Source organism: Diabrotica virgifera, chromosome 10 (assembly GCF_917563875.1).
Source record: "Diabrotica virgifera virgifera chromosome 10, PGI_DIABVI_V3a".
Taxonomy (NCBI): Eukaryota; Metazoa; Arthropoda; class Insecta; order Coleoptera; family Chrysomelidae; genus Diabrotica; species Diabrotica virgifera.
This window is the reverse complement of record NC_065452.1, coordinates 126,509,731-126,581,819: the sequence shown is the minus strand read 5'-3', so window position 1 is coordinate 126,581,819 and position 72,089 is coordinate 126,509,731. Positions and strand designations below refer to the sequence as shown.

At 33.8% G+C, this 72,089-nt stretch overlaps 1 protein-coding gene across 3 annotated transcripts; it reads right to left on the bottom strand.

Annotated features, from left to right (window-relative positions):
• Positions 1-29,949: 29,949 nt before the first annotated feature.
• On the bottom strand, positions 29,950-59,788 carry LOC126878508 (protein D3-like). 3 transcript variants are annotated; one of them, XM_050641259.1, is made up of 5 exons: positions 59,680-59,788; positions 59,450-59,526; positions 37,419-37,542; positions 37,140-37,353; positions 29,950-30,149 (listed from the first exon to the last, which is right to left on the bottom strand). In XM_050641259.1, the coding sequence occupies exons 2-5, from the start codon at positions 59,507-59,509 to the stop codon at positions 30,011-30,013; spliced, it is 537 nt and encodes a 178-aa protein (XP_050497216.1). In that variant the 5' UTR covers positions 59,510-59,526; positions 59,680-59,788; the 3' UTR covers positions 29,950-30,010. The 3 variants fall into 3 exon arrangements, with proteins under 3 accessions (XP_050497216.1, XP_050497217.1, XP_050497215.1); XM_050641260.1 differs by lacking the exon at positions 59,680-59,788 and adding an exon at positions 59,661-59,679; XM_050641258.1 differs by lacking the exon at positions 59,680-59,788 and adding an exon at positions 59,596-59,677.
• Between the last annotated feature and the right edge of the window lie 12,301 nt (positions 59,789-72,089).

Genomic DNA, 72,089 nt, shown 5'->3' with positions numbered 1-72,089 from the left:
TTCGACCAACCCTGTATACTAAAATTAAACATTTTGCTATACTGTTAATGTTTAACAATAGTAGACTATATTAAAAATCGTTTAAACATAAAATAAAAATTTGATGTCAAATCACTACAATTCTACAGGGTGTAAATGTTGCTACGAAATTAACAAAAAAACGTAATTATCTTTTAAACAACCTCATATAATATTACAAAACCCTATATTTTAAGAAAGGAAACATTGAGGAGAATCCAAAAATGCAAAAATATACAGGGTGTTCCATTTAAAAAAACATAAGTTTGTGTCACCCTGTCAATATGCACGCCCCTGTATATTTGAAAATATTTTTAGATTATGGTCCTATCTGTGCCCCAACTTTTACTTAAATAACTTTTTTTCGTATCTCTTACGACAAACGAGTAATTGGACTTTGTCACACTAATGCCCCACCCTGTAGTGTTATTCTACGAGATTTACAACTTTCTTCGTGCGCTACTAACAGAAAATACATATATCTACAATTTTCTTAATCCTTACTTAATAAACTTCATTTTCAATACTATACTGCTTAAAAAAACATTGAGTAAGTATGCGTAAAATAATATAACAATAACATATTTTTACATAATATGTTAGACGACAAGATGGGGCCCCTGACATCTTGGGGTCCCCCGCAAGTTTCATGCTGCGGGGGCCTCTGTTACGCCCCTGGTGAGGGGCCTACACCCTTTTCCACTGTTGCTCACTTACCTCTATCAAGTGACTCCAGCTGTCAGATGACACGGTATTATAATTCAGGAGTGGGTTGGAGAAGGATCTTCTATTCTTTACCTTTTCCCCATATATCTTTCTCCTTTTTTGTGTACCTTTCTCTGCTTCCTACTTTCTCCAACCCACGATTGCTTTTTTCAGACATACATTGCTGATCCGATTTTTCCTTGTTTTTGTTCTACAACTCATTCAGTCAGTTATTCAAATTAAACTCTTAAACAAATTTTAAATTTAAATATAAATGTGTTTTTTCCTTTTGTTGTATTTGTTGTTCACATTGAGTACAACCTAATAATTTTCACAAAAAACCTCCAGACAGATATTAAATTAACATACCCCTTTGACTACTTGGTAGTAGTGGCGTAACAAATTCTGTCGGGCCCCCCCTGCAAAATTGGAAATGGGGACCCTTTAAAAAAATTACTAAATGCGGCATATCTAACCAAATCTTATATGTGTTATAGGTTATAGCCCAGCAAATGAACGTGGAATACGGTAGTAATTTTCAGTGTCACCATCGAAGTGGATAACTCAATTTTTCCAAAAGAAAAAATCCTTTTTTACTGTAAAACCAAATTTTTCAAACATAACTTCTAACCGGTCAAACTTACAGATCACTAAAAACAGAATATAAAGTAAATGCTAAAGCGCTAACAATTAATTTTATTTGGGGTGCTAAATATAGGGGAGATTTTCACGTTTTTTTTTTACTAAAAAAGTGGTTAACTTTATTTTGAGCGTAACTCACTTAGTTTTAATGCTAGAAACTTTTATAAAAAATAAAAATAAAGCGTTTTTTAAACATTCAAAAAAAGTTTAATGAGTTTTCCCAGAAAAGCGCTTCATTTTTTGGTTATTTCACGTTAAACTATTCGACTGGGAATTGGACGAATATGAACACTTTTTTATAAATACACCATTTTTTTGTGTTTTTATAGGCTACATTTTTACTAAAAATATTTTTTCTTACTTATTTGTTGAATTTTTTTTTAAATATTATGCGAAAAGCCTCCTGAAAACTTGTGTTTTTTGTTAAAAAATAAATATTTTCACTGGCAAATACTACATACAAAAGTATTAACTTAGTTCAAGAAACTCTATAGAACAAAAGTTTTTTATAATTAGTCAATTTATCCATTTCCGGACTTATTTAAAACGTATATTTTTCACCCCCGAGAAGGGATGACTTTCACTCTCCAAGTAAAAGCAACCAAGGGCCAAGGGTCCAACTTTGAAGTGGAAAGTAAGTAGAACCTAAATCCAAATTGTCAAGCAAATCCGTCGGGGCGCTGATAATTACACAGCAAAACGGTCATTTACTGGGCTATTAGTGTATTCGCGCACTGTTTATGATAGCTTACATTTTTCATCTTTGTTGGTATAGAATAAAATTGAACAAAAATTAATAAATGATTACATTATTACATAGTATTATTCTATGAGATGAATCTACATTACTAATGAATCACACTGAGAACTTTCTCGCACTACCATCAGCGAATATATCTACAAAATATTGTACAATTTTATTAATCTATCTGATGGGCAACTTCATTTTCAATACTCCACTATTTAAAAAACGTTGCGTATGTATGCTTAAAATAATATAACAATAACACAGTTTTATTTATATTAGACGACAAGATGGGGCCCCTGACTTATTGGGGCTCCCCGCAAGCTTCATGCTGAGGGGGCCTCTGTTACGCCCCTGCTTGGTAGTAATATAACACTTCATTCTGTAGTCTCTGGATATTACTTGAATTGGCACAGCCCCAGAGTTGACAACCATACGTCCATAATGGTCTCAGTCTTTACGTTGTTTATTAGGTATGGACACTTCAGAGTTTCTTCCCATCAGCCAATAAATTTGTTTGTAACTTTTTCATCCGTTTTCTTTTTAATATGGACTTTTTAGATAAGTCTTGCATCAAGTGTGATACGTAAGTATTTTGTTTTCATTTTTATGAAAAAAAGTTATTTTTTATAAAAAAAGAATGTGTGTGTACTTTGTACGCACGTAAGAAGTTATACTTCTACTACATATTATGTGATTTTTAAGACAATACCAAAAATTTAAAAAAATAAAAGAATAAAACGCACACAAACACATTGAAAAATGCCACAAAGAAAAAAATGATTTCTGGACGAAAATAATTGTTGGCAAAAATTTTAAATACGCATTTTCTGAAAAAAAAAATATATATAACAAATATACTTACAATTATAAAGTGCATAAAAAAATAAAAAAATAAAAACTTGCATCGGGAATCGAACCCGTGAATTTCGGGGCGCTTTGATTCGTAATCGAAGCCTAGACTCACTCGTCCAATTCCACATTATTTGTCATGTGGAAAAATAGGGTAACTGAACGTTTTACTGTTTGACAGTTGTTTTGAATATAATTAAATTATGTAGTTTAAATTTTGTGGAAGAAAATATTAAAATATAACAAAACAGTAAGAAAACAATATATTAGATGAAGATTGGTAGAACTTTTGTTGGTAATCAAATTAAGTATGTAAATCAAAGCATTACATACCTACTAGATAAATAAATCTACGCCAAAAAATCATAATTTAAAAATAAAAATCGGACCTAATTTGGGATTTCTCTCTAAAATCCCCATTCTTGAGAAAATAAATGTACAGTAGAGCGTCGATTATCCGAACGTCGATCAACCGACCGACCGCTTATTCGAACTATCGACTCCCGCGTCCCGCACTCGAATACCGAGCAAGCGTTAGTAATTGACACTTAAAATATCTTCAATTTTCTTCAATATTGTATCCAAAAATAATTATGTTGTTGCAAAGACTGCACTTTTTTGTTTAGTTGCTAGTTGTCATTATCAAGATATAAATAAATATGTAGGTATATAAATATGGCTTTTATTCACTTGTGGATAAATATGTATGACTATAAATATGTATCAATATATTGTAGTTCGATTATCCGAACAAATCGGTTTTCCGAACACCTATGTCCCCCAATTAGTTCGGATAATCGACGCTCTACTGTATTTCAACCTAATCCAAATGTATAATTACAATATGATTATAATAAAAACTACTTACCAAATTAGAATGAGTTTTCCTTGTCCAAAATAGTCCAAAAGTCCAAACATATAGGTATATGAAAACTATTTAAAAAGGCAGTATAACTATTAACTAACTTTTGTTTGTTGTTTCTTTTCACACTAATTTTAAAACGCAACAACCATAAATAATCTAACTACAGCTGTGCCACAGCCAGCTGTGCCACAGCCGCCATATTGAATAATTTTTGACATGTCATTTGAACATCCAATCAGAACAAAGTTATAATGCGCATGCGCCGGGATCATAGGTTTTAACATATAAAAATTCACCCTCATATCGCCGGTACAGAAGTATAACTTCAAAAATTCTGCATGCTCTAAAACCTAAAAGACAATCACCAAATATTAAATTTTGGTAGTCATATACACGGCTTGTCACAAAATATGAATTTTACGTTCATATTTTTTGACAAACCTCGTAAAGATTGAAAAATTTTAATATTTGATGATTATATGTTAGGCTTTAGAACCTACAGAACATTTTATAAAGAATAACTTTTTTCATAAAACTGAAAATAAAAAAGTTTTCCATATGATGCCGACTTAATAGGTCACCCTGTACATATAGGGTGGGTTTTTAGTCCGAGATTGGTCGATAATTCCATTATGATATAGAATAGACAAAAATGCTACTTTCCAGGCTTGGATAATATGCCGAATTTTACAGGGTAATTAATATCTACGTGGCAAAGCAAACATAGTATATATATTTTTAAATGGAACACCCTCTATACTTTCTAATATTTAAATCTATCATCTCACAATCCCTTTCTTTACAATATCAGGTTTACTATAATAATATACAATAATATACCTAATATACGTTTATTTAAATCAATATTTACAGTATTTTACAATTTTAGTTTACTTACAGTTAATAAACGTAAAAAGGTATTAAAAACATAAACGTGCTTGTTGACTTAATTTATCTAATGTTTACAGATTTATATTTACAGTTTTTATTAGTTTGACAAATAGGAATTTATTTTATTTTTAGAGGTCCAATTTAATTTCTATTTATCTAATATAATTTAAATTAATTAAATTGTTACACAAATCCCTCTTTTCTTTTATCCAAGTAGTAACATCTACTTCCATAATCTAATACAGGCCAAGATAAATGGAAAACTAACACAGTTTATACCAGTACAAAACGTAGTCATACACCAGGGAAATAAGGCAAAAATATACCATGTTCGGGACGCGAATTTACAAAACCTATACTAATTCAGTCATGGGGGCGACTGAATTCGAGTAGGTTTTGTATGCAGAATATTAGTTACATATCCTATGCTATTTCGGTCCAGAAATTAACTGTATCGGTGTAGGATTTTTAAGCGAAATTTTTGATTATTATTGAGCAAATGTCTATACTGTTTCAGTCATGTAAATAAAACTAATCAAATATTTACTAAGTGGATTTATTATTATATCATAAAACTTAGATATGTTTTAAAAATTAAAATAAATAATATATATTTGGATAATATAAAAAATTAAAAACAAATGAATAATTACTAATATACGAATATATACAGTATGTCCCTGTAAGTTGGAACCATATGGAAAACTTTTTTATTATTGATTTTACGAAAAAAAAAAAAGATATTCTTTATAAAAAGTTCTGCATGGTCTAAAACCGAAGATGCAATCATCTGATACCGAGTTTTATCAATAGTATACGAGGGATGTAAAAAAATATGAATTTGTCTCAAGAGTAAAGTACCTTTATATATTTCACAAGATTGAAAATTGTTATTAAAAAAATTTGTTTGGACTTAAAAATAATTTTCTAATATGCAACTACATTCTTCTAATTGAAAAAAAAAAAATGATAGAATGCACGCCGAATTTATAAGACTTTCAGATATATTAAAAAAAGATCAATGTCCCTCGAATACCACAGTGCTGAAAAAATTTGTGACAACATTGGAAAAAATGAAAACTCCGTCACAAATAGTATCTATGTTTTCTCACACAACTCGATTTGCCAGAAACCGAAAAATTCGAGTACAACCTACCGCTATAGCTCGAAGAAAGGATAGGGGACTAAAAGGGCAGAATCGCATACACTCTGGAAGACCAACCACTCTGGAAAAAAGAAAAAGAAGAAACCTCACAACATTAGTTTAAACATAGAAAAAATGAGTCTAGTGCAAAAAAAGACTAACTTAACTCTGTTCAATAATTTAGTAAGTATCTAATATTAGTAAATACCCATGTTAGATATTTTTTAATTCTTATACAATATGTCCCACTAAGTTTAAACCTTATGGAAAATTTTTTTATTATTACTTTTACGAAAAAAAGTTGTTCTTTATAAAAAGTTTTTCATGGTCAAAAACCAAAGATACAATCATCAGATATCAAATTTTATTAAAATTATACGAGGTATGTCAAAAAATATGATTTTCTCTCAAGAGTAAAGCACCTTTATATTCCACAATATTGAAAATTGTTATTATCGAAAGTTATTTGGAATTAAAAATTATGTTCTAATGCACAATTATGTTCTTCTAATTGAAAAAAAAATTGAAGATACATCATTTTTATTTTTAACTCCGAAATTATTAATTTTACCAAAAAAAAGTTATTCTTTATAAAAAGTTTTGCACGTTCTACAAAATAAGATTCAATAATTATATTTCAGATTTTATCAATTTTATACGGGGTATGTCAAAAAATAATATGAATTTCGCTAAAGAGTAAAGTACCTTTATTTTGCACAATATTGAAAAATTTTATTAAAAAAAGTTGTTCAGAATTCAAAAACATGTATGAGTATAATTACATCTTTTTAATTGAAATATTGTGAACGACATATAAAGGTATTTTACTTTTGAATAAAATTTATATTTTTTGACAAACCTTGTAAACAATTGATAAAATTTGATAAATTATGGCTGTGTCTTAGTTTCTAGACCATGCAAAACTTTTTATAAAGAATAACTTTTTTTCGTAAAACTAATAATATCGAGAAAATTAATTTGAGATAATTTGAGAAATTTTCAATTTTTTTTTTTTTTAGAAGAATGTAGTTGCATAGTAGAATATTATTTTTAAGTCCAAATAAATGTTCATAATAACAATTTTCAATCTTGTGAAATATATAAAGATACTTTACTCTTGACAAAAATTCATATTTTTGACATCTCTCATATACTATTAATAAAACTTAATATCAGATGAGTGCATTTTCGGTTTTAGACCATGCAGAACTTTTTATGAAGAATAAATATGTATCTTTTTTTCGTACAATCAATAATAAAAAAGTTTTCCATATGGTTCCAACTTGCGGGAACATACTTTATTATACTCGTATATTAGTAATTATTCATTTGTTTTTAATTTTTAATATTATCCAAATATATATTATTCATTTTAATTTTCAAAACATATCTAAATTTTATGATATAATAATAAATTCACTTAGTAAATATTTGATTAGTTTTACTTACATGACTGAAACAGTATAGACATTTGCTCAATAATAATCAAAAATTTCCCTTACAAATCCTACACCGATACAGTTAATTTCTGGATCGAAATAGCATAGGATATGTAACTAATATTCTGCATACAAAACCTACTCTAATTCAGTCGCCCGCGCCCCCATGACTGAAATAGTATCATCATCATCATGGCTTATTCACTCCTGGCGGAGTGTTTGCCGCCCTTTTGGGCTCTCTGATTCATTTGTTGCGGAGAATCAGTCCGCTGTTGTCTTTTATTATTATAGCAGTGTGTGTGACTTGGCTTTGTCTACAACTTTTCTCCATTCTTTCCGGTCCTTACAACGCTCCTTCCAATTGTAGATTCTCAGCTTCTTTATGTCTCCTAAGACTTGATCTCTCCATCTTGTTTTGGGTCTTCCCTTTGGTCTCCCTGTTGTTGGTCTCCAGCCAGTTATTCTCTTTAGCGTAGAGTCTGGGTTAGCTCTTTCTGTGTGTCCCAGCCACCTGAGCCTCTGCGCCTTCACGAACTTGATTATGTCTTCACCCTGGATGACTTCTTTAATTTCTTCATTTGTTAATCTTCTAAATTCGCCTACACTTATCCTCACCGGTCCCATTATTCGTCGAATTTTCTTTCTCTCTAAGATTTCTAATCTCATTTCATCTTTTTGTGTTAGGCACATCGTCTCTGCACCATAGGTGATCACTGGCCTGATTGCAGTCTTGTAAATTTTTAATTTGGTTGTCTTACTAATGTGTTTTTCTTTCAAGAATTTTTGGTAGTTCCAATAGGTTTTATTACCCAGTAGGATGCGTTCGTTTATTTCATCCGTTCTATCATTTCTGCCATTCACCATCACTCCCAAGTATTTGAAACGGTGTACTCTTTCAAATGTATATGCTCCAAGCTTAATTTCTTTCTCGATGTTCGTATTCTCTCTTGAGCACTTGAGGTATTTCGTTTTGCTTTGGTTTATTACTAGCCCTCTCTTCTTTGCTTCTTTATCTAGTATTAATATTATATTCTGCATGGTTTTTAAATCTCTAGTAACGAGTGCAATATCGTCTGCATACGCTATCAGTTGGGCTGAAGATTCGATAATTGTTCCCCTAATTTTGGCTGCTCTTACTGCACCCTCTATGGCAATGTTAAATAATGTTGTTGATAGGGAGTCTCCCTGTCTGACACCTACCTCTATTTGTACTTCATCTGACGGGCCTTCCCTTGTTAAGATTCGTGCTTTGGATTCCTTCATCGTCATTTTCGTGAGACTTACTAGTTTTTCTTGAATGCCTAGTTGCTTCATATCATTAATTAGCTCCTCCCTTATTACACTGTCAAAGGCTTGCTTGTAGTCAATAAACAGTATATGTAGATCTATTCCATGCTCGTAACTTTTTTCTACGATTTGCGTTACAATGTGTATTGCATCTATTGTTGACTTACCTTCTCTGAATCCATGTTGGTATTCACCTATTTTTGTTCTCGTTTCTTTTTCTATTCTTTGTCTGATCAAATTAGTTAATATTTTGTACATTGTATTTAATAGCGTGATTCCCCTGTAGTTAGTGCATTTCGACTGAAATAGTATAGGTTTTGTAAATTCGCGTTCGGGACACTTGAGCAGCCAGGTTGCAAATGGGTTTTTTGGGTACTATATACCTAATACATTATAAACACAAAAATGCCCGTCACGGTTTGGACGAGAAATTTAGTTATTAACAAATAAGGGTCAAAAATGAGAGTTTTTTCGTTTAAATCGCTACAGGTAAAAATAGGGTAATTAAATGTCTTATTTATAATATTTTTCTTTTAGTAGATGAGCCAAGGTTTAAAATAGCGTTTTTTGAATTTTAGTCCGATCATTTATTGCTTCGGATATTGCAAAATAAAACTAAAATTTCGAAAATAAAAAATTTGCTATAACTTTTGCGAAAATAAATTTAGGACTTTCATATTGCATGAAAAGTTGAGTCAAACAGTCCATACAATGCACAAAAAATTTTAAGACGATGCGTCAATTAGTTTAAATTTTATTCAATTTGTTTATCCCAAACAGCTTTTTTTCGCAATATTATTGTTCAGAAAATTATAATGATACAGCAATTCTCTGAAAACAACATCAAAGAAGAATAGTGATATTTTCAAAGCATTTAAAAAAATCATTAAAAAGTCATTTTTATTAGTACTCAGAAAACATGTTTACTAAAATAGAGTCATTTTTGGCTTATAAACAATTTGAATAACTTTGTTAATATTGACTGTAAGCTAAAACTACAATGGAATTTGAAAAACTGGTATTTTTATACGAATTTTCACAGAAAAATTTTCGCCTAGGTTAATTACGGTCAAAGTTATCTTCTTTTTTTATTTAATTGACGGCTACTTTGTTTATAGGTAACAATTAAGCAACCTAACTAGAACCATTTTGAAGTTAACGATATATAGGTTATGTGTAAAAGTTTGAGTAAACTTTGAACCCCAACAGAGTGGTTAATAAAGTTTTAAACATGGCGTCCGAACGTAATTAATTTGTGGTCGGTGGAGGGGAATTACTAAAATACGTGCACTCAAAAAATTAAACTGATTCTGTAAACATATGCTGCGATTAATATCGCTGGAACTTGTTGATGGATTTTGATCATAATTTTTTTAATTTGTATGTACTCGTAGTCTTATAGAGTACGTTATGTACACACAAGCTCACCTAACATGACAGAATGTTAGGGGGAACTCCCCTTATCACTCAGGGATATGAAAAATAGATTACGACCGATTCTAAGACCTACCGAATATACATATATAATTTCACAAAAATCGGTCAAGCGGTCTCGGAGGAGTATGGAAACTAACACTGTGACAGGAGAATTTTATAGATGTAAATATATAGATGGCTATTAACAAATAGGGGTTGGTGATAGAAGAGTGAAAATTAAGGGTTGTATGTATTTTTTAATTCTACATCATATAAAATTAAGGTAGATAATTTTGTCCAAAAAAATAAAAAAAAATGTCAGGGAGGCGACCCCCCTTATAACTTATGGGTATAAAAAATATATTAAAACCTCTTCAACGTCCTACAAGACAAACGTGTAAAATTTTATAAAAATCGGCCAAGCCGTTTCGGAGTAGTATGGTAACTAACACTGCTACAGGAGAATTTGATGTATAGAGAAGTAACTGCGAATTAAATAATAAAAGTGGCTAACTTTGAACCTAATTAACCTAGGCAAAAAGTTTTTTTTCTGAAAATTCGTATAAAAATACCAGCTTTTGAAATCCTAAAGTAGATTTACTCTATAGTTAATATTAACAAAGTTATTCAAATTGTTTAGAAGCCAAAAATGACCCTATTTTACTAAACTTTTTTCGGAGTGATAAAAACGACTTTTTAATGATTTTTTTGAATACTTTAAAAATATAACTATTATTCTTGTATGTGGTTTCCACAGAATTACTATGTCATTATTATTTTCTGAACAATAACATTGCGAAAAAAAGCTCTTTGCGATAAACAAATTGAATAAAATTTAAACTAATTGACGAATCGTCTTAAAATTTTTTGTGCATTATATGGAATGCTTGACTCAACTTTTCGTGCAATATGAAAGTTGTTAGGATGCCCACGTGCAACCTTGTGTTCCCAATGAATAAAACTGCTGACTAAGTGGACTGTATATATTTTTATTACTAAGACATGTGTGAACTCTTTGAAGACAACAAACAGACTAACTAAAAAATGAATATGTCGCTAATAAGCCATATATGCACGCAGGCAGGGCCGTCTCAGGACATTTCATTAAATATTGCAGCGAACATGCCGCCCCTCCTTGAAAGCACAGTCTTTCAAGATAACTAAAACTAAAGCTCCTATTATACCAACAAAACAATGCAACAATATAACCTAAAACCAAAAATAATGTCCTAAAACAAACGAAAGTTTCGCTTTCCCCTATGTCTAATTATCCATCGGTAACACGCAAATTTTTGCCACCGCACGTTTAATACAGTGTCCATTACTCGTTTTGAGCGTCACTACCCGCACAATACCGTCTTTTCCAGGATGCACCTCCATTACCCTTGCCAAAGGCCATTTCATGGGTGGTACCCCACTCTCCTCCAAAATTACTATTTGTCCGGGTTTAATCTGGTCAGCTGAAGAACGCCATTTATTTCTTTCTTGCAAATTTGCCAGATAACCCTTGGACCACTTACTCCAAAAATTTTGCATCATCTGCGTTACCAATTGGAACCTTTGAATACGACCCGGATTCAGATGTAGAATGTTCTCCTGCTGCAACGCCACCAATGGACAGCCAATTAAAAAATCAGGATTGAGAACATTAAAATCAGTAGGATCCTCAGAAAGAGGGGTCAAAGGACGGGAATTTAAGCAGGCTTCAGTCTGCGCAATTACCGTATTCAAATCATCATAGGTGAGACTAGTGTCCCCAACAACCCTTTTTAAATGATTTTTTGCCGATTTTACAGCTTCCTCCCATAAACCACCGAAATGTGGAGAATAGCTTGGTATAAAATGCCAGTTAATAGACAATTCAGATAAGTATCCAGCAAAAGTGCATTGATTTACCCTATCCCGTAAAAAATTAAATAAATCCTGAAGGTGGTTGTTAGCCCCTACAAAGTTACTTCCATTATCCGAATATATATCCCGTGGTAAACCCCTTCTGGATGTAAATCTTTTAAAACAAATCAAAAATCCCTGAGTAGTTAAGTCACTCACCAACTCCAAATGACCCTTTGTCACCAAACAAACAAAAATACAGAAATACCCCTTAATAATTTTTTGCACTTTAAGCTTATGAGCCCTTATATGAAATGGACCTTCATAGTCAATGCCACACCGTTCAAAAGATTTAATACTAGGAGTTATGCGACTAGCCGGTAAATTCCCCATTTTTTGATTAAGATGCAATGGCTTTGCCCGAAAACAGGTTATGCACTTACGTAATATATCCCGAACCACGCTTCTACCCGATATAGGCCAATAGGTTAATCTCACAATATTTAATAACGTTTGCGCACCCGCATGCAAATTTCGATAGTGTTCGTTTTGTATTATGCGTCTAGTTAACTTACATGATTTCGAAAGTATAATCGGATGCCTTTGGTCGTACGCTACCTCAGCATTCTGTATTCTTCCTCCTACCCTTATTATACCCGAATCATCAAAGAATGGATTTAAACATATTATTTTACTTGAATTTAAAACCTTTTTTGAATTTTTCAGAGCTTGCCAGTCTTCATAAAAACTCCGTTTCTGCGATAATATTATTAGTCGTCTCAAAGCTGTTTCTTGTTCGTCATTTGAGAGAACCTTACTTAAAACCCTTTGTTCCCTTTTTAATTTAGAATTTTTGTAAAATCTAAATATCCAACGTATTACATTTTTTAACCGTTTAACACCAGAATATTTACCGAATATGTCCTGTACCACAATTGGAGAAAATACCAATTTTGGCTTTCTAATTTCTGGCAGCTCCTCTACCTTAACACCTGATTCTGTTTTAGACCACATTTCTTCGTGCAGTCTTAAAAAATTAGAACCATTCCACCGCCATCTAAAATACTTGAATTGCTCTGGTTCTATTCCTCTTAATAAAACATCCGCTGGATTTATCTCTGACCTAACATGTCCCCAAGAATTTTTATCCGTTAACCGTTGAATCTCCCCTACTCTATTCGCTATAAAAGTTTTCCATTGGCACGGTTCTCCCCGTATCCATGCCAATGCTATCGTGGAATCTGTCCAAAGTCTTACCTTGGTAAACCTAATATTTAAAGATTTAATTACCTCTTTAGTCAATTTTGCTCCTAAAAGAGCAGCACATAGCTCCAGTCTTTCCAAACACGCAGACTTCAAAGGAGCCACCCTAGATTTTGAACAAACTAAATTTACATTATCCATACCGTTAAAATCCGTTGATTTTTCCCAATAAAATTTTCGATTTATTTTTAATTCTTCCAGAGCCGGCATTTTATCCTTGAACCTGCTCCAGGACGAGTCAAGTTCCTGAGGTAATGATTCACCCCTTCCCAATTTCATCTGCCACAATGCTTGTACTATTAATTTTTCCCTTATCATCACTGGACTACCTAGGCCCAGTGGATCGAATACTTGAGCTACGACCGATAGAAAGCCTCTCTTGTACACCTCATCTTTTCTTGTAGCAATCGTGATTCTAAAATGCAAAACATATTCCTTTGAATTCCATAATAATCCAAGTGTTTTATTAATCCCATCTTCCGCTAGATAATGTTCTATATCCCCTGCCGAATTAAACTCATCCATAAGAACCTCTGGATGATTTGACTTCCATTTTCTTAATGGAAGATATCCTGAATCCAAAATACTACTTATTTCCCCTTTCAAACTTCTAGCTTCTTCGACCGTGTTTGTACCCGTTATTAAATCATCCATATAGAAATCAAGAAGTATAACTGCACTTGCCCTTTGATATTTATCCCTCTTTTCCCTAGCTAACTGTAATAAGCATCGACCTGCTAAATAACTAGATGGAGCTAACCCGTAGGTGACCGTGTTCAACCTATAAACTCCTACTTCATTTTTCGTTGAAAATTCCCTTAGAATTCCTTGAAATTCCCCGTTTGGATCATAAATCAAAATTTGCCGGTACATCTTAGCTATATCAGCAACAATTACTATAACATGTTCCCTAAACCGTAACAAAATATTAAATAAATTGTCCTGTAATTTATTACCCGTCATTAAATTATTATTCAGCGATATTACCGAATCGCTAACCGCAGACCCGTTAAAAACAACCCTACATTTCGTAGTGATAGAAGAATCCTTGAACGCCCCGTGGTGACAAAGATAATGAGCCGCATGTGAGACTTGATTCTCATCCTCAATCTTGAACATGTACCCTAACTGGATATATTCCTTCATAAAATCATTATATTGCTGCTTCATGACGGCGTTCCTTTCTAATTTCCCTTCCAAATGACTAAATCTTTTTAACGCCGTGTCACAAGATTGGCCCAACTTATCCACATTATCCTTAAATAGATATTTCACAATAAACCTGCCTTCCCAGTTTCTTTCCCTAGAATTTTCAAATAATTCCTCACATCTTCGTTCTTCCGCTGTATGAGGTGTAGCTTCCTCACATTCATCCAAGCTCCAAAACCGTTCTAATTGTGCTTCAATATTTTTATTTTCCGTAAAATTGCAACTTTGTTTTTTGTGCTGGTCATTAACCCCTGGTATTAGCCCCGATACCATCAAACCCAATTTGGTTTTTTGAATAAAAGGTCCCTCTTTATTCACCTTGAACCGCCCTATACAAAGTAAGTACCAAAATACAGTTGCTCCAAGTAGCAAACCTATTTTATTTGTTTTCCAAAACTCAGTATCCGCTAGAGTAATATTTTCCGAAATTTTAAAAGTATTTACTAAATCCATGCTACGTGACGGTAGAACGTCAGAAATTTTATCAATGGCTAAGAAACAACCATCCATTTGAAAACTTTTACATTTAGACCACACCGTTAAGTTAACCGAATCCCTTATGTGTGTGCAATTGTACTCTATCCCTTTTACCGGTATATTTACTTTAAAGGACTTTAGTCCTGTCTTTTCCCATAATTCTTTAGTCATAAAGTTTGATTTTGAAGCACCGTCTAATAATGCTTTACAGTCACTTAATTTTCCCGATTTTTCCATTATTTGTAACTGTTCCGTAGATAATAAAATCTCCCTTGAATCCGTATTTTCCGATATCCTCACCGATTTGTAACTGTGAACAATATCCTGTTCACAAGTCCGCGTACCTTCTGTATTCCCTTGAGCCTTCGAATTTTCATTATAATTATTTCCCGAATTATCCGCTGTGTTAACAGTGCTTTCCCTATTATTGTTATTACCCGAATTAATCCGATTTGCCGTATTATTTGCCGTGTTGTTATTATTAACCTGATTTCCCGTATTATGTGCCGTTTTAGCAGTGTCTTCCCTATCATTATTATTACCCGAGTTAATCCGATTTAGCGTATTATTTGCCGTATTATTATTATTAACCCGGGTTCCCGTATCCACATTTCCCGTAACCGCATTTCCTGCAGTCGTATGTTCCGTAACCTCATTTTCCGTAACCGTATTTTCCGTAACCGTATTTTCCGTAACCGTATTTCCCATAAACCGTATTTCGTAATCTGTTCCCGAAAAAACAGGCACCGTATTATTATCCGTTTGTGGTGTCCCGCGACTAGCCACATTTGTATTTACCGAATCCGAAATATTTCTACCGAAATTCCCTGAAATATGTAACAGAACATTATGTTTCCGACCACAAGCACTGCAACCTGGCATAGTACAGCCTTCTACCCTATGATTCCGCCTTTCCGTTTGAGCCCGATTATCCGTATTTTTTACCAATGCTCCTCTTTCCGTTGGAGCCCGATTATCCGTATTTTTTACTAATGCTCCTCTTTCCGGTGGAGCCCGATTTTCCGTGTTTTTGCTAATACCCGCATTTTTAGAACCATCGTATGAATTTTGTAATTTACCCTCAGCCAACGCAATAATCCTAATATACTCATCTTCGAAACTAACCCTTTCATCTAATTGTTTCCCTGAACTGTCTAACATTTCAATTTTTGACTGAATGTCTGCAAATTTATCCCAATTTTCTTCACATTTCGATTTCCGAAGACGTAATTCTATGAGTTGCAATTGATTATCCCTTATATTATTTATAAATGTTTCAAACCGGCTTAATTGACCTTTAATTACACCCCTTCTAGCAACTAAATCTGTTAGATCACCCATTATAAACCAAAAATAATTAACCAACAATTATTAAACAATTAACCAAATGTATTATCAAATTAAATTCTCCAATTATAAACTCCGGAAATAAAAGTAATTAAAATCAAAATTTACTACCTATGACAAATGAATAACATGCAATAAACACAGACCAAATTATGCTGTTTTTTATCGAATGAAATTAAGGAAAATATAAATAGGATATTGGCTCACCCACTGTTAGTTTTATTATCGTCGTATACCATGCCGCTATTAGCTGAAACCTGATCCGCTTATTCCAAGTGCCGTCTTTATGATCTTTGTTTTCCGTCCGTTGAACTTGTAAAGCAAAACACTTAACCGTCTTGAGTCCCACTTGTTGACTTCACCCAATTTTGAACCAAAACTATTCACTTATTACGTCACCGTCACCACGTTGACGATGTATGTCTTAGTGTAATCTAATTTAACTTTAACTGCTCCCTTGACCAATTTACATCGGCACTATAGTGAAATTTGATCTGTCTCGAATGGACCAATGTTAGGATGCCCACGTGCAACCTTGTGTTCCCAATGAATAAAACTGCTGACTAAGTGGACTGTATATATTTTTATTACTAAGACATGTGTGAACTCTTTGAAGACAACAAACAGACTAACTAAAAAATGAATATGTCGCTAATAAGCCATATATGCACGCAGGCAGGGCCGTCTCAGGACATTTCATTAAATATTGCAGCGAACAAAAGTCTTAAGTCCATTTTTGCAAAAGTTATAGGACATTTTTTATTTTTGAAATTTTAGTCTTATAACCTTAAGTCGGAAAAACTTTCCGAAACAAAAAAGGATCGGACGAAAATTCAAAAAGTGCCATTTTAAACCTTGGCTCATCTACAAAAAGAAGAATATTATAAATAAGATATTTATTTACCCTATTTTTACCTGTAGCGATTTAAACGAAAAAACTGCCATTTTTGACCATTATTTGTTAATAACTAAGTTTCTCGTCCGAACTGTGACCTAATATTTATAATGTATTAGGTATATAGTACCCAAAAAATCCGTTTGCAACCTGGCTGCTCAAGTGTACCGATAAAAACCTTATTCCTCTGGACTATCAGACCGTCACCAGACGAAGGTGACTAGTAGGCCACTGCTCTTTAATATATATCTAATAATGGACGAAATAATACAAGCAGTACGTAAAGGTCATGGTTACAGGATGGGGAACAAAGAAATCCAAATATTATGTAGACGACGCCGCATTAATCGCCGAAACAGAAGACGATCTCCAAAGATTAACACACGTATTCAATACAACAGCCAAGAAATACAATATGATAAAAATATCAGCAGAACAAAGCAAATGTATGACAACATCTAAATACCATCTACGATCAGTGCCGCGCCAGCAACTGTTAGCGCCTGTGTGCAAAACATTTAATGGCGCCCAAAAATACGCATTTTTTTAAAATCATCTCGTTAAATTAAATAATGTGAAAATGAACAATTATTTATTGTAACCAAACAAAAATAACTAAAAATTCTCATATATGCAACAGGAAAATAAACAAAGCTAAAATAATTAAGTAAAAATAAATGTTTGGCGTAACAACATAAATAACTAAAGATACAGGTAAACTTGAAAATAAATATCTATTTCAGAAAAGGTTCACTTTTCGCAGATCTCAGAGTTGCGGGTGAACACACCGAATACGTGACCATCATGCGTGGAGTGAGGCTGTATTTTATACACTCTAATTTTCAATCTCTACTCTGAAAGAGTATTTATCGAAGCTTTGAACGAAACTGAAAAAGGAGTTCTACTAAACGGGTACCTGCTAAATAATATAAGGTATGCAGAAGACACCATAATGTGTGAGGACAACCTAGAAGACCTACAAGTCCTTATAAACAAAATCACATATTACAGTCAACGATATGGACTCAATAGAAACGTACTGAAGACAAAGCTTATGATTATTATCAAGAAAAAGATAACTGAGTGGCAACTCTAAATCAACCAAACCCCTGTAGAAAGATATGTGCAGAAAATTGGAAGATTTGAGATGTGGCTATACCGTAGAATTCTTAAAATCCCGTGGACTAAGCGGGTCACAAATTAGAAGATTGCAAGAAAAAAATGTTTGGAAAGCGAGGTCCAGCAAGAAAAAAACATCCTGGTTAATCTCAGAACCTGGTTCAAGACATGTGTGCAGCTTTTTCGCTCTGCAAAGCGCGGATATTGCTAAGATAAAGATTGCCATAATGATCGCCAACATTCGTCACGGATAGGCACATTAGAAGAAGAGACAGTTAATACCTTTAAAAACAAGTAATTGAACTTCGTAAGTCCTATGTTTTCACCCAAAGTAATCTAAAGTATAACCGGAAGTCGATATTTGAACGCTTCGTGTAACTTTGCGTCGATCGATATACGATTTTACTAATTTTCAGTCATTTTAACTAAACTTTTGGACATCATTTTTTCTCATCTTGCTAAGGCACGTCGAATGATATATCGCTTATACTATTTCGGTGACTTTAGAACAGTTCATACGGTTGAACTCTAAAACCGAAAATCCGATGTCAAATTTCTCATCTTTAATACCATCCTTCGGTTATAAGCTTTCATTCGACACCTCATTTGTCATTCTATCTGTAATAATAATGAAGGAGTTGTATTCGCGGACGTAAAGACAGATGAACAGACAGTCATGAAACCGGAAGTATATATTTGTTTTCTTTTCACGTGTACTATTCCGGTGACTTTAAAACAGTACTTCTGGTCGCATTTCTAAAACCGGAAGTCCTAGGTCAAATTTGGCACATTTAGTCCCATCCTTGGATTATAAGCTTCCATTCGACACCTCATTTATCATTCTACCTAGTATAATAACGGAGAAGTTTTTGACACCTCATTTGTCATTCTACCTGGTATAATGACGGAGGAGTTATATTCACGGTCGGACGGACCGACGGACAGACAGCCTAGATCAAAGTTATCACCTTTAGTACCATACTTGGATTATATGCTTTCATTTAACACTTCATTTGTCATTCTACTTGGTATAATGACAAAGGAGTTATATTCGCGGTCGGACGGACCGACCGACGTACAGACAGCCTAGGTCAAATATCTGACCTTTAGTACCATCCTTGGATTATAAGCTTTCATTTGACACCTCATTTGTCATTCTACCTGGTATAATGACGGAGAAGTTATATTCGCGGTCGGACAGACCGACGGACAGACAGTCTAGATCAAAGTTATCACCTTTAGTACCATCCTTGGATTATAAGCTTTCATTTGACGCTTTATTTGTCATTCTATTTGGTAAAATGACAGAGGAGTTATATTCGTGGTCGGATGGACAGACGGACAGACAGCCTAGGTCAAATTTCTCACCTTTAGTACCATCCTTGGATTATAAGCTTTCATTTGACACCTCATTTGTCATTCTACCTGGTATAATGACGGAGGAGTTATATTCGCGGTCGGACAGACAGCCTATTTCAAATATCTCACCTTTAGTACCATCCTTGGATTATAAGCTTTCATTTGACATCTCATTTGTCATTCTACCTGGTATAATGACGGAGGAGTTATATTCGCGGTCGGACAGACCGACGGACAGACAGCCTAGGTCAAATATCTCACCTTTAGTACCATCATTGGATTATAAGCTTTCATTTGACATCTCATTTGTCATTCTAGCTGGTATATTGACGGAGGAGTTGTGATTACAGACAGGCGGACGTGGATAATTCAAAGTTTTCACATTTTTTCAAAATTGGGTGAAAACAATATATATTTTAAAATTTTACAAACATCATTATTTAATTCTTTTAACAAAGGCTGAAGTTGTATAATTCATATAATTCTTTAAACAAATAGTGTCCCTCTATAATATGTAGATGATCATTGAATCTCAGTTTTAAGGCCAGCTGCATATTCATTGTTTTTGATTAAAAAATTTTGCTAACGAAGTTAACTTTTATCAGAACTTTACACCATAGGTGTGTAGACTGAACAACTGAGCATATGAATGTAAATGTTGATATTTTATCTTCTAGACATCTAGCTTGATAAATTCAATCACGATCTTTATCCTAATGCATTATATTACATAAAGCATAATAAATTTCTAACAAATTTTTGTATAATGGCTTTAAAGCATCGATTCTGCTGGACCAGCGTGTATTAGATAAATGCTTTAAAGCCAGACTTGCAAAGTGTTGTTTTATGATATCCCAACGTTTGGTAGAAGCTGAAAAAAAATGGGTAAGTGTTATTTCGATCCGCCTAAAATTTTTGTGAAAACTCTAGTGGCTCCCCTTAATTACTGGCGCCTGTGTGCGCCGCACACATTGCACACGTGGACGGCGCGGCCCTGTCTACGATGTAAAATTGAAATTGATGCTAAAATAATAAAGCAGGAAGCAAGGTTTTTTTGGTACCTTACAAATAGATACGTCACAGTGGCAAAAAATACAGAACAAAAGCTGACAGCCGGTGTACCGCAAGGTTCCGTATTAGGTCCAACACTCTGGAACATATTGTATAACGGGGTGTTAGAAATTGACTATGGCAGAGATACTCTAGCTATTGCCTACGCAGATGATTTGGCGATATTAGTGATGACTGACATGAACCGGGAAATCGAAGACAAAGTAAACAGGTGCTGCAGAATGATCAATAGCTGGATGGCTACAAATGATCTGGAACTAGTCGGAAACAAAACGGAAGTGGTCATATTGAAAGGACCTCGACAAAGACCTGAGTTGAGTTTTCAGATTGGTACTACAACAATAAGATATAAACTGTGCAAAATACCTAGGCATATACATCGACACAGGTCTAAGGTTCACGAAACACCTGACAAATGTAGTCCAAAGGGCAGAAGCAAGAACGGCAGCCCTACAAAGGATCATGCCGAATATAGGAGGCCCAAGTAGCCAAAAACGAAGAATGTACCTGCAAGTAGTACAATCGACCCTCCTATATGGAACCCCTATCTGGGTAGATGTACTAAAATATCAAAAATACCGAGATATAATAACTAGGGCTCAGCGAAAGCCTCTACTAAAAGTGACAAGCGCGTACCGGACTACTTCAACGACAGCCCTACAAGTGATAGCGGGTACGCTTCCCATTCACCTCCTGGCGAAGGAACGGCATATTCTCTACCACTCTCGGGATGGTCATCTACCACAGATGAAAGCTGCCACCAGAGAACAATTACTAATAGAATGGCAAACAGAATGGGAGGCACAGACTGACAAGGCACAGTGGACCAAAAAACTAATACCCAACGTGATAGAGTGGTATAAATGTAAGTTCAAACGAGTAAATTTCTATTTCACGTAGTTCCTGTCCGGGCATGGATTTTTAGGTCTTTTACGTATCGGATTCAAAAAACCAGAGATGATAATTGTATAACTTGCAACGTAACAGACGACGCGGAGCATTGTGTCTTTAGATGCAATGCGTTTGCGTCAGAACAGCACACAATGCGGTCAAAACTAGGGGAGATATCAACTGACAACTTGATGCGTATCGCTATGGAAAGCAGGGAGAATTTTGAATTCATCATAGATCACATAACAAAAATCATGAAGAGAAAGTCCATAATAGAGAAAGCAATTGAGACAGCATGACAAAGATCTGGATTAATCCAATAAGAGCCGAAAATCGCGATTCAAGGGACTGGACTGCACTCCGTATTCTAATTGAAAAGTAAGATTGTTTTGCCTTCGCATTGCAACTGAATAAAAATGGTATACATTTTTATTTTATAGTCGTATTACTCCGTAGAGTAACTAGGTGCATTTTTCCGTTGGAACTTTACCAGCTGCAGACGGGGGATGTGAATTGCATAGTGTAGAATTCCTTCCCTCTCGTCTTCACTGCAGCATCCATTTGACTTGCAAATTGTAGAAGTCTTGGAGGTGTCACCAGGAAAGTGTACCAATAAGTTTTCAATTTAAAAATCTTTTAGTAATATTTTTAATATTTTCAATATTAATAATTTACTATTAGGATTGAAAACTACTTCGTCTATCTGGATTATTATATAGGTATGTGTATATGTATAGGACTGTTTTTTTGTGTATATATTTTTTTCTTATTTTTAGGTTAATATTACTGATATTGCTATCTTGGGGGCTACCTCTTTTTTCTTAGCTCCACATGTCCATCACAGACACTAATAACATTTAAACTCCAATGTTATATTCATACTTTTCTTTCCCTCGGCTCCTTACCGCTCCTAGGTAAGAGCCGACAACTTCTACGACCAATCTAGGCTGCGCAAGGCCCTAAGTTTCGTTCGCTAACTGAACACGTACGGGAGTTTCTTGACGAAGACGGGTGGTTTTAGTTGGTAGGCAGGGTAACAGGAGGGCATCCGTTTGCAGGATCTCCCTACACGGGGGAAAATGGACTCGGATGTTTTCCTCTATTCTGAATCCAACACACGCCAAGTATGGTACGGTGTTTAGAACATTTCCACCCAAATCCAAAAAAAAAGGAAGCAAGGTTTAGATATCTGGGAATAGATATAACTAGTTACGGAGATGTTGAAGAAGAATTACGACAACAAACCTTAAAAGCAAGTAAAGCGGCGGGATCTCTTAATGACACAATCTGGAAGAACAAACACCAAACACCTAAGACAAGACACAAAAGCAAGAATCTATAAAGCAGCAATTAGACCTATATTGACATACACGGCGGAGACAACACCTGACACATCTAAAATGAGACGACTACTAAAAACAACAGAAATGAAAATACTTCGACGAATATCAGCGAAAAGTTTCTTGGATAGGGAGAGAAGCGTAAACATAAGAAGAGCATGCAATATAGAAGACATAAATGGATGGGTGACAAAAAGAGAAACAGGAGTGGAACGAACACATTAGTATAATGGCAGAGGATAGGATAGCACGAGATAAGTCAGAAAATGGACGAAGAAGTATTGGCAGACCAAGAAAAAGATGGTGCTATAATTTAAACAATTTACGAGGCTAATATTGAAGAAGAAACAGGCTTTAAAGCCTACATACAAGAATGAACAAGAAGAAGTAACTAATTGTTTATACAAATAAATATTCGTGATATTTTTAAAGTTTATGGGCAATTGGTTATATATTATTGGACCAAAATATTTAATTGAAAGTTGCGTTATTGTTTTTAAAGTAATAAGACATTCAACATCATCTCTCAAGCTATTTTTTTCCACCTGTCGTCTTTTATTTTTTTGTTGTCATTTAATACAATGGGTCAGTGGCGTGCGGTGACATTTTCGGAAGAGGAAGCGATTCAATAAGGGTCTAACAAATATTTTCTTACGAGGGTCGAGATCAAAATATATACCTACTTAATAGGTATATACCTAATTGTATTACCTGTTAACTTTTAACGACTAAAAACAAAAACTACAAAAAATTAGGTATAGTGTTTAACCCAGTCTGAAAGACATGCACACGGCTTGAGAATGATTTGGTGATACAAATTCATTGAGGCAAGGAGGATTTACTCTTATAAGCGGGCGTCACTCCATCCCGCCCCAATGCTCCATACTATCCACTTCCCCTCCGATAGCACTCTGATGCGCTATAGGGGCTCTCTATCAGAAAAGTGCTTATTATGTGGGAGTCCTGGATACAAGGACTCACAAACGAAATCCTACTCCAATCAATGCAGGTTAGTGACTCTAGTGACAGTATATTGTATATCTAGTGACTTATCATCGATCTGTACTGTTTGCTCAGGCTCGAGTCCCTGCTCCAGGCTTGGTTTCTTTAAACTTAAAAAGAAGAATTCTATTCAAAATTGTTTTTATATTCCGATTTCGAATCACCTTCCACAACACACAACTTTCAACAATATGACACTTATTTACTTATACTTGAGTCCTATCCTCCTACCAACCAATGCAAATTCTTTGTCGATAACATCGTCGTAAAATTTTGGATTTTCTGATAATTGTTTAATGCACTCTTTTTCAATGGATCATGGGGCTAACTTGGAAAGTCCGTCTTCGCTTGTGAAATTTATTGTAAAACTTTTAATGCGTTTTAATACTGAAAAACTTCGTTCAACTGATGCACTTGTAGCTGGGATAGTTAGTACCTACTAATTCACACAACTTGACCAATTCACACAGATAGACCAGAGAACTAAGGATTTTCCCGTGACATCCGTTGATACAGGTATTTAAGAACTGCTTTGGGTAAATTTAGTTACAACATTATCCAATATAAAAATTATGCAAAAGATCAAACGTACTTTTTAACTTATAAACAATATATGAACAATTAAAAATCGCTGTTTGATTTAAAATACAAAAGGTGGAGATCGGTCAATTATATGAAATAGTGATACAATTTTGCTGAAGAAGAATAGAAAATTCTTTAAAATGAGTGTTTGAAAAGTTATTATTGTTAATTTGTTGCTTAGTTATTGTGAAAATAGCTTCAAAAGTCGATTTTTTGAAAATAATTAATAACTTTTCTAAAAATTCACAAAAAACTTTAATGTAGCCTGAGTTTAGCAACAATATCACAAGTATTCAGCTATTAAAATTTCAAGAAGTTTCACTTAATAGCTATTGCAAAATTGAAATTGTTTATCCCAAAAAGCTTTTATCTATGGCGTTATTATGCGTAAACTATTAGGTCTACGTAAATTCTTAAGACATCAAATCAAAGAGAAAGGCACATTTTATCAAACTAGATCAGTTTTTGATTAAAAAGTTTATAATAAATGTAAAATAATTTTGAAAAAGTAGTGTTATTTTAAGATTATAAACAATTAAAATAACTCAGACGCATTAATATGTAGGAAGTTAATTTTTATTATTTGGAATGTTCGTATTCTTATACAAACTGAAACAAAAATATAATGCGCTACGGCCCTTAAAACTCTAGTTAGCCGATTTTTTTCAAAAATTCACCGGGGCTTTGTTTATAAACATTAGAAACTTTAAAAAGCAACATTTAAATGAATGAAAGATCATGTCTATACAAAAAAAAATTCAACACGATTATTGTAAAAATGAGCCGTTCATGATGCGCCAAACTTAAGGGTTTAAAAGTAAAGCGAATCTTTCCCTCTTGATTTTATTATCAAAAACTTAATTCACAACTACACATTTATAAAAGTCGCAATACCTCCGGTTGTAATGAACGAAAATTTAGGTTCTTTTTGAAGTGAATACTTCTCATCGCTTGATATGGAAATTTGTCGCCAAATATTAAATTCGTATTTGACGTCATACAAAAAATCGTGAGGCGTGTGATAAGCTTGCGGTATACCGTAATATACATATTACAGTGCGTCCCTAAAGTGACGCATAAATTCATTATTTCGTAAACTAGCAACTTAAAGGGAAAATCTCGAAACAGGTCGATTTTTATTTTTAAATTTCGATTTTCTGGCATATATATCATACTAGTGACATCATCCACCTGGACGTCACGACGTAATCGATGATTTTTTTAAATGAGAATACTGGTCATGTAATAGCTCATTTGAAAGGGTATTTAATTCTCTATTCAATAATATAAAGATTAACATAATTATTTAGATATACCGAGTGTTGAAAAAAAAATTAAATTAAATTAATTGAGAAAAAAGAAGAATGTACGTAATTTATTTAATTCAAAATACGTTTTACTGTCATCAGAAAACAAAGAAAAAATGTATATTTGACAAATAAATATATTGTTTTTTTGCTTAAATTCAATGTTAAAGCTGCCACTCACCTGCCTCTTGCCCTCTTGGTAGTTTGAACATTTCGTTTAAGCGAAAATCAATGTTTATTTTTTAAACAAATTTTTTTCTGTTTTCTGACAGCAGTACACTGTATTTAGAATTAAACAAATTGCATACATTCTTCTTCTTGTGTCAATTAATTTAATTAAAAAAAATTGTTTTGGACGCCCTTCATAAATAAATAATATGTTAATGTTTATATTCGTTAATAGAAAATTTAATACCTTTTCAAATGAGCTATCACATGACCCTATTCTCATTTAAAAAATCATCTATTATTTCATCAACCTGTGTAGTTTAAAAACCACAATTAAGCCAGTGAAGAGTTAAAAATTCGGAATCTATATTTATAGTTTTAGTTTTAGTATAAAATCTATTAGTTTTAGTATAAAAGAGTGTGTCGCACAATATTTTTTGAAAAAACTGACCAAATCAACCCCAAAGGGTTGAAACCACCTCGATCCAAACCAATGATATAAAATTCGGAATATATAGGTACCTAGTTTTACCATAAAATACGTATAGCACTTTATTTTTTGGAAAAACTAAATAAATCTACCCCTAGAATCTACATGATTTAGTTTTAGTATAAATACATGTTTCGCACTAGATTAAAAAAATAGAACAAATCAACCATTAAGGGTTGAAACCACCCCGAACCGAACCAATGATATGAAATTCGGAATCTATACTTAGTTTTACCATAAAAATATATATCGAACTTTATTTTTTGAAAAAACTGAATAAATCGACACCCTATAGGGTTTAAATTATCCCAAACCCAGCAAATACCGCCAAACCACCCCACTAGTTTAAAATTCGGAATCTACATGATTAAGTTTTAGTATAAAAACATGTTTCGCACTAGATTAAAAAAATCAGAACAAATCAACCCTTAAGGGTTGTAAACAACCCCGAACCGAACCAATGATATAAAACTCGGAATCTAAATGATTTAGTTTTAGTATTAAAATATGTTTCGCTATAAAACAAAAAAAACAGAACAAATCAACCCCAAAGGGTTGAAACCACCCCGAGCCCAACCAATAATATAAAATTTTGAATCTATACTCAGTTATTCCATAAAAGCATGTGACGCACTCTACTTTTTTTAAACTGAACAAATCAACCCCAAAGGGTTGAAACCACCCCCATCCCAACCAATAATATAAAATTCGGAATCTATACTTAGTTTTATTATAAAAACATACATGTCGTATGTATCATAGTTTTTGAAAAAAATTTAAAAATTACCCCTGTAGTGTTGAAACCACCCCGAAGCTAGCCAATGATGGAAAATTTAGAATCTATATTTAGTTTTACCATAAAAGAATGTGTCGCACTTTATTTTTAAGAAAAACTTAATAAATCACCCTTCTAGGGTTGAAACGACCTAAACCCAGTTAATTATTTAAGATTCGGGATCTATAGTTGAAATCACCCTGAAACCAGTCAAACAGTAGAGAATTCAGGATCAAGTTTACTATGAAAGTAGAATAATATGTATACCGTATAACACCTGCCGACACAGGGGATATGTCACCTAGTGATTTGTCCGCCTTCCTGGAAATGGCAGGATGGATAATGAACTAAGGACGACAACCCCCTGGGAGGATGCCCAGTGGGTCAATTGTGGCCTAAGTGCTGTGGGACTTGACTCACCCTCTCTACTCTACAGATACAAATGTATACGGTATACCACAAGTTTACCACTCGCGTCACGATTTTTGAATGGCGCCAAATACGAATTTAGTATTTGGCGTTAAATTTCCATACCAACCGAAAAGAAGTAGTCACTGCAAAAAGAACATCAATTTTCGTTGGTAAGAACCGGAGGTATTGCGCCTTTTATAAATGTGTAGTTGTGAATTAAGTTTTCGATAATAAAATCAAGAGGGTAAGAATCGCTTTACATTTTTAATCCCTTCACTTTTGGTGCATCATGGATGGCTCATTTTTACAAGAATCGTTGTGATTTTTTTTGTATAAACGCGATCTATCAGTCGTTTCAATGTTTCTTTTAAAATTTTCTAATGTTTATAAACAAAGCCCCGGCGAATTTTTGAAAAAAAGTGGCTAACTCAGGTTTTAAGGGTCGTAGGGTATTATATTTTTATTTCATTTTGTATAATAATAGCAACATGTCGAAAAAAAAAATTAACTTCCTACATGTTAATGCGTCTGAGTTATTTTAATTGTTTATAAGCTTAAAATAACACTACTTTTTCAAAATTATTTTACAACATTTATTATAAACTTTTTAACCAAGAAATGATCTAATTTGATAAAATGAGCCTTTCCCTTTGATTTGATGTCTTCAGAATTTATGTGGACCTAATAGTTTACGCATAATAATGCCACAGATAAAAGCTTTTTGGGATAAACAATTTCAATTTTGCAATAACTGTTAAGAGAAACTTCTTGAAATTTTAACAGCTGAATACTTGTGATATTGTTGTTGAACTCACGTGACATTAAAGTTTTTTGTGTATTTTTAGAAAAGTTATTAATTATTAAAAAAAAATCGACTTTTGAAGCTATTTTCCCAATAACTAAGCAACAAATTAACAAAAATAACTTTTCAAACACTCATTTTAAAGAATTTTCTATGCTTCTTCAGTAAAATTTTATCAACTTTCCGTATAGCATACCGGTCTCCACCTTTAATATTTAAAATCAAATAGCGATCTTTAATTGTTTATATATTGTTTATAAGATAAAAAGTACGTTTGATCTTTTGCATAATTTTTATATTGGATATTGTTGTAACCAAATTTACCCAAAGCAGTTCTTAGATACCTGTATCAACGGATGTCACGAAAGAGGCCATTTAATTGCTAAGTCTCTAGTTTAAATAAGTCTAAGAGACTTATTTAAACCAGTAGTATTCAAAAAATTCAACCGATTCCTAAGTATTTCTTTATCACTAATTTCAGGTGTTTTATAAATGACATTTAACTAAGAATGCAAAGCTAGGATATCAAAAAAAATTGAATCGTACTGAATTAAATACCTCTGTGGGAGATTTTGATGAATTATAATTAGACATATTAAAATTACATAATTCTACATATTTTATTTCTTTAAAAAATTCAAAGCGATAATTCATTTGTTGTAGAATGTTATCAAAAATTTCGATGTATAATCGTCGATAGGTCTCTCTTTCGCCGACATTATCAATCATCATATTTTTCTTTTAGGTTCGAAGCCCATATTTTCAGCTTTATCCGAATTATTTTTAAACAGCTCATTTTTTAATCATCATAAGTCATCAAATTGTCTTATATAAAATGCAATGTCACTTGACTTCGTCTGTAAAATTTCGTAGGTATTATTAAATATCAGTAAAAGGAAAAATCTCAAAATGTCAAATAAAATATTAGTAAAAATATTAAGCAAAAAATTGAAATCGAAATTTTCTTTAAGCCATTGTACCTAAATACCTACCCCTTAGAGCAGCAGTAACAGTCTCCGCATCTCGTTTTCGGAATCGGAAGGCGGTCGGACGATCGCTTCCACAGGGTTTCAAAATTCGCGTGAAAGGAACATTAACGGGTGAGGGTATTAAACCCTGACCAATTTTTGAACGGGACAAATGCATGACAAGCAGCGATTTTGAGATGCGCTTCCATCAGGAGCGGACTGAGTCGTTGAATTGTGTGAATATTTGAGCCCGTTTGAGTATGCGATCAATTTTTAATAATATTTCAATGCCTATTGCCTACATAATATGTAGATTACTTAGATTAGGGAAACATTGTTGATAATTAAATACTAATTAATAATATATGTATTTTCTTATATGGAAGTATAGGGAAGCGGTGCTTCCCCCGCTTCCATGGACCGCACGCCTCTGCAATGGGTTCCATTCTGGTTCGTCTAGGAATTTTTTCGTTTCTTAGACTATTTTTCAAGCTTATTCCAAGCTATTTTACATTATATTCTCCTCAATTGTTTCGCTGATGTTTTTGTGAGGGTTAATGATTCTGAATTGCAGATGTTCTTCTTGATTTTAGTAATTTATTTTCATATTTTTGAATGATGAAAAGAAATAAAAAAGAGGGCAATAAAAATGATCTATTATTTTTTATATTTTTTATAATTTTATAACGGCATACAATTTTTAACCCTTAATTGTTCTTTCCATTTCAAGTACCCATTCGTCAAACTGGGCCTGGAAGAAGTTTCCAGCGATTGGTTGACCAAGGTTGTACTTCTCTGCATATTTCCTTGTCGAAAAATTAAGTCTGCCGGTTTTGGTCCTAAAATAAGACGAAACATTTACAATAAAATTTTTAACTTATTTTATTATAAAGTAAAAGAAAATTCCTAAAACAGAGCAGATGATGAAAACCGAGTATCAACAATCTCAGGTACTGAAGGACTCTACTACTTTTTAAATTGCCACATGTATATGATCAAAATACACATAAAGTTATTAATAACTTTATTATTAATAAAGCTAATATTAATATTAATATTAATTTGTAATAGCTAATATTAATATTTAATAGCTATTATTAATAACTTTATGTGTATTTTGATCATTTACCCTCTTGTCAAGACTCCATCAACCCTTAACCACTTAAGGATTGATGATAGTATATATTATTATATACCAAGCAATTCTCATCAGGTTTTTCACTCCCAATGGCAAAATGTCTCAATATTTATATTCTATAGACTTCTAAATTCAATACTCTACAGTTGTTTTGCTTTATTGTATGTATTTTAATTTAAATCAAGACATAGTTGTTTTTATATAGACGTACATTTTGTCTTTTTGGGATTTTTAGCTTGTAGTTTGTAATTGTGAAGACTTTATGTACTGGGCCTGATGATGAGGCAGAAATTGTAAGCCTCGAAACTGGTTGTCCCATGATTTTGTAACAACTACTAAAAAATACAAACTTTAAGATTGCGAGTATTGACTCAAATTCTATATCCATACAGTTAGCTGTAAAACTTTCATGTTGATTCCAAGACCCATCCTGATTTTTCTCATCTATAATGGTATTCCTGCTAAAATAGTCTTCATCCGGAAATCTGAACCAGCAGAAGATGAACAGATACTTCGGTATAATTTTAGATAATAAATAATTAGACATTTGATGCCTAAGCGCGCCTCTTCTATCAGCAGCATATCCTGCACAATTTAGCCAACACACCACCAATGCAAACAAAGGGCATTATTACCCCACACACGCTTATATTTTTCTATAAAGGTTATCTACTGTAAAGACTGCCCAATTTATTGTTGTCCGTATTCCACCACTAGGACGCTCATACTTTATATGGGATACAATTTATACAGTTCAAGTTGATTCTCAGTTAGAGTTGACTATTCCTAGTTCGAGTCAACTCCAACTAAAACGAGCAGTAAAAGTTGATTTGAAAAATTTAAATCAACTTTTACTAGTTGGAGTTGACTATTCCTGGATCGGTTCAGTAAATGTTGATTATACGAGTATAATCTCACGTGCTTTTTTGATGACTGGTCTCTTTGTTTTGACCGTTTCAACTACTTATCATGATTTGCACATATAGACCAGTAAATGAAGGCGAAAAAAGGGAAAACCGCGCAATTTTTTCGTCCAGCATCCATTTGTACAAAAATTTTGGGATTAGGCTCATTTTACCCTCTAGTTCATTTTCTATATTGATCCGTTGTACTCTTTTGGTTTTTTAATGGTAATAACTGCCTCTATTTGTAAAAATTATTAAATAGCATTTTAAACTTTAATATGGCAACATTTGGTTTTTATTAGCTAAATAATGATTGTTTTATGCTTTTTAGGATATAATATCATAATATTTCAACCCTTAAAACCACCCTTGTTGGAGCTATATATATTTTATCTTTAAACTCCAATTTTTCTAAACTTTAAATAGGTCAAACTTCTTGGGTGTATTGATAATACACTAAGCATCAAAATTAACGCACCACCTTAAAAATGGGACAATTTTGATGTCTCGTATTTCCTAAACCTGTTGTCCGATTTTATTGATTTTTTTAGTATATTAGGTATAGCTTTATTCTTCAAGAATACCGATGTAATAATATTATTTTTAAAGAGGTAAGTGTCAATGTTTACCTGGTGTAACAATGATAGTGTATTTTTTTCTCAAAGTTTGGAACACCCTGTGGAATATTCTAGCGTATATAAAATATTGAAATTAAACCTCAACTGTAGCCTTAAGCTTTCTTAACATTTTGATCTTTGACTCATTCGTTTATGTTGGATAATAAAAAAGTTAGGTACTGTTCTTACGATGTCAGTTGGACCAGTATAAAAACAAAATTCGACACCGATTGTCGGCACCGTTTGTAAAACATAGGCGGCGCAATAGAAATTAATGAGTAAACTTTTATTTTTAAATTATGGTTCAATATTTGTTAAACAGTAATAATGTTGTTAACTGTTCACATTTCTTTATGAAATTGACACCAAAGATAATTAAAAATAGATAATACAAATGAAATTTAACGTGCTTATTAATTTGAGAACTAAAGAAATAAGACTACACTTTGAATATACACATAAAATACATGAAAACGAACAATTCCTCTTCCAGTCGAATTGTCTAATTCATGACTAATGAAGAGATCACTTTTACTACTGTATAGTATTTTTACTACAAAAGCGATATTACGTAGGTCAAAATTTTTGACGTAAGAGAACTGTCAAAACATTAGAATGTGACTCTTCATTATATCCATGTTTATAATAAACATGGCAATAATGAAAATTCACATTCTAATGTTTTGACAGTTCTCTTACGTCAAAAATTTTGACCTACGTAATATCGCTTTTGTAGTAAAAATACTATACATAGGACATATTTTTGACAAGTTGAAATATATCACTATCCGTGTGTTCAGAACTTGATTCGACACTTGTCGTGTTTATAACTACCACACCAATATTGTCATCTTATTGTCTATTTATCAGCTGTCATAATTCCTGTCATTTGACATATTCTACATGTTCCACTCATTAAAACGCCCATTTGGTGATAAATAGTAGGCTGATTTTTGCATGAGAGTTTAATCTCTGTTCGGAGAGTTTAAGTCTGTTCTGTCGGACAAAATACATGTGCCGTTTTCGTGGTCTGGCCGTTCCAAATTTTTAACCTGTTCCACAATTAAAACTTCCCCTATTCCAGTGTTCCCATATACCAAAGTTTCTCCAACTACACACCCTTAAGCTATTAAAAAATTTTCAGCTTGCTATTAATCAACTTTTTTTTCATACGCGGGATCCAAAACTAAGTGGGAAGACCACGAAAACGATGGAATGACAACTTACTGGAGCCACATTGAAAAACAGACAGTCATGTCTACACAAGGAGAAGAAGAAGGAAAAGAAGAAGAAGACATTAATATTGGTGACAAAGCAAGATAATATTTTTATTTTACTTGAACTTGAGCTACACAATTTTTCCAAATGTCACTTTTGACTTGTAAGTATATATATTGTATTAAAACAGAAAATAGTGAAGAATTACCAAGAATGATGGAAGCACTAGATAGTGAATCGACAAAGATGGGACTGAACATCGCTTACAGTAAAACAAAAGCCATGACCAATCAACAAGGAGAACCAATAATTACAGTGGCACAAACAAGAATAAAGCAAGTAAAAGAGATATTCTAGGACAAATCACTAAATTAAATAAAAAAAATCAGACCGAAGAAATAAAAAAAAATAATAAGATTGGCCTGGGCATCACTCGGAAAACTGTCTTTTATTCTAAAGAAAAAAAATACACCCAATACCTAAAATCAAGAGTCTTCAATCAATGTACACTCCCTCTCCTCATATATGGCTCTTAGACATGGACACATACAAAGGAAAATATGGAAAAAATAAAAATATGAAACATGAAAAATTCCATTAATTACATTATCCAATCAGCGGACTGAGCAAATTGACGTCATTAAATCTCGCATAATATATGGGACATCCTGTATAAACAATACAGTTTCAGTATAATACAATACAATAAAATTTAAAATTGATCATTAAAAGTATATAATACTTACAAATGCAATTTAATGTGCTTATTCATTTTTTAAGTACTACAGAAATGAGACAAAAAATGTATTATAAAAATAAAATAATTGTAAGTTATGACGACGACACTGTTTATTTAGTGTTTATATTGCTTGCCGCCTTTGAAACATGAGAAGGTATTTTGACCAGATAACGATATGATTTGAGCCTAAGCACTTCCGAACAATTTGACCAATTACTCTTCAGTATTGCCCAATAAGATACGTTAGAAAGTAGTAAGCCACACCCGCGTCCATGTGGACTAATACAAGGAGTGATCAATTTTGAAGCAAGCAAATGTTTATATGGTTTATCTTTATTTCTATGCTCTTCGTAGAATTATTGACCGGACCCCAACCAAAAATGCTTCTGGTCCAACTGACATCGTAAGAACAGTACTTTAACAACTAACAATGTCATTCATCAATACAGGGTGTTTCTAAATAAGTGCGACAAACTTTAAGGAGTAATTCTGCATGAAAAAATAATGACCGTTTGATTTATAAACGTATGTATGCAAATGCTTTGTTTCCGAGATACGGGATGTTAAAGTTTTTCTTACAAACTGACGATTTATTTAGTGCTCTAAAGCTAGTTGAGGTGTGCAAACGAAATTTGGTAGGTTTTAAAGGTAGTTATTGCGCATTTTTTGACGTACAATTAAGAATTATATATTCCCCATTGGTGTGCATACGGGTATAAACATTTTGGATACATCCCGTATGCACGCCAATGGTGAATATAAAATTCTTAATTGTATGCAAAAAAATGCGCAATAACTACCTCTTAAAACCTACTAAATTTCATTTGCATATATCAACCGGTTTTAGAGCAATAAATAAATCGTCAGTTTGTAAGGAAAAATTCAACATCCCGTATCTCGGAAACGAAGCATTTGTGGACATATGTTTATAAAGCAAAGGGTCATTATTTTTTCATGCAGAATTGCCCCTTAACGTTTATCGCACTTATTTAGAAACACCCTGTATTAATGAATAACATGGCTAGTTCTTAAAGTAGGTACCTAACTTTTTTCTTATCAAACATAAGCGAATAAATCAAAAAGCAGAATGTTAAGATAGCCTAAAGCTACAGGCCATAGTTGAGTATTAATTTCAATATTTTATATACGCTAGAATATTCCACAGGGTGTTCCAACCTTTGAGGAAAAAATACACTATCATTATTACACCCGGTATACAATGTTACTTACCTGTTTAGCAATAATATTATTACATCGATATTCTTGAAGAATAAAGCTATAATATACTAAAAAAATTAATAAAATCGGACAACAGATTTAGGAAATACGAGACATCAAAAATGTCACATTTTTAAGGTGGTGCGTTAATTTTAATGCTTAGTGTACATATATAAAAATAATTACAGAAGGCCGAAGATCAATTTTAATTATAGGTGGGTAGTTAGAGGGTTGTTTTCACTGATTTTTTCGTAGAAAAAACTAGGTACCGACCTTATTTTGATCGTAAGTCGCTCAATTTTTATGCTACAAACTTTTTTAAAGGTCTAATTATATACTTAAAATATTCTTTTCCTCGAAAAATGCAAAGTTTTTCCGTTTGAATATTTCAAATTATGCATTTGACGAAAAAAGCTAACCTTTAACATGCCATATCTCAGTTTCTATTGGTTGTAGAAAAATTATAAAAAAAGGATTTTGTTTGTATTTCTAAAAGATACAATTTTTAAAGCTACAGTTTTTTGATTAAATGAATACGTTTTGAGTTATTCTCAAAAAACCCTCTAAAAAAGTCGATTTTTTCGTCAAAAAACTGTTACTTTCAGCCGCGAATAACTTGAAAAATATTAGTTTACGAATAGAACGTAAGAAACATGTTTTTGTTAAAATTACATTTTCCATCGATATCCATGGTTAAAATGTAATGAAAAATTCCCGCCCCCCGAGATAGGGTGGCAACCACCCCTAAGGTTTTAGCGTAGAGCGGCATGATTTAGAAAATAATCTTCGGGCTATTCCCTACCCTTCTGTGAAAATTTCAAATAAATCCATGTTGGACGAAAAAATTGCGAGCCAAAATGCTTCATTTCTTGACCTAATATCCAGTAGCATTATTTCATTTCTAAAATCGGTTGGTTGTGTGAATCAACTTTTACTAAATGGCATTGGGAAGAGTATACTTTAACTAGTTGGAGTCTACTTTTACTAGTAAATGTTGAATAAAAATCTTCATTTTATATTTATAATCAAGTTTTACTGAAACCAGCCGTTTGAGTTGACTCGAATTAGGAATAGTCAACTCCAACTGGATAATCAACTTGAACTGTAACATATATCTTTTTCTTCTTGACAACATGACAACTCGGGATGAGTCATCGCATCTACTATAGCCCTCAATCTTCTACGATCTTGCTCTTCCATCTGCCATTGTTGAACCACATTTCTAGATAAATCAGCTTTAAAATCATCCTTCCATATTTTTCTGGGACGTCCTACTGATCTTCTACTGTCTGGTCTCTCAAAAAACACTGCGTCTCTTAATACCTTCATATTAAATCAACAATTCTCCATTAATAACGACTTTCGCATGCAAATAATACTTTTTTACTCTCCTGCACAAAAACCCATTTGTGGGTTACTAGCTTTTGCATCCTAAGAGATGCACTGTCTTAACACTCTGTCTTCCTCTGATCTTACCACATGACCTGTCCATCTTATCTAGTTAGCTTTTATATGTCTGACGATGTTTTCAGTACCATACAGAGTCACCTATTCAGCATTGCGGCGCCTTCTCCAGTATCCTGTCAATTCATCTCTTTGAAGGCCGAATATCATTCTGAGAATCTTCTCTTCAAATACCAGCAGTTTATTTATTTCCTGCTGTTATAGAGTCCATGTTTCACTTCCATATTTAAAAACTGGGCAAATAATTGATATAATAATACTGTAATAAGAAACGGCACTAAATACAGATTACTGAAGGTAATCCTTCAAGGTAAAGTATTCGGAAAGCGAGGAATTGGGAGAAGAAGAATATCATGGTTAAAGAACCTGAGGAAATGGTTCTCCACAACAACAAATAATCTATTAAAAGCATCAGTTAATAAAATAATTATAGCCAGAATGATCGCCAATCATTCGAAACAAATAGTCACTAAAAGAAGAAGAATACTGTAATTGATATACTAATAAATACAATGTGTTTTTATACTTACCGATTGTCTATCCTTGGTTCATTGAACTCAATTTTTCCATTTTGTTTATAAATTAAAAAGATATATCTGTGTAATCCAGATCCTTTTGGAGCTCCAGAGCCTACATAATCAGTAAAGGTTTCACCTTTGGCTACATCATTTCCCAGTACATTGCCTACGGACCAGTGGAGTATTTCTCTATACTTTGGTTCTTTTCTACTTGGTGCATCTGGGTCTACAGGATATATATAGAAAATATATAGAAAAGCTAACAATACTTATTTTTGAAAGGAATCTTACCAACCATCAGAACTGTGTAATAGGAATCTGAATCGGCTGGCCATGTTATAGTGGGTTGAGGCTTTACTTGTGTTGGTGTCAATTCATTTCCAAAATCTACTTTTTCGCCTCCAGGATATTGCACCTATACATAAGTAATAGTTTTAATAATATGATGAGCAAAATAATGCAGTGCAATTATAATAAATAAAAAATTTTAAAAATTTAAAACTGACTCGAAATACAGGGTGTAACAAAAATACAGGTCATAAATTTAATAGCATATTTTGGGACCAAAAATAGTTTGATTGAACCTAACTTACTTTAGTATAAATATGCACATAAAAAAAGTTACAGCCCTTTGAAGTTACAAAATGAAAATCGATTTTTTCCAATATATCGAAAATTCCTAGAGATTTTTTATTGAAATTAGACATGTGGTACTTTTATGGCAGGAGCATCTTACAAAAAAATTATAGTAAAATTTTGACACCCCATAAAAATTTTATGGGGGTTTTGTTCCTTTAAACCCCCCCAAACTTTTGTGTACGTTCCAATTAAATTATTATTGTGGTACCATTAGTTAAACACAATGTTTTTAAAACTTTTTTGCCTCAGTACTTTTTCGAAAAGTCAGTTTTTATTGAGATATTTTGAATATTAGTCAAATCCACCACATATTTTTAAATGGTTAAGTACGATTATGGAGACTTAGTAATCGTATGAAAATTTATTTATAATTTACATTTTTAGGCATATTTTGAACCATATTAAAAAAGAAGCCACATCTTGATAAAAGGTGCCTTATCGAAAAAATACTAAGAGACAAAAAAGTTTTAGAAACATTGTGTTTAACTAATAGTACCGCAGTAATAGTTTAATTGGAACGTACACAAAAGTTTGGGGGGTTTAAGGGAACAAAACCCCCCATAAAATTTTTATGGGGTGCACAAATTTCACTATAATTTTTCTTTAAGATGTTCTTGCCATAAGAATGCTACACGTCCAATTTCATTAAAAAATCTCGAATAGTTTTCGATATATTGGAAAAAATCGATTTTCATTTTATAACTTCAAAGGGCTATAACTTTTTTTATGTGCATATTTGTATAAAGGTAAGTTATATCCAATCGATCTATTTTTGGTCCTAGAATATGTGATTTAATTTATGACCTGTATTTTTGTTACACCCTGTATAGATGAATACTTCATTAAATTGATTATTGGTGTTGTTGGTATTTATTCTCCATCTAACGAGCAATTGATCAATGTAAAAGACCAATTTTTGATCCAGCTAAATGATATAATCAAGGATTTTGATAATACACGTGAAAAAAATTATATTATTGGATTTAGATATAGTCGATTCGCTAATCTGAGACACAACTGTCTATACTACAATTACAATAAAATGCACTAGAAATAAACAAGCACGAGGAGCACTGACCACTCCCAAATCATGATTTGGGAGTGCTCCTCGAACATTCAACGTGTCTTGGTTTGTTTATTTCTATATAGTGCATTTTTATTGTAATTGTAGTGTAGACTTGTAGACAGTTGTGTCTCAGACTAGCGAATCGACTATAGCCAGAGGCGACTCTAGCCCATGTAGCGCCCGTGTGCAGTAGATGCCCTGGCGCCCGTTGGTAGACGTGCAGTCAAAATGGAATAGTCGTGTAGGTACCTACCTTACTAGTACATAGGGTATTAGAGGGTATTAGGTACGCTTATAATGTAAACAAAAATCCAGATGCAAATAGTGCAATATTAAATTATGTCGGGAGCCAATAGGTATTCACGGCGTCATGGTAGGGGAGCCCAAGCGGGGATTTTTGCAATTACCCGAGCGCGTCAGATTATCATATGGGGAGAAGCCTGGTGCCATGCAGATGTACCTCTACCATATATTGGCTCTTTTAACAGGGAAGTTCGTTAAGGGGGGCCCGAAAAACAAATCTATCCTTAAAAATACTCGAAATGGTCAGATTAAGATAAGGTAAGTTAAGGACATGCAAAACAGCGTATGTTTTAAAAAAATCTGATGATTTGAGCGGGGCGTAAGAAAATGGGTGAGTTAAAAAGTTTCACAAAAAAAGATATTTATCAAAATTTTTCAAAATCTATCGAATGATACCAAAAATGACCCCCCACGAAGAGGGGTGGGGGTAAATTTAAAATTTTCAATACAAATCGCGCGAGATTTCGCAAAATAAACAATCGAAAAACTGCAAAATACACTTAATCAATATTTTTGAAAAATCTATCCAATGGTACCAAACACGATCCCCCACGGAGGTTGGGTGGGGGGTTACTTTAAAATCTTAAATAGGAGCCCCAAATTTTTATTTCATATTTGGATTCTTTACGTAAAAATAAGCAACTTTTATTCGAAACATTTTTTCAAATTATGGATAGATGGCGCTATAATCGAAAAAAAAACCATTGTTGGAAATGGAAAACTAAATTAAAAATTTAAAGTCCCCCCCAAAATGGAAAACTTTACTTAACTTTTTTTTGGTTTTAGGACCTACTCTTCACAACCCAATAGGTCCCCAAAGCGCTCGAATACTGCACATTTAGCATACTTCGCTCCCCTACTATCAGAACAACCTACCCAAATCTCTTAAAAATATTTAATCAAAAATGAACTTTTTTATCAATGAGGTAAGATTGAAAATTGGTTGAGGACATTTTTGACGCGTTTCAGCACACGAGTAAATAATACTTTTAGGAATAAATTGGTTAGATGAATAAAAAAGAACAATTTTGTGGTTATTTAAAAAAATAATAATTTATAAACGAATTATTACAGGGCGCACATACTACAACATATAATTATCAAAAAGATACTTTTCGTGCTTTTGCATTTAGGTTCTATTTACCTTCCACTTCAAAGTTGAATTTGTGCCGTTGGTTGCTTTTACTTGGGGGGTCACAGTCTTGGGGTCACCCCTTTTTATATAAGTCAATACTTTTCGAGTTATTCGCGATTGAAAATGTTGATTTGTCGACAAAAAACTACGTTTTCAGACGGTTTTTCGCATATAACTGAAAAAGTAAATATTTTATCGAAAAAAGTATTCTTAGTAAAAGTGTAGCTTATTATTATATTCTTTACTAAAATACGTTCTTATTCGTCTAATTACAAACAAATGAAATAATTCAACGTGAAATCACCGAAAAATTAAGCACTTTTCGGGGAAAGCTTATTAACATTTCTAAAGTATTTAAAAAAGGCTTTACATTTGTTTTTTTTTTAAGTTTCTAGCATCAAAAATAAACGAGTTACACTGAAAAAACAAGTTTGCCACTTTTTTTGAAAAAAAAAATCGTGAAAATCTCCCTATATTTAGCACCCTAAATAAAATTAATTAGTACCGCTTTACCATTTACTTTAACTACATGTATATTGTTTATATAATCTGTAAGTTTGATTGGTTTGACGTGCTTATTTTTGAGAAAATTTGGTTTTATATTAAAAAAAAATTTCTAAAAATTTTTGAAAAATTTCCTTTTTTTAAAATTACTTAAAAAGTAATAGTGATAAGCAAAATCTTAAAGAGTAAAAAAATGTAGGTTTTGCTATTATAAATATGCTAGTTTCATAATTGTTTTTCCGCAAGACAAGAATTAGCTAAGATATCGCTGTTCAAAATTTGCATACACTCGTGATTAGTGACCTGTTTTTTACAAGTTTTTTAACTATACCCCTTTTAAAAATAAGCACTTTAAACCGGTGAAACTGACAGATCATATAAAAAAATTGATAAGTAAGTAAATTGTTTGTAAAGCGGTAACGATTAATTTCATTTTGGGGAGCTAAACACGGGGAGATTTTCATGATTATTTTACCAAAAAAAAAGGGGGCCAACTTTATTTTGAGCGTAATTCGCTTATTTTTAATGCTAAAAACTTTTATAAACAATTAAAATAAAGCTATTCTTAAACACTTTAAAACAGTTTAAATGGGGTTTTCCCGAAAAGTGCTTGATTCTTCGGTGATTTCACCTTGAAATATTCGATTTGGAATTAGACGAATAAGAACGTATTTTTCATGAGCTACAACTTTTTTTTTACTCGATTTATAGACATTACTGATACACCATTTTTTTCGGTTTTTCATAAGCCATATTTTTGCTAAAGATATTTTTTTGATAAAATATTTACTTTTTGATTTATTTGCGAAAAACCGTCTGAAAATGTAGTTTTTTTTTGTCGAAAAATAAACATTTTCAATCGCAAATAACTCGAATAGTATTGACTTACATAAAAAACTCTATAGAACGAAAGTTGCTTAAAATCAGTCAATTGATCCACTTTCGGTCTTATCTTGAACGTATGTTTTTCACCCCCGAGAAGGGGTGACTGTCAACCCCCAAGTAAAAGCAAGCAACGGCACAATTTCAACTTTGAAGTATAGGGTAAGTAGAACCTAAATCCAAATTTTCATGCAAATCGGAGTTGCCCCTGAAAATTACACGGTATCGCCGGATTTCCCGTTCATTTACTGGGCTATTAATATAATCGACTTTGCGACAATGTTGACCTTAGATAATGTTTAATTATATTTAATTTAGAAAAAAATGATTTTTCACTATGCGCTACTGTCACTGGCAATGTGAGGTAAATTCTAAGAGCAGTGAACAAATTTGGGAACACTGAGAGTAATTTATTTGTATACAAGTAATTTAAAATATCCAAAGGTGTAGTAGAATTATCAATAAACATTGATAATAATTATATTTCATTAAAGAGTTCAAACCTATCTACATCTGAAGAGCCAACATGACACAATTTATTTTCTAAATTAGAACAATATGCCCTTTTTTGTATCTAACTCTAAATCGTTCCAGTGTTTTAATTTTTGAAGGAACGGAAAAGTGTCATTATTTTGCTTTAAAAGTTCGAAGCCTTCGTCAAACTTAGTAATTGCGGTATCTAATAGGTAAAATTTTCGCGGCAGTTACTGGTTCATCATCCGCCTCATAATTAAAAAAATTTCTACGAGCGAGAGGGCGGGCAGGTGTGAAAAATTCTGCTATTATCTTGACTTCTTCTGCTACAGTTTTCGCAGTATTAATGAACTCCTCAAAAGCATACTCATTGCGTAATGCATACATAAAATGTAGGCGGGTTTAAGTCTAAAATTCGTATTTGTAAACCTAGATTATTTTCTTTCATATTTGACCCATTAGCGTTATCTTGACCACGCATATTTTGTATGTCAATTTCGTTACAAGTCCCAAGCAATTTGACCTTTATTGGTTCCACAACCGATTTTGGAATTATTGTCGGTATGTCTTCAAACGTATCAAAAGATTGCCGCCCATCCGTTGGACTGGCAGCCGGGCGGACTGCAATCTATAAATCGCGCTTAAGTGCCAATGTAATTTTTCATTAATCGTTTTAAAGCATATTTTATGTTGAAACAAAGTAAAGGACCCGCTCTTTGGCGCTCGGCGCCCCCAGCATCCCGGCGCCAGTGTGCACCGTACACCCTGCACAATAGGTAGAGCCGCCTCTGACTATAGCAGATCTGGTAGGAGAGTAGACAGGGAAATCATAGGTTTTCGTGAGGAAGACAAACTCTACGACAACGGACAACCGTATATAATGATCTAAGGATAATCAAAGCAGTTTTAAACACAAGAATACAATCTTGTAGCAAGAAGACAAAGCAAATCTTGTAGGTCCCAGAGAAATGGGAAGAGATAAGGACTTACAACAAATACAAATAGACTAAGAGTGAAAACACTATAGGTGAAATTTCTTAATCATTTTAGGCACGATGGGACCCTATAACTTAAATAGTAGAACCTAAAAGAAAACGTTTGAACACTGTGCCGTCACTTTTCAGTGGCACATGCGTCGACAGTGGCGCATCAAACTTTCCACTTATGGACGGGACAAATAAATTAAAAGTTAACAGAACTTACTAACAGAATTAATTTTTTTTATTTTTTTGAGTTCTATGTGATTAACACATAGGATTCATCGTGATTTTAACCCACCACCCCCTTCCCCCTGCCCCCACCATCAAAAACTTCATTTTTCGTTTTTATTTTTTTTTGGTGGGATACAATCAATTCTAAAATTTCAAAAAATTCACACGCATAGTTGAGGCTTTTATAAAACATGCCTATTTTTTATAGACCCATAGGTAGAGTGTACATAACCTCAAAAAATTAAAAGAAATTTTTTTTTTCAAAAAAGCGTATAACTTTTTTTGAGGAATAGCTGCAGGTCTAATTTTTTCTTAATCTTATGTGTTTTATCAAACACTATATTTTTAATTTTTTTCAGATTTTTCCGTAAGTCTCCCCACCTTCAAAAATCCGAAAAACTGTTTTTTGGGGGGTTTTGGGGGATTTTCCCTATTTTATAGACTTCATAATATATCAAATCAATTTTGTTTTTATAGGTTATATGTAACTGAGTTCTTTAGAATATTTAAAAATCAGAAAAACACGTTCAAACCCCCCAAAACCCCCTTAAAAAACAGTTTTTTGGATTTTTGAAGGTGACTAACGTTACAGAAAAATCTGAAAAAAATTAGAAATATAGTGTTTGATAAAATACACAAGACTAAGAAAAAATTAGATCTCCAGCTATCCCCAAAAAAAGTTATATACTTTTTTTCAAAAAAAAAATAAAATTTTTTTGAGGTTATGTCCACTCAACTTACAGGTCTATAAAAAATAGACGTGTTTTATAAAAGCCTTAACTATGCGTGTAAATTTTTTGAAATTTTAAAATTGATTGCATCCCACCAAAAAAAAATAAAATCGAAAAATAAAGTTTTTGATGGTGGGGGCAGGGAGAAGGGGGTGGTGGGTTAAAATTACGATAAATCTTATGTTTTAATCACATAAAACTTAAAAAATGAAAAAAATGAAATTCTGGTAATATGGGAGGGTATTTTTTAATTTATGTATCCCGTCCATAAGTGGAAAGTTTGATGCGCCACTGTAGACGCATGTTCCACTGAAAAGTGACGGCACAGTGCTCAAACGTTTTCTTTTAGGTTCTACTATTTAACCCTGGAAGATCACACCTATTTTTTTTATATAAACCGCACACATGGGTATCAGATACCCAATGATTTTTTGTGAAGAATTAAATAAAAAAGTAAATATTTTATGATTTTCAGAGACTCTTTAATCACTATTGAATACATAAGAATAATTAAATCAATCATTTTATTCTCTCTCTCTTAATTGTAGTAACACAAAAGAAAAAAATATTAAAAATACCTAAAAATAATTAACAAACATTTTCTAAAAAACCGGAAACATAATTCAAAATATTTTGATTTATTTTAACAAAAAAAATGGTCTTTCTAACTAAAATATAACACCTTTTGATTATAGAACTCATATTCATTCTTAGCCAGGTATTTCAGTTTCACTCATTTTAGTGACTACATTCATAACGCAGTGTGGCTCTATGCTCCATGCTTTATGCTTTATAGCAAGCCGAGCATGCACTTTTTGCTTTTCCATCTTTGCCTTTGCAGAAATAACACCTAGTTTGCTTTACTAAATTTGTGGGATGTTGTGTTGTTAGATCATTAACTTGAACGCACACTTGATCGCAAACCTCACACATGGGTGCTATATACCTAGCCTGTATTCAATAAATTATCGTGATTGGAAATATTGCTCAAATGAGACTGCAACTATACACCCGTCCTTGGCAGACTAGAGACTGAATTTACATAAAGCAGCATTACCATTGAAATGCAGCTGCGCAAGCTACATGCAGTTAAGTGTCGCGATGGGTATCTCACACCCAAGTGTGAGCTTCCAGGGTTAAGTTATAGGTTCCCGTCGTGCCTAAAATGATTAAGAATTTTCACCTATAACGGCTCTTAGTCTAAAATATTTAAAAACAATATTTAATCCAAAAGGAACAGAAAATCAAGGAATTAATTCCAGGATAGTACAGTCATTAAATCTATAGAATATCTTAAAAGAATTCTCTGGTAGAAGGATATACACGTACTATTATATGAATGTGAAACATGAAGACCAACAGAGAGAAACAAGACAAATAAAATCACGGATATTGATGCAATGAGTCGACTGCTGAGGATTTTGATAAGCGAGAAAATCAGATATGAAGAAATCATTACAATACATCAATACAAAAGACAACACTGAAAATATAATATACCAGGAAGCTGATATGACAAAAGAAAAATGAAGTATTGCAGACAGTACAACATGGTTAACATAATCTTAGAAGAGTGCAGGCACTAGGAAAATTGTAAAGTTATTACACCAGGATAGCAAAAGTAACATGATTGTATATGCCTGACCAATGAGCCCATTATTTTGAAAGACTTCTAAATAACGACAGACCAGAATTAAAAATAACAACGACATCCAAAATTTAAATATCTCAGCATCAGCATCACCTATGCGAACGGCTATCGAAGAAGTACTAACAATATGAAAAACGTTAAAAAAAAGCACCAGGCCCAGGTAACATAACAGCTGAGCTAATTCAAACGATACAACAAAATTGTACGAAAGCCTAGCCAACCTATTCCAGATCTGCATTAATGGAATAAAAATCTCGGGAGAATGGAATCCTTCATATCTAGGACTATACATAAAAAAGGCAGATGTGAAAAATGTAAGAAGTATAGGGTCATTGACGTAACAAACTTAATTAATAGAATATTATGAAATACTGATAAATTACGTACATAATAGAAAACAAATAAAAAGATATAGAAGCTGAACAAGCTGGATTCACTCAGGACAGGAAGATCAATAGTTGATAACCTATTCTGCGTTACCGAAATTATTAAAAAGAAAATGGTTGTCAACGAAGAGATACCTACATCTATTATATGTAAAGCATAGAAAAGCTTATGACAGCATACATCAAAATAAACTATGAGAAAGAAGCAAAGAAGCCTAGGAGAAAACCAACATAAGCATGAGTGTATTATAATCGACAAAATAATACTGAATACAAAGCAAAGGTAAAGATTCCAAATTAGTAAAGGCCTAAAAGCAAGGCTAGATGAGATCGATGGAAGGAGTTGGGAGAAGCCAAAGATGTCCAAAAATACACGACAGAAAGCTAAGAAGAAGCCATTACACTTTATCATCATCATCACGTAGCGCTACAACCCTGGGTGGGTCCTGGCTGACTGTACAACTTTCTTCCAATTTGTTCGGTCTTCCATCAACCTAGTGTCAAATGGAATGTTCATTTTTCGGAGATCTGCTTGGATGTTATCTCTCCATCGCATTCTGGGACGTCCGAGTGGTCTTTTGCCTGTAGGAATCTCCTCCCATACCAGTCTTACAAGTCTCTCGTTATGAAGTCTGTGGACGTGGCCTGCCCATCTTAGTCGCTGTGATTTAATTTCTTGGACAATATCGGTGTCATTGTAGAGTGCTTTTAATTCGAAGTTGGTTCTGATCCTATACTGGTTTGTGTTAATGTCGTGGTGAGGTCCGAAAATTTTTCTAAGTATTTTTCGTTCAAAAAGTCTGAGCTTTTCTTCGTTTGATTTGGTCATGGTCCACTTTTCGCAACCATATGTTAGTACAGGTCTGATGTTGGATTTATAGATTTTGATCTTGGAACTTCTTGTAAGATTTTTTGATTTTATAAGCTTATTAAGTGCGAATAGACAGCGATTTGCTGATTGGATTCTGTCTTTTATTTCTTCAGTAACATCGTTGTCAGCTGTGATTACGGCCCCCAGATATTAATACTTAACCCATTGTACTCTTTCGAAATTAAAGATGTTGACCGTCACATTTTGTCCTGTCTCTTCGTGTCGTTCTATTTATACACATATATTTCGTCTTCTCTTCATTAATCCTCAGCCCTACTTCGCTTGTTGCTCCTTCCACCTTGTTGAAAAACAAGAATCTACAGGTCGAGCAAGTCTCGTAAATTTCACGATTGCGAGCCACGCTTCACGCAACCGTGTTTGCGTACTTGTGTTTCAAGTTGCGTGGTCGTACGGAGTTATATTTACCAAATTTAAATATAATCGTTTTCAAAATTAAATCAATATGTCAATATGGCTACTGGGTGTAAAAGATAAATCTTATTCTATCTGTTCTTAATGAGTTTTAGATAATTTTAGTTGTATTTCTTTGTAATTTTGTGTTGTACAAAGATTAATTTAACATTTTCTCTGGAAGTATTAATTTAGAAAGATAATATGCTTCATTGGTGTTGTGTTTTGAAGTGTGAAATGTGATAAAGTCAAGATAAAGTTCACTTTTAAACTGAACTAAATAAGGTATCTGAGAGACAACAATGGTTAAATGCAATACAATGTACAGGTTTTACTAGCGAAATGAAAATTTTCCTGTCCTGTCTGCTGTAATCATTTTATATCTGGTAAGTTACAATTACAACAGTAACGATTTTTGAAGATGTTAACATTTTAATCTTATAGGAAAACCAGCCGACTTAATAGATAATAACAATCTCCAGATTGGGTTCCTTCAATAAATATGGTCTATAAACACAATGAAATAAGTTCCCCAAAATCTAAAATGGAGTGGTATCAAAGGAGAATTAAAGGGAAAAATATTCATATTGAAATTATTTATAAGGCACTGGACTGTCTTAAATTCTACAATAATACTAGGTGGGTAAATGATTTTAGACATTTTTCATTAAGAGTAGATTAAGATAAGTAGATTTTCATTCAGTAGATTTAAGACTTGTTTACACGGGTAGAGTAATGATGCAAGTACTTGATAGAGTAGAGTAACTCTACCTGTAAAAATGCTCAGCACAGTAGAATAGCTGGTAGAGTGTATAGTTGGAGTTAAAGTAGAGTGACTAGCAACCTATGGCAAAGTAACTACTCTATGACCACCACTACTGCCAAAATGTCTACTCGGCTGCACACTCTACCCATGGAACACGCTCAATTATGGCAGAATAGAGTAGGTAGGAGAGTACATGGGGCGCTGTCATTCTGGCTGGAATTGTGTTTTGTGTAAATAGTGAAAATGAAGTTCACCGAAGATGAAACTTTAAAACTTGTAGAGCTATAATACGGCGAATACCAGTGTTTATGGAATTTAGGTAGTGTATACTACAGAAATAAAAGTTTGCAGCAAGCTGCGGAGGATGAAATCGTCGAAAGAATGGCAAAGGGGGCTTTGGAGTAAACAAGCTTAAGCAAAAAATTAAGAATTTAAGGTGCACTTATAAATCAAGAGTGTTTAAAAATACAAAAATCGGTTTCACTATACTAGCATCAGTACTATACTTGTACTCTCCTCACGTGAATGGTATCAAGCCATTTTTGGTAGAGTACTACCACTACTCTACTCTCCTCAAAACTCTACCCATGTAAACAAGTCTTTAGAAACAGTGGAAAATGAGGTAGCTAGTAGAGTAGTAGTAGAGTAAAATATACTGGTTTAGCAAATTGCAATGTTTTAAGGTAATACAGTAGCGATAAACAGGTAGCCTAAACGTGTTCCAAGATTGTCACTGTAATTTTGAATATTTTTTCGAGGCATTTGGCACACGTATTCGTAAAATAATAAAGAATGGCGGTACAGAGCCCAATTTGAAAAATATATTAATATGTGGAAATTACTCTGTAATTATACAATATTTAAAAAATGAGCCTGTACCGCCATTAAGAAGAACAAAAAAATACACTTTCTTCAAATAAACTTTTTTATCTGATGCCTAGATTTTGTGTAATTTTGGAACTACTAATGAAATAAAAAATTTTAGTAGTTCCAAAATAACACAAAATCGGATAAAAAAGTTGTATTTGAAAAAAGTGTATTTTTTTGTTCTTCTTAATGGCGGTACAAGCTCGTTTTTTTTTTATATTGTATTTAATTACAGAGTAATTTCCACATATTAATATATTTTTCAAATTGGGCTCTGTACCGCCATTCTTTATTATATTACGAATATGTGTGCCAAATATCTTGAAAAAATATTCAAAATTACAGCCGCAATCTTGGAACACATTTTCGCTACCTGTTGATCTATACTGTTTCCTCTTAAGATAGTTTTAAACTGTCTTGGTCAGTAAAAGAACATAATACAGTCACCAGTGCGATCCCCTCTACTCGCGCTGGTCCACTATTCGCTGATGGTTTCAAACTGATGCTAGAACAAACCTATTATTATTATACATATCATTATCTGTAAATAATATTTCTTCTGATTGTTAATTGTAAAGGATAGAAAAATTACCATTTATTTTATTTTTTTTAGAATCAGCTGAGAGAAGTGGTCTACAAAAAAACCAGGAAGGAAACGGAATATGTGGCTACGAAAGGCAAAAGAAAGGTTTACAAAGCAAATGTGACACATTTTTTTGAAATATTTAGGAATATCAGTAAATTGCATTAAAAAAATGTATGAAAAGATTTTGTTCAATAAAAATGTTTATATTTATCAAGGATGTATTATTTGGTATGGCCACATATCGTCAGTGATGTAATAATACATCCTATCTGTTTTTTCATGAGTTTTGTAAGAGAGACTAAAAACTTGTCTTAGGGTCACCTCCTGTTTTCATATGATATTTTTTGACTTGTTTTGTAGTAAATTAAACTATCTATGAACTACAAAACAAGTCAAAACTTACATATGAACACAGGAGGTGACCTTAAAACATGTTTTTCCATCTCTCATACAAAACTCATGAAAAAACAGATAGGAGGTATTGTCACATCAGCAAGGATGTACAGTGATGAGTGCCCTAATAACCGGCAAAATATTTAGTTGTGAGATAAAAAGAAATGAAACTAGTCGAGCTGGGAAATTTAGCGAAATTAACCTTTAAATTTACGTTATATTGATCCCACCTTTACACATATCGGAGGAGTATGTCAACTAAAACTGTCACTGTGGTAGTTTCCAAACTCGTCTGATACGTCTGAAGGTGGTACACAATCAATACAATCTAAATGTATAAGTTAATATCGCTAAATTTCCCAGCTCGACTAGTTTCATGTCTTTTTATCTCACTACTTAATACATCTTTTGTGCTATTTTGCCGGTTATTAGAGCGCTCATCACTGTATTTCTGGTATATCCAGGGAATGTCTACAAAATATATTTTGAATGTCCAGAGAACATTCGTGGACATTCATGGAATGTTCCAATAAGACATTCAGGTAATGTTTAAACACTCAGGTAATGTTTGCTGACACAGGATTTTCCTGGGATGTTCTCAGGGAACATGTTTTCGGGGATATTCCAGGAATTTTTCAATGTCTGTGTACCTTCTATGGACCTATATGGAATATTTTGGTGTTATTACCGCCGCACTCCACTTGCGATTTGTAATCAGGAAGATTGAACACATTGTTTCAAATACAAGTCAATCCATTTGTGACTAAATAATCATGGATTGACTTCTATTTGAAAGAATGTGTTCAATCTTCACAACTACAAATCGCAAGTGGAGTCCGGCGCTTAGGGCTACTTCCTCTTCGGTATTATGTATTATACTACAGAAATCAGGAACTTTCCTTCTAAATATATGTATGCATCTTGGCCATCAAACATATTCTTCCAAACATTTTTTTAAGGGGTCTTGTGGGTAAAAAAAGTGACTTTTTAAAAAAATTATATCTCGAAAACTAAAATTTATTTTTATTTATAATTGGAACATGTAAAAGTATAGTACTTAAGGTAGTCTCAAAAAAAGTTTCAGCCAAAAATATTCATTTTTGTAGAGTTTAAGTTTTTTTGCGTTGGCAGCATAACTAAGTCCAGTCTCATCTGAAATCAAAAAGTTTATTGTAGTTTATATCTCTGGCTAGAATATGAACGAAGGAATTAAAAAAAAATGAAATTTGAAGATTTTACATAAGTTTAAACACATTTTTGACCCCAATTTTTCTCATTTTTAAAGTAGTTTTTTTTATAAAACAAAAATGACCTCATCTAATAAAAAATCCTTTGTTGATTCACTAGCCAGAGGTATAAACTACAAGAAACTTTGATTTCAGATGAGACTGGACTTGTTATGCTGCTCACGGCAAAAAAGGGCTGTTGTCGAAAAATTGCAGTCAACTCTGCAAAAATGAATATTTTTGGCTGACATTTTTTTGAGAGTACTATACTTTTACATGTTTCAATTATAAATAAAAATAATTTTTAGTTTCCAAGATATAATTTTTTAAAAAGTCACTTTTTTTACCTGCAAGCATTGATTATAAATATTCCTCTGCAAGACAACAACTTAACAAATTGTTGATTTCAAATTGTAACAGTTGTTTTGCAAAGTATGCTGCCCTCTTGTATTTTCTGTGTTATCTTCATCATACAATTACTTCATCTAAAAACTTTCTGCGATATATTCGCAACAACAAAAACAAACAAAACAAAAAAAAATAAAACAAAAGTTTAACCACCTTCACACCACAGAATCAAGCAATCAAGTTACACAAATTTTCAAACACCTCACCTGACACAGCGTCTCAAGTACGATTGCGCGAATTGGTAAATATAACTCTGCACGACCACGCAACTCGAAACACAAGTACGCAAACACGGTTGCGTGAAGCGTGGCTCGCAATCGTGAAATTTACGAGACTTGCTCGACCTGTAGATTCTTGTTGTTGAAAATGGCTTTTGTGGATAGGGTGGAGTCTTCAACGAGATCAATGTTATCTGTGTATGCTAGTAATAACTTGGGACCTTGAACCGATAGCAGTTCTGTTTTTATTTCGGCCGACCTCATGGCTTTCTCTAATACAAGGTTAAAAAGTAGTGGAGATAACGCATCACCCTGTTTGAGTCCACTGTTGATTTCGAAGCTGTCAGACAGTTTATTATTTACACGTACTTTTGATATTCTACCCTCCATACGGACTTTAGTCATCCGAATGAGTTTCTTTGGTGTGGAGAACTCCGCCATGGCATTCCATACTTGGCTTCTTTCTACGCTGTCATATGCCTGTCGAAAGTCTATGAAGAGATTGTGTATGGGTCTGTTATACTTTTCTAGAAGCTGTCTCAGCGTGAATAGTTGATCTATTGTGGATCTGTTTGCCCTAAAACCGGCTTGATATTCTCCTAGGACGTTTTCAGCATAAGGGGTTAGTCTACTAAGAATGATGTTTGAGAGGATTTTATATGCCGTGTATAAGAGTGAAATTCCTCTGTAATTCGCGCATTTTGTTTTGTCCCCATTTTTTTGGATGGGCACTATGATGTTTTCCTTCCATTTTGCTGGTATCCTTTCTTCTAACCATATCTGTGTTATTAATTGGTGGATTTGGCGATGTAGTGCTTCTCCACCATATTTCAGAAATTCTGCTGGTATCTCGTCCGTACCCGGCGCTTTGTGATTTTTCAGCTATATTTAAGGCCTTTCGGGTTTCTTCAAAAGAGGAATTTTCGACGGGCATGTCTGCTATTACTTATATAGATCTCTTCTTTGTGCTGTTCTTCCTGTATGATGTTTAGAAGGTCCCTGAAATACCCTTTTCATTCTTCTGTTAGTTCTTTATCGTCGATTACCATATGGCCTTGATTGTCTCTCAGTATATAGATAGAATTGGTTCTATGTCCTCTTCTCTCAGTGGAGATTGCTTTATAGAATTCTCTGGAGCCTGGTTTGGGTCGGTCTCTCTCCATAGCTTCATATTTTTGTTGTTCATAGTTTCTTTTCTTTGTGCGTATCATTTTTCTTGTTTCTTTTCGGCAGTCGTCGTATTCCTTTTTACTTTTGTCTGTTTGTAGTTGTATCCATGTCTTCCTTACTGTTTGTCTTTTTTCCAGCTGTTTCCGACATTCATCGTCATACCATGTTTTTACCCTCTTCTGCCTACTCCTTCGAAAGATCTTGTCAGCTGTCTTGGTTATTATTTCGGCAGTCGTTTCCCACACCTCTTCTATATATCATTGTAAACTGTTTCAGAGTTTAAGGTTTGTTCAAGTTGTTCTATATATTTTTGATGTTTCTCTGTGTTCTGCATTTCCTCCATGTTCCATTCTGGGTTCATTGTTATTTTGTTGTATTTGTGGCTAGATATTCCGGATTTGACTTTTGCTCTGACTAAGTAATGATCTGTGTCTCCGTCTATTCCTCTAAGGCTTCCTACGTCTAAGATATTGTTCCCATGTCGGGCATCTACAATGATGTGGTCAATTTGGTTTCGCGTAATATGGTAGTTTGAGATCCAAGTTTGCTTATGAATGTCTTTATGCGGAAACATAGATCACTTTATTAACATATTATTAGCTGCTGCAGTTTCTGTGAGTCTTAAGCCATTGTCGTTGGATATATTGTGGCATTACACTTGTAATGGCAAAAGAATATGAGCATATGTCTAGTCTAGCTACTTAAAGAAAGGTCTAAGAAGAAGCTTGAGTTAAGATAAATAAATATCTGGATACATGTAGCAGAAAAATTTAGATTAGGCAGAGTAACTCAAAAAAGGAAAATAATGAAGGTACAGATAACACACAATACTAGATGATACCGTAATCCAACATTCTAGGTGGTACAAACATATTAAAAGAATGACCCAAGATCAACTTCAAAATCAGATCCTAATGTGGATTTTATACAGAAGAAGAAAAGGGGAAAACCTCGTTTAAGCTGGAGAGAAAGAGAAGACTTAGACCAGGAAATAATAGAACGAGAGCTGGAAGAAAATCTTTGGACAGGAAGAGATTACGAATCGTTAGATGTAGGAGAACCTTGTAAACCAATGTATGTATATATGCACGAGGGAAATACCACGAAATCTCAATAAAAAAGAAATACAAATTTAACACTCAAATACACACACCGTCAAAATTAAAGAAACACCTTAAAAATGGGACATGTTTGATGTCTCGAATCACCTAAACCCGTCCGATTTTTTTGGTATGTTGTAGCCTTATTATCTAAGAATATCAATGTAATAATATTGTTGCTAGACAGGTATATGTCATTTTATACCGTGTGTAAGAAATACTGTGTTTTTTCGTTAAAGTTCGGAACACCCTGTGGAATGTTCTAACCTATATAAAATATTGAAATTAAAACTCTATTGTAGCCTTAAGCTTTCTTAACATTTTCTTTTTTGATTCATTTGCTTATGTTGGATAATACAAAAGTTAGGTACTTTAACAACTAGCCATGTTCTTCATCAATACAGGTTGTTTCTAAATAAGTGCGACAAACTTTAAGGGGAAATTTTGCATGAAAAAATAATGACAGTTTACTTTATAAACATATTTCCGCAAATGCTTCGTTCCCGAGATACGGGACGTTGAATTTTTTCGTACAAACTGACGATTTATTTATTGCTCTGAAACCTATTGAGATATGCCAATGAAATTTGGTAGGTTTTAAGAGGTAGTTATTGTGCATTTTTTGACTTACAATTAAGAATTTTTTATTCGCCATTGGCGTTCATACGGGATACATCTAAACTGTTTATATCCAAATGCACGCCAATGGTAAATATAAAATTCTTAATTGTATGCCAAAAAAATGCGCAATAACTACCTCCTAGGCAAGCCGCACACCAACGAAACATGAAACGTAAAACATGTTTCATGAAAATAAAACACGGCTAAACAAATCTTGAAGTCCGCCTACCAATGAAACGAGTGTGAGTCATGCTCATAAAACATTTTTATTTTCGGAGAGTTTCATAAATGGCCGGACGTTTATTTATTTAGCAGTGTTTTATTTCCATGAAACGTGATTTACGTTTCATGTTTCTTTGATGTAGACATGTGCCTTAGGACATACCAAATTTCATTTGCATATCTCAACCGGTCTTAGAGCAAAAAATAAATCGTCAGTTTGCAAGAAGAAATTCAACATCCCGTAACTCGAAAACGAAGCAAACACCCTGTATTGATGAAGAACATGACTAGTTGTTAAAGTACCTAACTTTTTTATTATCCAACATAAGCAAATGAATAAAAAAAATGTTTAAAAAGACTAAGGCTACAATTGAGTTTTAATTTCAATATTTTATATAGGCTAGAATATTCCACAGGGTGTTCCGAACTTTAAGGAAAAAACACAGTATGATTGTTACACCCGGTATAAAATGAAACATTGCCTGGGTAATTGCAGGGTAGATCGAGTAGCTCTGCGGTTACCACAGCCGGTCCCAAGCCCGGATAAAGTGTGGAGGGTTGATTGGCAAGGTTAGCAACCTACCAATCGGAAAAACGAATACTGCTCAAAGAAACAATGTGAAGCCTCGGAACCGGACTGATCATATGAAGACGACCATGGCGAGAAATAAGGACAAAAGAAAAACATTGATGAGAATTACCACATGGAACATCAGATCACTCAACACCAGGGATCAAGAAATCACCCAAGTATTAAAAGAGAAACAAATAGATATATGCGCTCTACAGGAAACAAAAAAGAAAGGAAAAGGACAATCAAGATTAGGCGAAAATATACTAATCTACAGTGGAGTAGCAAAAGAAAACAGGGCCAAAGAAGGTGTAGCATTACTAATACATCAAAAATACCAAAATCACATCAAAGAGTGTCAATATATATATCGGAAAGAATTGTCACCGCAAAAATTAGAATGGAAAAGGAAGGCCTGAACATCATTGGAGTATACGGCCCAGAAAATAACAAGCCTCAAACAACAAGGGAAATCTTTTATGACGAATTACAACAAGTAGTAGATCAAGTTAGAGGGAAGATGATAATACTGGGGGATTTTAACGCTCGAATAGTAATACCCGGAATTAAGCAAAAACACAATGAAAATGTTAAAAACGAAAATGGAGAACTGATGATAAACTTCTGCACAAATAACGAACTTAGAATAAACAACACATTTTTTGACCACAAAGACCAACACAAATATACATTCAATAACACCCGTGGACAAAGATCTATGATAGATTATGTTGTAACCAACAGAGATATACATCCATCAAAAATAATCGACGTAAGATGCCTCAACTCAGCAGATGTAGGTAGCGATCATAGCCTAGTATTATGTAAAATAGGAATCGCTATGAAATATTTCACACCTAAGAGGGCAGCACCAACACAAACAAAAATCAAAGTCGAAGGACTATATACGGAATCCACGGAATACTTATACAGGAAAAGACTATCAGAGAAGATTGCTGAGAATGGAATATTGCTGGCAAGAACTCAAAGATAACATAATCAACGCTGCAACAGAATCACTTGGAGAGAGAAAAGTAACGAATACCCACATATTAAAGAAGAAAACCCCGTGGTTTAGAGAGGAAGTTAAGATAAAATGTGAAGAAAAGAAGAAAGCCTTTTTACAATACAGAACAAAACAAACACAACAGGCATACAACCATTACAAAAGAATCAGAAACGAAACGAATACTTTAGTGAGGCAAATAAAAAGGGAGCACTGGCAGAGTTTCTCAAAACAGATGGAACACGACTTCTACGGAACACAAAAAGAAGTATGGAGAATGATCAGAGGGCAAAGAAAGGAGATGAACGAATTAATAAAAGCGAAACACATTCAGAAGGAAACATGGGCAGACTACTTCCGATCCGAAGGGAAGCATTAAGAAAATTAAAAAATAGAAAATCTCCAGGAGAGGACAGAATATCGAACGAACTCCTAAAGTACGCAGGACAAGATCTAACTAAACAACTATTAAAACTAATACTAAAAATAATAGAACAAAACAGAATACCACAAGAATGGAGATCAAGCATCCTAATACCTCTCTTCAAAAAAGGAGACAAATCAGACCCGGAGAATTACAGAGGGATTAACTTATTAAACACAATATTAAAATTAACAACAAAAGTGATAACAAACAAATTGAATGAAATTATAACATTAGCAGAAGAACAACAAGGTTTTAGGTCGGGAAGGTCATGCACTGACGCTATATTTATAATGAGGCAAGTTCAAGAGAAATCGTTGGAATACAACAAACCTGCATATTTTTATGTTTCGTCGACCTTAAGAAAGCATTTGACAGGGTCACATTAAAGGACGTTATCCACTTGTTATACTCGAGAGAGGTACCTCTGGGAATAATTAAAACGATAGAAAACATCTACCAGAACAACACAATAAAAGTTAAAGTGGAAGATGAACTAACTGACCCAATTGAAGCCGGCAGTGGGATAAGACAGGGGGATTCCTTGAGTCCTTTATTGTTCAACCTGATCATGGACGAAATAATAAAAAAAGTAAGAACTAAAAAAGAATACCAAATGGGAGGAAAACAATTTAAAATAATCTGCTATGCGGACGATGCAATACTAATCTCTCAAAGTGAAGATGATTTACAACGTATGGTGCACCAATTCAACATAATCGCCAGAAAATTTAACATTTTAATTTCCTCAAAAAAGACAAAATGCATGGTTATAACAGCAGATCCAATAAGATGTAAATTGGAGCTGGAAGGTCAGATAATAGAACAAGTGATGGAGTTTAAATACCTAGGCATCACACTAGCTAGCTACTGAAGACTTGAAACAGAAGTGGAAGATCAAGTGAATAGAGCAAACAGAGCCGCAGGTTGCCTGACACAATATAGAGAAATAAAAATATCGGAAAAGAAATGAAAGGCAGAATTTACAAAACAGTCATCAGACCAATAATGACATACGCGGCAGAAAAACGACCCGACACAGAGAGGACAAAAAGATTGCTCGAAAAAAGGTCCGTGAACTTAGCCCGAAAAAGTCGGGAAAAAATGTGATCAGTGCCATTCGATTGTCCATTGATTGGCCCATTAAGCGGTTAGACACACGCTGTGAAGGGGTGGACAAACGTGTAGTTTGGATTCTGTCCCCGAATTAACGTTTAAATACGCATTTAAGCGGACGTGAAGTTAGCCCGAATTGAGAATTAAAAAAAAATTAATGGCAATTTCCAGGGGGGTCGTTTCGCACTTTAAGGGGTTGGACAAACGCGGCGAAGGAGTGAACAAACGGGTAGTTGGGATTCTGAACCAGAAATAACGTTTAAATGCGTTTTTAAGCGGACGTGAATTTGGCCCGGGTTGAGAATTAAAAAAAAATTAAAGTCTTCAAGGGGGTTGTTTGCACTTTAAGGGGTTGGACAAACGCTGCGAGGGTGTAGACAAATGGATAGTTGAGATTCTGCTCCCGCATAAACATTCATTCTAATGTCTGAAGTACTTTTTCGGCGGTACTGTCCTATTATCCGTAAGCAATATATATATAAAAAAAATATTTTAAAAATATCAGAGGGTGGACAAAAAAAATTATGTGGTGGACAAACATGGACAAACGATGGAAAACAATATAGCAAGAGTTTTTTTAAATTTTCGAAAATTTGTGTATTTGTGAAGTTAGCCCGAAAAAAAAATTTGTTTATAAAAAAAAATTGATGGGTGGACTAACGAAATAACATGGTGGACAAACGTGGACAATCAATGGACAATCGAATGGCATCGATCACATTTTTTTTCCCGACTTTTTCGGGCTAAGTTCACGGAGCTCTCGAAACAGCGGAGATGAAAACTCTTCGAAAAATCGATGGTAAGACTCTATGGCACAGAGTTAGAAGTACAGATATACGACGGAGATGCAAGGTGGATAACATTAATAACTGGGTAAGAAACAAAAGAATAGAATGGAATGACCACATAAGCCGAAAGACAACAAATAGGGTAGTCAGGACAGCGAGAGACGGTTCCCCAATAGGAAGACGATCAGTGGGAAGACCACGAAAACGATGGAACGACAACTTACTAGAGGCACATTGAAAAAACAGACAGAGTCATGTCTATACAAAAAGAAGAAGAAGAAGAAGAAGAAGGTATAAAATGACATTTACCTCTCAAGCAACAGTATTATTACACCGATATTCTTAAATAATAAGGCTACAACATACTAAAAAATCACTCAAATCGGACAACTCGTTTATGAGATTCGAGACATCAAACATGCACAATTTTAAGATGTTCCGTTAATTTTGCCGGTATGTGTAGATACCTGAAGGATGATATGAGAAAGAAAGACCAAGAATAAAAAATAGATGGGAGTAATAAAGTCACGTGGGTATTTTTTATTGAATAAAAATATATTATGTTCTTTCTCTTACCTCAACTACATGCTCAGGCACTTGATCTATAACATCTGGGACAACTTGTTCTTTCTCCATCTTTGCTTTCAGAGCTTCTAAAAATATTCGAATCAAGGTAGAATATTATATTTATATTAAAGTTGACATCTTATTAAAATACGTACCTTTATCTGTAGAATTTACAAAATAAACATTCAAAAAGATAAGCAAAAAAGTGATTATACTTAACATATTATCAGGCCACGTACTTTTCCAATTTTGATATTAAAGGTCAGTTCTCAACAACCGGTTCAATTATGCAAACTTTTTCTCTTTGATATTAACAAACTAGCAACAATAACATTTACACACAAACATATTTCTAGGCTATCTAATTAACTCAGCTGATTTAACACAGGTTGCCAGTTTTCAAAAAGTACTAATAGTCGAAAAAGTATTGCAGATAACAACAGATGGACTACCTAGGACATTCGATAAATTGTTCTACAATATATAATTTTATTAATTTTTATAATATGATATAATTTTGTGATATTCCTCCACCAAACTCTAATTTATTAAACATTAAATTTGTAAACATTTAAATGTCCACGTGGAATATTTGGAACCTCTAAAATGACAACTTCTAGTACTTAGTACTGTTCTTCGTTAAAGTGTCAGCAAATCCCACAAATCCCAGAATAAATCTCATCTATAGTAGGCAGCTATCCGTTACAAATAATTATGTAATGGTATCGTCCATTCTACAGATGCTAATTCCTCATCTATCTAGATAATAGGTAATATTACCGTATTGTTCACACCACCCTTTACAGCGTCTCTCAAACTCATTCATGGACATGAAAACTTCCAGATCTTAGTACCGAAATATCCAAGTATTCCAAGAATGAAATATCACCTTCCATTATCAGATAAAGATGCAATGAAATACTATATCAATGCAACTTCGATAAGATCCTCTACTTACCTGCAGCTAAGAGTGAAGAAGGTTTTGGCTGTGCTGTTACAATAACTACAACTACTGTCAACTTGTGTCGGTTTTCTAGCAATTGCTGTATTTATACTGCTGAAGTATATGAAATATTACAAGCTATGAAAACTCCACTCAACGATAACAAAATTATAGCAGTCTGTACTGAGTCTTTTAGTCCAAATGCGAAAATTGGTCCAAAGTCCTGTCTTGCAAAATTAGTCCAAATTCTAAAGACAAAAAACATACGGAAGGGACTTACGAATAATAACAAACCTTTACTGGAATCAAAGAGCACAAATTGTAATAGATAACGAACCCAGTCCAGAAATTGAAATCAAGAGAGGAGTTCGGCAGGGATGTATTATGTCTCCATTACTCTTTAATGCATATAGTGAAGCCATTTTTGAAGAAGCATTGCTATCTCAAAGTGAAGGAATAATAATTAACGGAAGATCTATTAACAACATAAGATATGCAGATGACACCGTGATTATGGCAAGCTCTGCTGAACAACTCCAACTACTACTAAACAAAACAAACAATTTATGTGAAGAATATGGACTAAAAATGAATATAAAAAGACCAAATACATGATAATAACTAAGAAAACAAACATATAAACAAGCATACATTTGGGAAATGTACCGATAGAAATGGTTGATAAATACAAATACCTAGGAACCTGGGTTTTGAGAGAAAAATGATCAAACAATAGAAATAAGGACCAGGATAGAAATAGCAAGAAATGCGTTTGTAAAAATGAAAACAGTTCTCTGCAACAAAGACCTTAGCTTAGAACTGAGAGTAAGAGCTTTGAGATGCTATGTGTTCTCGATACTACAATATGGACTTGAAAGCTGGACATTAAAGCAAGAACACATAAATAAGCTACAGTCATTTGAAATGTGGTGTTACAGAAGGATGCTTAGAATAGCATGGACACAGAGGAAAACGAACACGGAAGTACTGCGAGAAATGGGTAAAGAATGCGAAATAATAAACACAATAAAAATAAGAAAGTTACAATATCTGGGACACGTAATGAGGGGACCGCGATATGAAATGCTAAGACTGATAATACAGGAAAAGATAAGAGGCGGAAGGAGTATAGGAAGAAGGAGATTGTTATGGTTAAAGAATTTAAGGGACTGGTTTAGATGCAGTTCTATAGAACTCTTTAGAGCAGCGGTGGATAGAGTGAAGATAGTGATGATGATATCCAACCTCCGATTAGGAGACGGCACTTGAAGAAGAAGAAGTACTGAGTCTATGTTATCTATGCATTCTATAAGAAACCTATATTCTACCCACCTAATAGTTCAAGAAATCCAGAGTGTATGCAGTCGTAATTACATTTACGTTTAAAACTAATCGAATTACATTTCTTAGATAACAATATTGTGGGTCCCATAACATATTGGTATTCCAGGTAATCAGAAAGCTGATCCAGCAGCACAAGAAACGTGCTCTTTGAACTCAACAACAGAGATTGAAACACCATCAGATCTATAAAAAGAACACTCAAACAAAAAATAATGGGTCCTTGGAACAACCACCGAAAAAAAAGCAGTAAACGCTTTGCAACCAAACCTTTCCCACCACCAGCTTTCCACCTTACACATGGACATCTCATGAATCTCAGCAATGATATTTTGTGCCACGAGATTTTCTTTGTTTTAGAACACGACAACCTTAACAAAATAAAAATTATCCCTAGCAAGAAATACAAAATTATTTTTTACACAAATTTTTTCACTAATACAAGTTTTTAGTGCGAAATCAACTAACGTGGCAACAATGGATTAACTTGAACTGGCCTACGAGAAGTTGAAGTTATTAAAGTTGGACATCTGACCGGATCTGATCAACAGCTGACCGTAAACTTCAGTGCGATGGTTGTAAGCGACAAATACATATCACATGCACGGATCTTTCTTCCGACGATCGCGTTACTCGACAGAAAATTCGTGGGATAAGTATCCTATGTAATTCTTGCAGCTCAAATATCTCTAATTTTTCGGAAATAAAAGATCTTTTGCTGGACTTTAAAATGGAAATTCGTACGAAAATTAATGATTTTGAAAGTAAAATAACTGAGTTAAATAATAAGCTCAGCCAAATTGACTTGTTTAAGTCTACCGAATTCACGGATAATATTGCAAACGAAGCTGTAGATCGCATGACACGTGCGAAGAATATTCTAATCAGAGGCGTTCCAGAATCTTCCTCTGGGGATGCACAACGCAGAAAAGATGACGACGCAAATAAGATTAACCTTGTCTTGGAAACTGTTGGCTGTCAGGAAAAGCAAATCACTTTCTACAGAGTCGGCAAAGCGAACCAACGTTTTCCCCGAATGATAAAGGTAGTAATGAGTTCGGAATACCACGTTAAATATATTTTGAGAAATAAAGCAAAACTTTTGGAAAACAAAGCCACGGAAAAATTCTCAATAATTGACGATAAGACGCCCATCCAACAAACACGCTTAAAAGAACTCCGAAATGAACTAGAAATTCGCAAAAATAACGGTGAACATGACTTAACAATTAAATACATTAATGGCACTCCCAGAATCACGAAATTTCGTTCATAATTTTTCTACCGATAGATTTAATGATTGGCTATTTCTATATACGAATTTAGATTCACTTTCTGCAAAATTTGATGAATTTGTATGCACAGTGCAACTTCTTCAGCCACACATTATTTGTATTGCTGAATCCTGGCTTAAACCCTCAATTCCTGATTCTTCTGTTAACATCAATGGATATACAATTTATCGTAAAGACAGAGAAAATCGTGTCGGTGGTGGTGTATGCATTTATTTATCTAATATTATTACCACAACTTTCAAAATTAACATTAACCCATTAGATATTCCTGGAATAGATGCTATTCACGTGTCTATTACTAAAAATCCATTTTGCCTTAATTTAGTCTGTATATACCGTCCACCTCTTACAGTACTTGCACACGATAATATTATGTTTACTAAACTTGAAGAACTATCATCTCTCGATAATCTCATTATTACTGGAGATTTTAATTTTCCGGAGATCACCTGGCCAATAACTTCGTTATCTGACACCGAAAACTCTCATAATTTATTTAAAAGTTTTGTAGTTAATTCGAACTTAATACAGCTCATTACAGAACCTACCAGATTTAGAACTAATAACCAACCATCTACTTTAGATCTGGTGCTTATTAACGACGAACAGCTGATTTCATCTCTCGAAATCAGCTCTCCTATAGGAAAGTCAGATCATGCAGTTATAACGGCTCACATCCAATTCAATCAAATTCTACCCCGCAAAAATAATATTGTAACATACACCACAACAGATTTTTCTGAAGTCGACGCTGAATTCTCTCAAATCAACTGGAATTTGTTTTTTGCTGACTTAAACGACCCTTCATCAATGTGGACTGCATTTCTCGATACCGTCCACAATATAATTTCTAAAAATACTACCATCCGTAAGACTTATAAAAACAATCTTAAACCGTGGATTAATCAAACGGCAACAGAAAAAATTAATCACAAACGACATCTCTGGCGGAAATTTAAACAGACCGGGCTTTACAGCGATTTTCAAAACCACCGCAAATTTTCAAATAATTTACAAACATTTCTAAAAACTTTAAGACGTAATTTTGAAACAAGTGTTATTGAAAGCGGTAACATTAAAAAAGTTTACAAATACATAAGATCCTCATTGACATCTAAAGTGTCCATACCTTTACTACAAAAACCTAATCAGACTTTATGCTCTTCTGACACAGATTCTTCCGAAACTCTCTCCTTAGCATTTTCACAGGTTTTTACTAAAGAATCGAATGATGGCAATCTACCTCCTATTAGGTGTAACCGTGTCGGCGCATCCTTAGAGCAAGTCGAATTTACAGTGGATCATGTCAAACAACATTTAATGAAACTTCGCACAGTCGCTTCACCTGGTTTAGATGGTTTAACACCAAAAATGTTAAAAAGATGCGCAGACACGCTTGCAATACCTTTAACGTTAATTATGCAGACTTCTTTTATCCAGAATTCCTTACCCCCTAGTTGGAAATTAACATCCGTCACCCCTATTTTTAAAAAAGGCAACAAACTCGATCCCAACAATTATCGTCCGATTAGCTTGCTGTCAGTAGTTGGTAAGGTCATGGAAGCCATTATTTCTGAGGAGATGACTAAATTCCTTCTCCAGGAACATGTCATTCCAACACAACAACATGGATTTGTGTCTGGCCGCTCTACTCTAACCAATCTCCTACATTGTGTTAACGACTGGACGCTATCCCTTAACAGTTCGCAGCCGGTCGACGTTGTTTATCTAGACTTCTCTAAAGCCTTTGACCGTGTCCCTAAGCGCAGACTTCTACATAAGCTAGAACATTTCGGAGTTCGCGGTACTTTACTTAGTTGGATAGATGATTTCCTGACAGATCGACATTACAAAGTTAGAGTTGGCGAATCTTTCTCACAGGACAGGTTAGTGGAAAGTGGAGTGCCTCAGGGTTCTGTGCTCGGACCTCTGCTATTTACGGTTTATACCAGCGATGTTCCTTATTATGTTTCCAGTAAAATATCGTTCTATGCTGATGACACAAAAATATATGCCAATCCTATGACAAACCAGTTAACCCTCCAAAGGGACTTGGACTCTATCTTTACTTGGTGTTCCCAATGGTTACTACCCTTAAACGCGGAAAAATGTGTAGTGCTTAGAATTGGTAAAAATAACCCACTTGTGCCGTATTTTATTAACGGGCGACCATTAGATTCAGTGTTCTCGTATAACGACCTTGGTGTTATCGTAAACAGCAGTCTAACGTGGTCCGACCACATTACTTCTATTTGTAAACGTGCGAACTCCAGACTATATCTTATTCGGAGGTGTTTTTCGAGAGTTTCAATGCAGTCATTCTGTAAACTTTACACTATTTACGTAAGACCGATTCTTGAATACGCTGGTCCAACGTGGCATCCTGATTTGGTTCGAGACAAAACATTGTTGGAAAACGTCCAAAGAAAAGCAACTCGAATTCCATTGGGACTGAGAAGACCTTCCTATGCAGAGAGACTTAGTATGGCCAATCTAACTTCCTTCGAACTTCGTCGACAACGTGGAGACTTAATAACCACTTTTAAAATATTAAAATTCAGTTTCGGAAATCTCGACGAAATGTTTACTATAAACCAAGATGAACGCCTCAGAGGTCACCAGTTCAAACTTAAAAAAGAGAACTTTTCTACGAGATCAAGGCAGAACTTCCTACCAAATAGAGTGTTCGAGAGTTGGAATAACCTTAGTGATAACATTGTCACGGCCCCCTCTACTAACACGTTTAAAAACAGACTTGACCGTTTCTTATTATAGCTGAACTATTTTATTTTTTTATGTAAACAAAATTATATCTTTTTCTTTTGTTTTATATTGTATCTACTAGTAGGTTAGTTATGTAATTTCTTTGTTTTTGGGCATAATAGGGACTTGTCCCTCTGCCCTTGCTTATGTATAATAATAATAATAATAATAATAATCTTTCGATATGTGCGCGTTAAGCGTTAAGTAGTTATTAAAATTGAAGTAGCTATAATCTGTATGAACTTGAAAACCAAAGAATACGTTATACAGGGTGTCCTAAGACTATTCGTTAGTATTAAACTGTTTTATTCTCAGCATACAATAGTAATAGTAACAAAGCCTGACAAAGCTAAGGTATTATATGACTGAGAAATATTGGTTTAAAATATCAGCCATTTGGTCAGTAGGATGCAAAATTCTATTTTGTTCTATATCTCAACATTTCGTCACGATTGATCGCTTGTACCTGAACGTGTGAAGGTCGTTCTGTACTCTGTGAATCGTTATTTTAGTTTTAAAGTGGATATTTGGATTGTAAATTGACTAATTTTTTGACATTTTTGAACATAAAGGTGTAGTGCATTGGAAGCTGATATTTACTGCCGTCTGCGAGTAGGCGAAAGGTAGATATTATTTAAAATTTGACTACAATTGTTGCATCGAACTGTTTATTTTGTTTATCTCTGAACTTTTTTGTGGTCATTAGTGGAACATTAATACCTACCTTTTAAATCACCTCTCGCTTAACGACAATTTTATAAGCAACCAGTAATACGCCATGGTGTGTTGTTGGTATCTGGATACTGGTCAATAATTACAATAATTATGGATAATCCTGAATCTGTTGATTTTGACTACAAGGGCAACAAAATTGAGCAAACTACTTCAATTGTAACAAAATCCACAATGTCAACAAACAACGAAGAAATCAATACACCTACAGCTTCTTATCTTGCCGCCGCTAAAGCAAAACCTAAACCTGTTTATCAAAAAAAAGAGCAAGCAGTTATCATACATTCTCATCCTAATCTTGTGCTACTAGACTATGTTAAAGCAATCGGAAACTTCGTTAGTCCCAAAAATGTTTGTTTTGTATCGAAAATCTCAAACAATCGAGTGTGTATCTACTTATCAAGAACCGAGCTTGTAGATCAGCTTATATTGGAGCATCCCACAGTAACTGTAAATTCCGTTGAGCTGAGTAAAAGAAGACTAATCTCTCCAGCTAAGAGAATATTAATATCAAATGTCTGTCGTTCCTTACCTAATGAGGTCATAGAACGTGCACTGAAAGATTTCGGACTACAAATGGTATCTCCTACTTATATCACTATTGAAAGCAGGTATCCCAGGAGATGAGTATGCGCATATTATGAGTTTTAGGCGACAAGTCTACGTTACCCCAGCTACTGAGAACTACGAGCTTCAAACGTCACTTTTAATACAACATAAGCATAGCGGATACAGAATATTCCTGTCTACGAATCGTATGGAATGTTTTCTTTGTAAACAGCCTGGATATACAGCAAACAAATATCCTAACACAAACACACAAACAAATACAAATATTCCTTCAGTTTCCACAGCGAATACAACAACAAACGAAACACCTTCTTCACCTGTACCTGGAATGAAGAGAGCCTTCCCAAGTTCAGTAGATTCCAACGCAATCAACGTGACAGAAACACAAGAAGAAATTTCATCTGTAATGCCTCCTCCTGATCAAGATGCAAACAAGAAACCAACGAAACAACCTATGAAGAAAAAAAATAGGAAGAAGTTAAAAAAAGATTTAACTTACAGTTCAAAAATCACTGATGCCTCAAAAGAAGAAATAAAAGATTGTTTTAGTAAGTCATCACACTCTTTTTCTATTTCTGTAGACAATTTCATTAGTTTCCTTGAAAATAGCTACGGTAGTAGCAATCCACTATCTGAAGCACAACAGTTTACACATGACATCAGATCTTTACTCTCTGGCATATTATAATGTTTATCCTTCTCTAACAGATAGGTCTCTAAGGTACAGATTTACAAGATTATCAAAAAAACTTAAACAAGCTTTTCAGTCTGACACAGCAGATACGGTGAGTTTAAATTCCCTCTCATCACTGGATCCCCAGGATAAGGAGTATTTCACAGATACCTCCCAACTCTCCGAAAAATCCACATTTTAGTAAAATTCAATCTAATTCAATGGAACTGTGATGGATTTTACCCCAGAAATGAACACCTCCAAAAGTTAATTCTTGATACTACTGCCGACATACTGTGTGTTTACAAGAAACAAATTTCAAACCTGATAACAAAAGACTTCTAAAGGGTTTTGTAGGTTACCATTTCTTGAGAACTGACTATGTTAGAGCTAGCGGTGGAACATCTAACATCCGTATTCGTATCAAATGATCTCTACTCCACACATCTTCCAATTTGCACAAACCTAGAAGCTATCGCCGTTAACGTCTGGTGCCCAAATAAAATTACAGTTTGTAGCATCTATATTCCTCCAAATTATAGCCTATCTGAAGATGATCTAGTGGACCTCATATACCAACTTTCTTCACCTTTCTTCTTGTTGGAGATTTCAATGCCCACAATACAATGTGGAGCCGAAAATGTTTTGAATATTACTGACACTTGTATGATGAATGACCATTCCAAAACTCATTTTAATATTGCTACTGGCACATTCTCCTCTATAGATTTAAGTTTATGTCATCCAAGAATATATCCTAGTCTTACATGGAAAGCTGTTGACGATTTTTATGATAGTAACCATTTCCCTATTTTAATATCTGAAAAATTAGAAAAACATTTCGACACCTTTAAAAAATTAAACATTTCTAATGCCAACTGGGATAACTTTCGGATACATACTGAAAGCAAACTAAACCAGCTTGAATTATCAGAAGATGCCGATAAAAATATTGCCGCTTTCAATAACTGTATAATCTCTGCTGCTGAAGTAAATATTAGACAAACACCAATCTCTTTAACTCGTAAAGCAACATCTTGGTGGAACCGTTGTGGAACGAACAATGTTCTCTGGCTATACAACAAAGTAAGGCAGCAAATAAATATCGCAGAGATAGCACTAAAGAAAATCTCATCAACTTAAAAAAACTGAGAGCTAAATCTAAGTATGTAATTAAACAAAGCAAAAAAGACTTCTGGAAAAACCACATATCATCCATCAATACTGACACTCCTTCTAGCCAAATTTGAAAGAAAATTAAACACATGTCAGGAAAGAAAACATATTCAAGAATTTCTGCCATACTCACTCAGTCACTGACAGTCAACAAATTGCTTTTTGGGTGAAAATTTTCAAAAAAAAAACAACAAACGCATATACTTCAAATTTTCAGCCTCTCATGTCTACTAATCTAGAATCCAGTTTATCTGATTGCAAAAAATCAGATCTAGACTCTCTAAATCTGCCGTTTACATTACAAGAATTAACAGACACATTGTACTGTTGCAAAAATTCAGCTGCAGATTCAGATAGCATCCCCTTTATCTTTATTAAAAATCTTTCTCGATCTGGGCTAGTCAAACTGCTTGAAATTTACAATTTAATATGGACCAAACAATCATTTCCAAATATGTGGCGAAAATCCATAAATATCCCAGTTAAAAAACAAGGCAAACCTCCAACTGATCCAAATTCCTACAGGCCAATTTCTCTCACATGGACAATTTGCAAACTTATGGAGAAAATGATCAATAAAAGACTCTTGTGGTACCTAGAAAAATATAATATATTAAATTTAGCACAATCAGGTTTTAGGTCAGTTCGAAGCACAGCAGACAATCTAGCTGTTCTCCAAACATCAACCATTAACGCCTCCAGTGCAAGCAAGACGTAATAGCTGTTCCGTTTGATATCGAAAAAGCTTTTGATTCCCTATATAGGCCTCTTATTATACACAGTCGCACAGATTCTTTCAGAGAAGCTAAGTAATATGGAGCAAGCATATAATGACGAAGAATCACTCCAAAACATATGTGAAACATTTAACAAAATCAGAGAAGAACATCTGATAAAAAAGATAGAAAAGAGAAAAAGTTGGATGAATGACAATATATTACAACTCATGGAAGAAAGAAGAAAATCAAAGAACAACAAAATAATGTACAACACGATTCAGAGACAAATAAGAACTGAAATACGAAAGGCCAAAGAGAATTGGTTAAAGTCACAGTGTGAAGAGATAGAGTTGTGAGAACAAAAACATGATACGTTTAACATGCATAAAAAGGTGAAACAAGCAGCTGGTCTTCAGAAATCCAACACAGCTAACAAACTGCGAGACCAGCAGGAGGATATCATCAAAATACATACAAGAACTCTTTGATGATACCTACTAGATCCGAACAACCTCCATCCTACATATGTGATGACCACTTACCAATCACATCAGATGAAGTGGAAAAAGCAATCACAACTTCTTCTTCTTGTGCCACTCCTATCGGAGATTGGAAATCATCAAGGCTACCCTGACTTTGTTTACAGCTGACCTAAAAAGTTCATTAGTGGTGCAGCCAAACCACTCTCTCAAATTCCGCATCCATGACATTCTTCTACGGCCTGGATTCCGTTTTCCTTCTATTTTTCCTTGCATTATATTTTGAAGTAATGCGTATTTATGACCTCTCATCAGGTGACCCAAATACTCGAGTTCTCTTCGTTTTATCGTTAACAAAATTTCTGGGTCTCTTCCTATCCTTCGTATTACTTCAAAATTTGTGATTCTTTCAACCCAACTTATCTTCAGCATTCGACGGTAGCACCACATCTCGAAACTTTCAATATTTCTTATGTTGTTCTGTTTGAGAGTCCAGGCCTCTACACCGTATAATAGCGTGTTAAATACGTAGCCTCTTAGCATTCTTAATCGTAGAAGGATGCTTATATCTCTGTTGCAGAAGAATTTTCTCATCTTTATGAAGGTGGCCCTGGAAATTTCGATACGTCTTTTTATTTCATTGTTTTGGTCTCCAGTTTCGTTTATTAAAGGTCCCAAGTATTTGTAACTTGATACTTTTTCAATTTGAATGCCGTTTATACTAATATGTGCTGGCTGTGTCATGATTTTACTGAAGACCATATTATACTTGTTTTTTTTGATATTAATGTTTATGCCATAATTGTTGCAAGCAATATTTATGTTTGTAAGTAATCGTTGTAATTCTTCTACTGTTCTTGCAACTAGTACAGTGTCGTCTGCGTATCGAATATTATTTACAACCTCTCCATTGATTACGATTCCTTCATTTGCTTGCAAAAGGGCTTCCTGACAGATGCTGTCACTATATACATTAAATAGCAGTGGTGACAAAATGCATCCCTGTCTTACTCCTCTACGTATTTTTATTGCTGTTTGATATCTCATTTTCTATTTTGATGTTAGCTTTCTGATTCCAATATAAGTTGAGAATTATTCGCAGATCTTTATTATCTATGTCTTTTCTTTCAAGAATGTCTCTTAGCCTATCGTGGCGTACTCTGTCAAACGCTTTTTCAAAATCGATAAAACATGCATGTACTTCTTGATTAACGTCTAGGCATCTTTGTGTAAGAACATTCAAACCGAAGAGAGCTTCTCGAGTACCTAGTCCTTTTCTGCACCCCATCTGTGTATTACTAATATCTGACTCCAACTTTTGATAAACTCGGTTCGGTTGTGGATGATTTTTAGAAATATCTTTAGTAGATGGCTCATTAAAGATATTGTTCGATGTTCTGAACATTCTTTTGCATTGGATTTCTTTGGCAGTGTAACGAATGTAGACAGCAGCCACTCTTGAGGTATAATACCAGTATTGTATACTGTGTTAAATAAGTGCAATATTATACCTATTGATTCATCATTCAAGAGCTTTAGTAATTCACTAGGAACCTCATCGGGTCCATTTGCCTTTCCAGTTTTGGAATTTCTAAGTGCCATTTCTACTTCACATTTTAGGATTTCATGTCCCGTTTCACCATTTACCTTGTCAATGTTATTTCTGTTGTCCTCAAACAATTCTCTTATGTATTCACTCCATCTATTATTTTTTTCTGTTAAGTCTATAATAATATTTCCGTCTTTGTCCTTAAGCAAACTTATTTGATGTCTTCTTTGGGTTCCGGTAAGTTCTTTTACTTTTTTATGTATATTGAATGTGTCTTACTTTCTTTCATAGTCTTCCATTTCTACACATTGTTCTTAAATCCATGATTCTTTGTCCTTCTTTATTATTTGCTTTATGTTCTTATCAAACTCTCAGTATTTTTCTGAATTATTCTTCAATTTGCGTCTTT

Bases quoted from the DNA above. Each gene is read 5' to 3' on its own strand.
- LOC126878508 (XM_050641258.1), bottom strand. From the start codon at position 59,662: ATGTTAAGTATAATCACTTTTTTGCTTATCTTTTTGAATGTTTATTTT. The intron at 37,354-37,418 runs GTAAGATTCCTT...TATATCCTGTAG, and splicing joins TTACACAGTTCTGATGGTTG to ACCCAGATGCACCAAGTAGA. The intron at 30,150-37,139 runs GTAAGTATAAAA...GTCTTATTTTAG, and splicing joins GAACCAAGGATAGACAATCG to GACCAAAACCGGCAGACTTA.